The following is a 72089-nucleotide window of genomic DNA, read 5'->3' on the forward strand; positions in this document are numbered from 1 at the left end:
GCTTACGGCTTTTTATTTTTCAAAGAAAAGATAATAATTTCTTCATTTTTGAAAATTTTTTATGATGAATTTGGATGACTTATTTATTCAACTTTTGTCAACATATATTTGCTCGCAGTACGGTAAAATATGCCTATGAAGTTTAGCATAACAATATGATTTTGGGAAAAACATAATTTTGGCATTAATATTCTTTGTATTAGTGACTGCTAGAGCTGAAACCTTTCATCAGCGGAATCGACATGAAAATCTCGATCTTGTTATAGAAAATTATACAAGTTATTCTGAATATTATTTGGGGACAGAGTTATTTATAATCGCTCAATATGAAACCTTTAAAGCAACAATTTTTATAGCAATAGGTATCTTTATTAATTCATTAAAAATTATTAGCAGATGATATTACTAACTTTCAAGTCGCTGACATTGCTGTTTGCAAAATTAAAATATTTTTCCAAAAAGAAAAAAAAAAAAAAACAAACTATTTGATATAAAAGCAAAGAGACCGATACAGTAGATATTGAAGCCACAAATCGCGGTGGAACGTGCAAGAAAAACAATCGACAGTAACAAATTTGTTGTCGTTGTATGACCAATTAATGCTACATTATTTCAAAGTTAGGAGTTTATATTCCAAGCTCGCAATAATATTCACTTGTAGATTATTCTTTAAATGCGACCGTCAAGTCTTCGTCTATACAATCAGGTCAACAAAATCTACTTTGAAAGAAGTTTCTTAATTGACAAATAACGAAAATTTTTGTTGGAAATTCTTGTATAAATCAGATATTCATACACACATATTAACCAAGTATTAAATTAGGGTGTTGAGGTTACTAATTCCACTTTTTCTCCTTCCTCTCTTCAGTGTTTGCCTTTGCTTGTTTTTTTGGGGGTGCAAAACACATGGCGATCTCTTTGTGGATATCTCAAACTACTCCACCTCTTATATTTTGTATACTTTTCTACCTTCCTTTGGCTTATCCAATTCACTTCAAAGTAACTAGATTTGTTCCCAATGAACCAAATGTTCTATATTTGGGAGATGCAAAACCCGAAGTTGGAACAGTTGAGTTCAACGATGTTGACTATCTCTGCCGTGTTGGCCAAGTTATCTCAGCGAACAGAGTTCGAGTATGGGATGCTGCTACTAAAGAGCTCTCTGACTTTACATCCCATCTCACCTTCACCATTGATACACTTGACCGTATTCGTTATGCTGCCGGTCTTGCATTCTTTCTTGCTCCTGTTGGATTTCAGATTCCACCAAACTCAGCTGGTGGTTTTCTAGGCCTATTCAATACCACCACCAGTGACTCTCCTTGGAACCAGATTGTTCATGTCGAATTCGACTCTTTCTCGAACCCTGAGTGGGATCCTCCTGTTGGGCATGTGGGGATCAACAGCAACTCAATTTCTTCGGCTGTCTACACTCCTTGGAATGCAAGCTTCCATAACAGTGACATTGCTGATGTATGGATCAAATACCATGCTACTTCTCAAAATCTAAGTGTCTCTTGGAGCTACCAAAATACCACCAATCCCAAAGAGAAAACTAGTCTTTCTTACAAAATCGACCTGATGAAGGTTCTTCCAGAGTGGGTCACCGTTGGTTTTTCAGCCGCCACCAGTCATTTTGTAGAGCGGCATGTACTTCTATCATGGGAATTTACTTCAACATTGAATACTAAGGAAACACATAAGCATGAGAAAGAAAAGGATAAGCTAGTACTGGTGGGTCTAACAGTGTCACTAGGTGTTCTAGTGGCAGGGCTAGTTATAGCCTTTGTGTTCTTTTGGAAGCGAAAGCGGAAAAATAGACAAGCAGAGAAGACGGTAAACTTAACATCAATGAATGATGATCTTGAAAGAGGAGCAGGACCGAGAAGGTTTTCTTACACCGATCTAGCTTCAGCAACAAACAACTTCTCGAATGATAGGAAGTTGGGTGAAGGAGGCTTTGGCACTGTCTACAAAGGATACCTGAAAGATCTAGATGCATTAGTGGCTGTGAAGAAATTCTCAAGCGGGTCTAAGCAGGGGAAAAAAGAGTACATAACAGAGGTGAAGGTCATTAGCAGCTTGAGACATCGAAATCTGGTGCAACTCTTAGGTTGGTGCCATGACAAAGGCAATTTCCTCCTCGTCTACGAGTTCATGCCAAATGGCAGTCTTGATTCCCACCTCTTTGGCAAGAGAAGTCCCCTCAATTGGGCTTTGAGATACAAGATATGTCTTGGAATAGCCTCCGCATTGCTGTATCTTCATGAAGAGTGGGAACAATGCGTGGTGCACAGAGATATCAAATCAAGCAATGTGATGCTAGATTCGAGCTTCAATGTCAAACTTGGAGACTTTGGATTAGCACGACTAATGGATCACGAGCTCGGTCCCAAGACAACAGGGTTGGCTGGGACATTAGGCTACTTGGCACCGGAATATATAAGCACGAGAAGGGCAAGTAAAGAGGCAGATGTGTATAGCTTTGGAGTGGTTGCATTAGAGATTGCTAGTGGAAGGAAGTCAGCAAATCTAATGGAAGAGGAGTCAGAAATGGGATTGTTAGAGTGGGTTTGGGATCTTTATGGGAAAGGAAACCTTATTTTGGGTGTGGATGAGAGGCTGCATATGGAGTTTGATCAGAGACAAATAGAATGTTTGATGATTGTGGGATTGTGGTGTGCTTACCCTGATCAAAATCTGAGGCCATCAATTAGGCAAGCAATTCAAGTGCTTAATTTTGAAGCAGCACTGCCTGAGCTTCCATCTAGAATGCCTATCCCTTTTTATGATGCGCCTACACTACCTGTCAGCTCTCCTCAACCTTTTGCAACACCAATCCTTTGAAGCGGGTCGTTGATTTGGAAAACCATACTAGGATTTTGTTTTTGTGGAGCATACTTGTAAATTATTTACTTTTATACAAGCACGCTAATAATAAAATTTTGTAAAGCATAAATGTTGAAGCCCTTATTTGTATAAATTAGAAAGCCATTTTTTCATCAAAAACACAAAGCGTTGCATTCGTTTGGCAAATTTGAAGCTTGCGACGTCTTTTTAGAGTTGATTTTGAATGTCATAATTAAAATGCAAAATATATATATAATTCAAAACAATTATTTAAAAAGATAATCATTTGGCATCAAAATTTGTTAAACTAATTCGACGTCTTTACTATTATTTATAGAATATAATTTACAATACATACCTTAGTTCAATGCATACCTGATCCAGTATTTCTTTCTCAAATCTCTGCCAAGCCAAAAAAAATTGAACAATTAAACGTTTTAAAGAAAATAAACATGAAGCAGAGATGAAGACAAGAAGATTCAAAGATGGTAATGCAAAGCCAACAAGTAAATCCTTATAATATTCAATCCATCTCCTGACTAATGGTTATGATGGCCATGTTATAAACATTTGTAGTTCGTCTGCTTAACTTGATGGACAAGATATATCAATTATGCTCCATTCTTAGATTACATTAATTAATTATATGCATATGATGTTTTTCCTTTACATATGTCGTTCAGGAAAGTCTTCTGCTATTAAATTCTGTGTTAATTATAATCATGAAGAAAACAAAAGACTCGTTTGAAAATAAATGAATAAAATAAAGAAAAAGACTAATTTTATATTTAATAGGGATTCGAGGTAGAATTGTGAGTCCAAATTATTCAATGAGAATGCACCACTTTGGTTGTGGTGAGTCCAAATAGTCAGATTGTTGACTGTGGATGAAGATTGGGCTTGTTTCAGTAATAGTTCCTAGTCCCTATCAAAGCCATAACATGTGGTCAAGTAAGTACAAGCCGGCCCATTTCCCTTACTACTCTTTTGATGTCTACTTATTAATTTATTATTTTTATATACAGAGATTACAATATATTTTAATATACAAGGAGGGGAGATTCAACATAAACATGATCGACTTCAGGATTTGAAAGCGTATTTTCGATGATTTTACTCGGGCCAAGTCTATGAATATAATTTATTTTATTCATTTTTTGCTTCCATTTTTAATGACTTTCTAGATATAAGAAATTAAGGTTTCTTCCTTTTTTTTTTTTTTTTTTTTGGCCCTTTTTTGGGAGGGGAATTTTAGCGGGGTCAAACTTTGAATCTAGAATTGGGTGTGTATTCTTGTGGTTCTACTATCACGGGATCAACAAGACTTGAAATATTTAACTATTTAAAGGTTGGAAAACTAAATTATTATCTTAGGCCCGGTTGATCTACCTTTACCAAATTAGCATCAATTTCCATGCTAATTTTCTTTTTTTTTTTCTTTTTTAAAGGAAATATGAAATAAACTAAACCAAAGCATGGAGTACATCATCTTCCTGAAAAGGAGATGGCCAATCAGGTGGAAATCTTTTAAAAATTTCAATGTTAGTTCAAGTCTCTGGTATATGGTAGATTTACATCTTAATTATACCAATAATTCATATATGGACAAAATCTTCCTACTAATATTTTATTGGGTCAGGGTATTGATTAATTTCTTGGCTATGATAATGATGTTATGTGGAAGACTTTTCCAAAGCGAATTAAATTGACATGAAAATCCAATTTTGTTGAAAATGTGTCACAAGTTGAATATTATTATAGGAATTATCCACCCATCATATACGTAAGTGCACAGGCTTAGCTGTAACTTTCATATTTCGCTACCGAATTGTTTCCAATTGTTTTGAAGCCAAACCTTGGACAATCATTATTTTATTATATATAATTAGGGAAAAAAAAAAAAAAGTTCATTCATTTCTAGTTTATGCCAAACGTTATTGAACATTAATTTTTTATTATTATTATTTTATCTCTTTTCCAACATTGATTTCGATCTTTATTAGACTTTCCGATTAATATAATATTTTCCATCTTTATTAGATTTTCTGACTGATATAATTAAGACCAGAAGATGAATAAATTCCTTTGTTTACAAACAAAAACCTATCTTAGATTTAGTCCAAGCTGATTCTGCGGAAAAATCTCATTGATCTGTACTTCTACGCCACGTTTAAAAGTAAATATATATTCATTAGTTTTTGTTTGTACCTACAAAGAAATTGCATGGTGGTCTTTCTTTATATTGTCATCTACTCATTTAACTCTCTTTGAAGCTTCTTCTTATCAATAGCATAAAATTAAGAAAGCTGTCTGAAATTAATTACAGCATAATTAAAGTAATTTGCATACGCAAATATACATATACTTTCAGTTTCGACCTTGTTTCTCTAAAACACATATGGGAACCTCAAGAGCTGCACAATTGCTATTCTGTATCCTTTTCAACCTTCCTTTAGCTTATTCAATTCAATTCCAAATACCTCGTTTCGAACCAAGTAATCCAAATGTTCTTTATCAGGGAGCTGCTGAACCTTCAGTCGGAGCTGTTGAACTAATTGACAATGTTGATTATCTCTGTCGAGTAGGCAGAGTAATCTCTGCAGACAGGGTCCGACTATGGGATGCTGACACAAGAAAGCTTTCCGACTTCACAACCCATTTCTCCTTCTACATCAACACACTCGGCCGGACATCTTATGCTGCTGGCCTTGCATTCTTCCTAGCTCCGCATGGATTTCAAATTCCACCCAACTCTGCAGGTGGTTTTCTAGGCCTATTCAACACCACCACTAGTGACTCCCGTAAGAACCAAATTGTTCATGTTGAATTCGACTCTTTCGCGAACCCTGAATGGGATCCTACATATGAGCATGTTGGGATCAATAACAACTCAATTTCTTCGGTTGTCACTACCCCTTGGAATGCTAGCTTCCATAACGGTGACACGGCTGATGTATGGATTAACTACAATGCTACTACTCATAATCTAAGTGTCTCTTGGATGTACCAGAAAACTTCTAATGCCAAAGAGAACACCAGCCTTTCTTACCAAATCAACTTGATGGAGGTTTTGCCTGAGTGGGTCACTGTTGGGTTATCTGCTGCTACAAGTCAATTTATAGAGCGCCATGTAGTTCAATCATGGGATTTTAGTTCAAGTTTGGATATAAAAGAAACAGATAAACAAAATAGTGGAAAGACAAAATTAGTGGTGGCTTTGACAGTTTCAGGAGGTGTTTTGATTTCTGGGGTGGTTATAGCTTTTGTGTTGTTATGGAAGCGGAAGAAGAAAAACAGGGAAAAAACAGAGACAGTGAACACAACTTCGATTAATGTTGATCTCGAAAGAGGAGCCGGACCAAGAAGGTTTTCTTACCTTAATCTAGTTTCAGCAACCAACAACTTCTCTGATGACAAGAAGTTGGGTAAAGGAGGTTTCGGTACTGTTTACAAAGGCTACTTAAAAGATTTGAATATGGTTGTAGCGGTGAAAAAATTTTCGGGAGGATCAAAACAGGGAAGAAAAGAGTACATAACAGAGGTGAAGGTGATTAGCAGCTTAAGACATCGAAATTTGGTGCAACTCATAGGCTGGTGCCATGACAAAGGTGAGTTCCTCCTGGTCTACGAGTTCATGCCAAATGGTAGTCTTGATTCCCACCTCTTTGGCAAGAAAAGCCTTCTTGTTTGGGGTGTGAGATACAAGATTTCTCTTGGAATAGCTTCGGCATTGCTGTATCTTCATGAAGAGTGGGAACAATGTGTGGTGCACAGAGATATCAAATCGAGTAACGTTATGCTAGATGCAAACTTCAATGTCAAGCTTGGAGACTTTGGGTTAGCCCGTCTTATGGACCATGAGCTTGGCCCCAAGACAACGGGGTTGGCTGGGACATTAGGCTACATGGCTCCGGAATACATAAGCACTAGAAGGGCTAGTAAAGAGTCTGATGTTTATAGCTTTGGTGTGGTTGCTTTAGAAATCGCTACTGGAAGGAAGTCAGCTGATCGTATCGAAGAGGATTCCGAAATTGGATTGGTAGAATGGGTTTGGAACCTTTATGGGAAAGGAAAACTTGAAATGGTTGTGGATGAGAAGCTGCATATGGAATTTGATCAGAGACAGGTAGAGTGGTTGATGATTGTAGGGCTGTGGTGTGCTCACCCAGATCAAAGTCTAAGGCCATCAATTAGGCAAGCCATTCATGTCCTTAACTTTGAGGCAGCGTTGCCCAATCTTCCTCCTAAGATGCCTATTCCAATTTATGATGTGCCTACACTCTCTGTCAGCTCAGGTGAGCCATTACTGACTACAAGTCTTGAAGTGGGTCGGTGATAGATCAACTAGAAAATCATCAAAATTTATTACTTATACATTGTTGCTCTGTAATATATGTTTCTAAATATTTAATATTGTTATAGAACATCCATGAACTGGGATCAAGAACACAATAATTTGCAGTAGTTGGTAGATTCTATTCATTTTTATATCGGTTTTGAAATAGATAGAAGATTCCAATTCTTCAATCAAGTCTCGCTTAGTTTTAATAATGGTGTTACTTGCTTTTAGGCTTTTAATTTAGTGTTATATGTTGGTTGGTGCTGTTATTTTTTTTTTTTTTTTTAATATATTGGTATGACTTATGAAACTTTTCAAATTCTTAACCAGAAACTTTTTTTTCCCCCTCTTCCGCAAATTAATGCTTAATTGTATTCCTACAAGTCACTAGTAATGTTTTGATGATTTTTTTTTTTTTGTTTTTTATTTGTGATAATGTTTTAGTAATATGTTAATTGAACATGATCTTTAAAGAGTCCTTAATTATTGTTTTACCATCCAAAATATTTTTAGTACGGCGAATGAGTTACTTGAACCAAAAATCCAAATTTAACTACCAAAAAAATAGGGTTATTAGCCATGACAAATAGTGTGCTAAAAGTTTACATTTTGTGACAATGCTTTTAAATCACAATAACAACACTTGTGGCCAATAATTTGTACCTAAAAGTGCTTCTAGCTACAGTAAGATCAATTTATAGCTGAAAATAATGGTCAAAAGTAATTTTAGCTGCAGTAATTCATCAATTCATCATTGCTAAATGGCCGGTGAGGAATGCTTTTTTTATTTTTTCGTTATTTATTTATTTATTTATTTTTGTAGTATATTGCAAAGGTTCTCCTTAGACAAACCTAGCTTCTATATCATTGTTTAGTATTGATCCTAATCACAGTTTCCAAATGAGACTCCTTTTTTTGGGACAAATTTCCAAAATGAGCACTGAAGAGCCCCAATTTGGGTTTGTAGTCAGTCCACACATTTGACTGCCGGGTTCAACACAGCAAGTTATTATATCAACGCAGCAACAGAGCTAAAGTTGAGAAAAATTTGACCTATTTGTTTAGTAATATAAATTAATTGCTATTAGGCTGGATTTTATTAAAGCATCCTAACTTTAGGGGTACCTCAACCAAATTTTGGCGTAATGCCCAAAGTGCAACATCATGGAAAATAAATTAGCAATGATAAAATATAAAAATAAAGTCAAAGTTATTAAAATTTTTACTAAATTTATTTATTAAATTATATGATAAATGATATACTAATATTTAATTTGTTTATATTTTTGATCCACTTATCTATATCAAATATTAATATTTTGCCATGAATAAATATTGACACACATAATTTTGGTAAATGTTTTTGGTAAAACAACTTGGTACATATAACCAAGCTCAACATTAATGTGAAAAAAGAACCAAAAAAAAAAAAAAAGAAAAAAAAACCGTAAAAAAGGCTCAATAATCAAAAGTATCTTTTCTCACTCTCCCTATTATTGGATCCAAAACTCATGCTAAAATGCTCGATACCATATTCAAATGTCATTGGTGATGACCGGCCGGCTCTACAGGGCCGATGTAGCATCATATTATATCCGAAACTTTTTCATGTATTATTATATATTAACAACACCAGCAACGGAACTTATGATGAAAATACATATATATATATCTATATATATATATATATATCTATATATATATATATATATAGATATATATATATATATATTTAAAAGCCTTTGTAGATTCAGACCAATACAGACGGCAACCGGCGTTTTCACTGAGGTTAGGTACAAATCTAAAATAAATGATACAAACTAAAAATCTCTTTAAGCTACTTGTCTCATTCCATTTTTTAATATTCCCCAAAATCAACTTCATCTTTTTTGTCTTGTCAGTTTCTGTTATTTTATAGAAACCCATTATTCAAACCTAATTAGGAAAAAAGAAATCAAAATTAGATGTATAGAATACCTTAATGATGCTTGAGTTGCAGTATAGAAAAGGTCAAAAAGAAAGACAGCCATATAACCAAGTGGGGCCTAATATGTTTACCCAAAAAAAACAAAAAAAAAAAAAAAATGGTTGGGGCATAATATATTAGCCAAATTTTATCAATATGTATATATATACATATATATATATATATATATATATGTATATGTATATATATATATTAGGACTCATATATATAAGTATATATATTAGACAAATCTTGGTAACGGTCACCATGACATTGCATTTAACGGTTCATGATATACTTAGCATTTGATCAAACGCCTAAGAGAGTCCCATCAAGAAGGCTTTAATTACTAGGTCATCAATATTAAACTGTGTAATCTAATTAAGACCTGGTAAGTAATTGAATAAGAACAATTAACGCTGCTTATCCACTAAACTTGTCATTGTTAATAAGACCGTGTTATCGTAATTAGGACAACCATGTAGTTGAACTACTCCTTGATCTCTCTACCCCAAAACCAATCCCTCTGTTCTCTTCCTCTGCTTTCTTCCTCTGTATACCTTTCAACAATGGCTCTTTCCAACTCTTATCCACACCTTTTCAACGTCATCATCTTCTTCCTGCTGCTAATCACGAATGCCGAGTCTGTTTTCTTCAACTTTACCTCTTTCCATCCTAACATGGTTGACATACAATTCGAAGGGGATGCATTTCCATCCAGTAATGTTCTGCAGCTCACAAAGAATCAAGTTGATGGTCCCCTCGCTGGCAGCATAGGCCGAGCGTCGTATAACAAACCGGTGAAGATTTGGGATGCAGGAACAGGAAAGCTTACAGATTTCACCACCCATTTCTCATTTATCATGAAACAACTTGATGCCCAAATATATGGTGATGGCATAGCATTCTTTATTGCACCATTTGATGCGAGGCTTCCTCAGAATTCAAGTGGGGGTTACCTTGCACTATTCAGCAATGATACTGCCTTCAATTTCTCGAGCAATCAGATTGTTGCGGTTGAGTTTGATAGCTTCAGGAATGAATGGGATCCGAGCTCTGATCACGTAGGAATCAATATCAACTCCATCATCTCAGTAACAAATGTGACATGGAAAAGTAGCATTAAAAACGGATCAATAGCAAATGCTTGGGTAAGTTATAACTCCACCACTCAAAATCTAAGTGTTTATCTTACATACGCTGAAAATCCAAAATTTGGTGGGGAATCTAGCCTTTCATATATTGTTGATTTGAGGAAGTTGTTGCCGGAAAGGGTTAGATTTGGTTTCTCTGCAGCAACTGGAGAAGTGATAGAAATACATAACCTTCTTTCCTGGTCATTTTACTCAACCTTGGTGGATGAGAGAAATCTCTTATAAACACGTAAAAAGTGCTCGATACAAGAGGGTGTTCCGTGTTCTATTTATCTTTTATTAGGAGTCTTTCAGTTCTTTTGTCATAAAATTTGAAGTCTATGTTATCTATATATATTCAATGAGATTAAAATAAATAAATAAATAAATGAAAGTTAAAGATAGATGATCAATCATTTAAAACTTTTGAATTTAATAAATGATAATATATCATATCAAATTTAAAAATTTTAAATGATTGAATCTATCTATTTTCAATATTTTTAAATAATACATATATTTATATATATATATATATATATATGCATATAACATGTAACTCAACTTACTAGAAGTCCACCTGCGAGAATCAACAACCCATGTTGACCGCAACTTACTAGTAGCTCGCACTGCCCCTCGATCTTATTTACAGAAATCATCCCTTAATTTATTCCAACTATTTATTTATTTATTTATTGGAGCTTTCCAGGAAATCCAGATTGATTAACTTTCTAATTGCTGACATTGCTGTATGCAAAATAAAATATTATTTTTCAAAAGCAAAGTTACTAATTAAATTTTTATATTTAAGTTTCGATAATAAATCCTTTTCCATTGATAAAATTGCCAAATTATTTAATCTTTCTTCAAACATTGTTGAGCATAAAAAAGATTTTATTAATTTTAATTTTGAAAAACTTTTTTCTGCTGAAGCTATACTAACTGGTATTGTCAATAGTATTCTACAAGCTCTCCATGCATTAGGAAAAGAATTTAATTTTTTTTATAAAATTTAATATCTCGTGTTGTTTTCAATTCAGGATTTATTATTTCTTTTAAAATTTTTAGTTCTAAAAATAAATCTAAACCATCAATATCAGATAACATGTTATATTTTTAAAAAATTTCAAGATGCAAACATTTTTCTTTTAAAAAATCATCATCAAGCAATATTAATTTTTCTACATCATACAGAAAACCAAAATTATCTTCATATATTTTAAACTATTCAAACCTAATTTGAAGTGAAGAAATGGCATGATTAACTATATAATTGAAATAATTAATTTTGAAAGATTTTTCAGGTGAAAGTCTCACATCATTAGTTTCATTCTCATCAAATTCTTTTTTTCTTCTAATTACACATTTTTCAAGAAATTTTGGTTCTACATTCATTTCATTAGCAATCTCTTTAGTACAAATCATAGCAGATGTGAATCCATTTTCTCTATAGTCATTAAGAAATGAAATAAGACCTTTAGTTGATTTAATGCAAGGCAATATCCATATCTTTATATTGTAAAAATTTACTAACAGTGTTAATTGCAAACAATATAACATACCAAATAATCATACCTAATAAAAATTCAAAATTTTTAATCTTATATGTTGCTAAAGAAATCGCTTCACTTTTTGTTTTAGGATCATCACTAGCTTCTGCTAGTTGATATAAAGCATCTCTTATTTGTGGAGCTTGATATTTTATTACATTAACACTTTCAAGACGACTTTCCCAATGTGTTTGTGACAATGGTTTAAGAGTTAAATTAGAAATATGATCTTGTAAAATTTTCCATCTTTTTGTAGAAGAAGAAAATAGTAAGTATATACGTTGTGTCACGCCAAAAAATGTTATAGCACTAGGACAAGAATTAGCCATGTCACAAAGCACTAAATTAAGACTATGACATCTATATGGTGTATAAAAAGCTCTAGAATTTATATCTAACAATCTCTTTTGTACACTTTGTTATTTACCTTTTATATTAGACCCATTATCATATCCTTGTCCTCTTATATCATTTATATCAAGTTTAAAATTTTTTATTACACTAATAAGCATATCAAAAAGACCTTTCCCTGATGTATCATCCACTTTTAAAAGTTCTAAAAAATACTCTTCTATTTTGATTGGATTTGTTAAAATATCTACACATCTTAATATAAGAGATATTTGTTCTTGATGACTTATATATGGGGTACAATCAAGTATAACTGAAAAGTATTTTGCTTCTTCTATTTTTTTAATTATAATATTTTTTATTTCTAATCCTAATATATTTATTAACTCATTTTGTATGTTATGGCCAAGGTAATGATTATGAATTTCACCATTTTGAATACGTTTAAGGTGTTCTTGCATTATAGGATCAAATTCTGCAATCATTTCAATTATACTTAAAAAATTTCCATTGTTATCTTGATAAATCTTCTCATTTGTGCCACGAAATGCCAAATTATTTTTTACAAGATTTTTAACTACAGTAATAATTCTTACTAATACATTCCTCCAATGCTCTTTTTCCTTATTTATCTTTTCTTGTAAATTTTGATCAATAGTTTTATTTTTAAGTAATCTCATTTCAATATCAAACCAAATACTCATATTTATAATATGTTCATTGCTTGTTTCATGACTTTTAAGCTTGGCACTAAGATTTTTCCAATCTTGACATCCTTCGTTTGCTAATTGAATTGTAGTTGATTTTTGACTAAATAATTTACAACACAAGCAAAATACTTTATCTAATTCTTTTGAATATACTAGCCATCTCCTATCATGTTTTTCTCCATTTGGTAATTTTCGAATGTAATGAATAGTAGAAAAGTGTCTAGAATTTTCATCATGTGGAAAACATAAATTAGTGTCTCTAATTGGACCTTTTTCAACTAATAAATCTATTAAATTTGTATTTATGTTTTCCCATTGTGCTGAATCATATATATTTTTAACAATAGTTTCATCAATATCATTAAAATTTTTATCTTCTTGATCAACTAATTAATCTTCTTCTAAATTATTATTATTATCTTCTTCGTTAATATTAATATTTGATGAATTAGATTTATGATTATTAGAAAGTTCTTGACAGATTTGTTTTTGTCCTAATAAAGTATCATCTTCTAGTGAAAATTCAGTTGTTTTTTCATTTAAATTTTCAATTGATTTTTCTGAGTTTTGATTTTTAGTATTAGTAACAAACCTATCAAGTGCTCCTTTTTGAGATTGAACAAATTCTTCTATTTTTCTTTTTTTTTTTATATGTTTTGCATATCCAGACTCATATTTTCTAGCAGACATATTTATATTCAAATAATAGAAAATATAGATCCATAATATTTTATCAAAATTAAAATGCTTAAAATTAAAAAAACAATAAAACTTGATTTATGCTTTGTACTTTCAATTTGATAATACTTTAAAGTCTGACACTGTTATCTGCATAAATATGATAAAAGAACAAACAAATATTAATTTTTATTTAGATTAATTAAAATAAGCATCTAGGAGAATAATTGGCCCAAATTAAAAACACCATGTAAGGATTCAAATCCAATCAATTTAGTTGAATAAAAGATATAAAAAAAATAAAAACACAAAATATAGAACAAAACCGTAAGCTATATGTATATATGAAAACAATAAGAATGATTAGTAAATAACTTCATCATGAATTCATATATATATATATATATATAATATATGAGGAGAATGAATGTAAATTCATTAAAATAAATAAAAACCAACAAGCTTACCTTTAATTTTGGGGCCTTCTGGATTAAAATTGCAATTATATATGTTGAGTATCAAATATTAAACAACTATGAAAGATGAGTGAATGAGAAAAGAATAAAGAAAGTTAGCAAGGGAAAAAAACACATAAACTTTACAGAAATAGGAATGAGTATTTAATATATGTTTTTCTCTTTTTTTTACTGTTACAATCTAATTAATTATAGAAATAAAATATAAAAAATTTCTATTAAACTTTATTAATGTTCTTTTCAAAAGATAAAGATAATTATACATAATTATAGCAATAAATAATCAATTAAAGATAATTTAGAATCCTAATGATAACCAATTTTTTATATTTCTAAAATAAATTAATAATAATATTTTATTTAATAAATATATATATATATATATATATATATATAATATAGAAAATATATTTTTTGGGGCCCCCAATAAGATAGGGGCCTAGGCATATGCCTTAGTGGCCTATGCCTTCAGCCGGCCCTGGCTCTTCTTTCATCAAACTCGAGAAATTCAGCTTCTTTTCGCAAATGTGATTGCGTTGCTCTACACCAAGATGGCATATCCTAGCCTTGCTCCACACCATGCAGCCCTCATTTCTCACGCTAGCTACAGCTCATTCCATCTCATGCTCTCCTCACATGACCATAAAAAGTGATAATAAAGTGTCAGATGGGGAGTGTTTTTGATGAAAAATGGAGGGTTTATCTTCCATTTTTAATAGGGCTTATGGCATTAGGAGGAGAGTAATAAAAAAAGGGTGGCTAGTTTTTGGAAAAAAGAACAGGAGGAGGCCACATTGGAGAGAAAAAATCGGCTAGAGAGCTTGGAGAAGAAGCTAGAGAGCAACACCTACTTTAGAGAGAGAAACAACTAATTCTAGAGAGAGAAAGCTTGGGTTTGGAAGAAGATTGAAGAATTGGAGGGATTCATCTCCAAATTGCTGCTACTTTTGAGTTTTCTCTACTTTCTAATCTCTTTAAATTGTATTTGAATATATATATATATATATATATATTGTGTATTTGACATGAATTTAATGATAATATATATTCTATTTTGGATTTGGTTTATATTTTATAAATAAATTACAAGATTTATTATCTAAGATTTTGATGGAATCTCTACCTTGGTGATAGTTGATTGATAGGTTGATTATTATTTTATCTCAATCCAATTTTTTTGCGTAAATCTTGCAATTAATGTCAGGACTCGTCCAGAATTCCTTCTCCGGAACCCTAGACAAGCCCTGATCCCAGGAAAATACCACCGAACCTTCCAACGGAAAATCAGGCAGCACCTCCCCTAAGGGTAGGACTAACAGAAAATTACCTGCACTGAAAACACACTTCTAAAAACATCCCTTTATTCCTCCCACAATACTACAAATTGGTTCCACAAATTTCAGCACTTCAAAATAAATACAGTAATCCAGTGCAAGATAAATACAACAAGAGTGAAAGAAATATTACAACTGCAATAAAAGAAGAACAGGATACTTCACGAACTAAACAGTGAGGAAGATCAAGTCCGCTCTGAATAAACACCGACAACCTGGTACCTAGAGGAACGAAATTTAAGAGTGTGAGATGCTAATCATCTCAGTGAGTGACCCTATCTACTATACAATATAATATCACAGTAATAAGTATATAAATAATAATTAATTCGAAATAATAATTTCTCTCAAAACCCTTACAATTCTCTCAGTTGGAAAAGTTCCCCTTTTAAAACCTTTTCACAAAACTCTTTGTTCGTATTCCCCGAAAACCAAGACATCAAATAAATACCAGAAATGGTAATAATTATATTTTTAATTCCAATACAGTTTTAAAACAATTTATTTTTAAAATACAGTTCTGAAAATCATTTGATGCACCCACTATATACCAGTGGCGCCAACAGTATCCAGCGTCCCAAGGTACCGCCAGACAGGAGGTTATAGAGAGAAACCGGCATACGGTCGCGTGGCGTCCCACTGCGCCGCTGCTAACCTGGTGTCCCGGCCAAGGTGAGTGGCCTACCCTCATCCGATGGCAACCACAGGACAACCTCATAATATCAACCGCGCGCTACTCACACCCACCTGCGCGCTAATCACAACCGTGTGCACACTAACCATATCACATATAAACAGAACACCAGTACGTGCACGGTGCATCTAAAAATCATAAAACTCACAAATTTAATTTATATAACAATTTCACATTTTGCATAAACACAGCGGGCATAGTCCATCCGCTTGAACCGGGAAATTCTCCACAATTTCTTTATAATCAATACCATAATTTCCATGATTTTCAAATCCACCAACTCCCAAATCCACCAATTCAAATATCCACATTTTCCCAAGCATAATTAATTCTCGAAATATAATAATTAAACCTCATAATATTCCATGGGCATATTTTATAAAAATTGAAATCACCAACATAACCAAATATTTTCCTTGAAATATTTGAAAATCAAATCGTGCCCGATTTAATATTAAAACCACACGAATTTCAAAATCCTCAAAACCATAAAATAATTTCACATGGCATAAATTTGTAAAATACACATTTTCTTAAATCCAATAAATTCACAAATAATTCCACAATAAATTGAATAAATATTTGGCACATAGAATTTAAATTCCAAATATTTAAATCACACATAATATATTCACCAATTAAATTCCCAAAATTAATTTGAAGGTGGGTCACTCACCTGGAGCACGCAATTAACCCATGATCCACCACGGGATCAATTCTACGACTCACCGGTGCTCCTAGAACAAAATTCACAGACAGTCAAATAAATTAATATTTTAATCGGGTAAATAATACCCGGTACCTGGGGGGTCAAAACACAAACGTTAACCAAAATAGGCGAATGATATACCGAATCGAAGCTCGTGGAACGAGGAGCGCATTACCGGTCTCCATCGACCCCAATTCCACCGGAGGTGGCCGGAAAGTTTCGACCGGTTTTCAATTCCTCGTATCTCGCAAACCGCTTCGAATTTTTGAGATTGGAGGCCATTTTTGAACTCAGAGGACCCAAAATAGGGGGAGAGGAGGTTTAATTTGGACTGGGCTGGCCGGAAAACACAAGAAAAGAGGAGAGAGAAATTTTGCCGGCCGGCGGCTTCTCCAGCCCGATCGACGCTCGTCCGGTGACCGTGAAAATTGGCGGCTGAGCTCGCCTCCTCCCTCCGCTCGTCACTGGCCGGCACGTGAGGACTATGGGTGGCCGAAAAAAGTGTAGCAAGGAGAGAGAGAGAGATAGTCGGTGGGAGAAAAAGCTGTGTGTGTTTTTTGGTGGCTCGGGGAAGAAGAAGGGAAAAAAAGAAAAGAAAAGGAAAAGAAAAAAAAAAAGAAAAAAAAACAGGTGTTTTCCCACGTGGGGAAAAGAAAAGAAAAAGACAAAGAAATAAAATAAAAATGATTAAATAATATTAATAATAATATGATTATTTAAAATAATAATAAAACAATTTGATTTTTACACATGGTTGACATGTGGCATTTCACCATGGTGACACATGGTCACCTTCAGTAAGTCACACGTGGCAAATCGTTATACGTGTAAAAATAATATTAAAATAATACGATATTTGAAAAATTTTACAGGTCCATAACTTTCAAACCACATGTCCAAATCGGACGTGCCGCTAGTCTACGGACTCGTATCGACGAGCACTTCACAACCATGCATGAGTTAAAGCTCAACCTTGCATGAATAAAAAGTCAACTCGGGCACCCCTTGGACAGTTTGGACCTCAACTTGTTTTGCTCATAACTTTCAAACCGTAGCTCCGTTTTCAACGTGCTACCAGTCTACGAACTCGTGCCAACGTGTACTCCGTAACGGTACCTCAGTCAACCTAGAATTCCAACCGGATCAAAAAGTCAACTTTTGACCCCTTCGATCAACGGTCAACCTCGGTCAACGTGCAAGAATTCCGACATGGTTCGGGACGGGGTGTTACAACCTTCCCCCCTTACAAAAATTTCATCCTCGAAATTTCTTACGTCGCTTAAACGCATAAGAACATCAGTCTCGGATTTGTGCATCGAGCTTCCACGTTGCTTCCTTGACTAAATTAATTCACCATGAGACTCTGACAGGTCTTCGATGTCCTTTTGTAGCAACAACACGTGAATTACGCTGCATGCCGATGTCTGCTTTCCCGCTTCCACTTGTCAGCAGCGTAACTTAGCAAGTATAATAGAGGCCTCATCCACTATCACTATACTACCATCACGCCTAATAGTGACTTTAACTTTCCTCTTGTGCAACTTTCCTTCTCATGCCCACTAATTAAGGATATTGAAGTTAGTCCACGAGAACATGATCTGCAAGTCTTGGTCATAGTCGAACGCTAACCATAAAGTGCTTCTGAAGCATGCATCCTTAAACCAACAACCAACTCTCGTAACTCGATCAGCAATTCAAAAGGTAAGATTAGAACTTAAGTCTAATTTCCTCAAATACTGGTATCACCAAGTTAAGGTTGAGATTAATTCACTTGTCTTCGATTACCCTCCTAGTACTTACAATTATAAAACCCTTGCTCCTCATTGATTAACCAATAGTCTTAACCTCGACAAACATCAATCTTTCTTTTAACTAAATTCATCAAGGTCATGAATAAAATTTCTCAACATCCAAAGACCATTCTTGAAAACCCTAAGTTTCCCTCATTTCAAATAAATTCCATGAATCCACACCTCAAGCAATAAGGAATTTAAATCTTAATTCTAGCATCACCACCAATACTATGAACAAATCACTAGATCCTTAACCCAATAAAGTATTCCACACTTCTCAAATTCTAACTACTTCCCAAAAATCATACTCCTTATCATTGTAAATTATCACCAACAATATCAACCACCTTAAATCGATAAAACACCATCAATACGAACCTTAAATCTCCAAGGAAATAAGATATCAAGATCTTAGCTTCTAGAATGAAAAATAACCATGCTTAAACATCCAACCATGCCTAAGGAATCATCTTCATCTCATTAACCTCATCAACCACCAAGTAGAACTTTAGTCGCTATCCGGATCTTGCTTGATTCTCTAAACGCTGTCGTACCTTCTCTTTGTGAACGATAGTTTAAGCACGAAATCCATGTTTACATCTCCTTACTTTTACTTATCGGTGACCTAAGTACCTTTATTCGGATCTTGCAACTTCCTTTATCGTGCCAAACCACAATGTCATCTAGTGAGCATTCCATACATCTTTATACCCTTGGGGTGTATTGCATACATTGAATCACGTGCGTCCTTTAGGATCTCCTTTTTGAACTCAATGATACCCTGCTTTGGATTCTCGACTGGCGATACTTAACCCTTAAGTCGCTCTTGGAAAAACCATAACATAAAACAAATAATAAAATATATTTTTCAAATATACCTAACTTGCATAGGCAATTGTTAAAACTCCACATTGAAACAATAATAAAACATGAATAAGTGCACAAAATCATATCTTAAAATCCATAGCATGAAATAAAATATGCACGCTTGTAATGGAGGTACGTACGACACCTTCTACATGCTACATAATCTATGATTCCAACTGTCGCCGACACTCTGCTACCAATACAAACTAGGGTGGTTGCCTATATTGGCCGTCCAATCCCCTAGACTCGTAGGCAACATGATCATGGGGCTAGCTCTACATGGACCACATTGGTTCGCCGCCTCCATACGGTGCAGTATAATATCAAACAATATAACATACAAATACATGTACGAACATAAACAAAAAAATACTTGAATAAAACACCTTTAATTTCAAATACCACTTTGAAAAGTATTTAATTTTGATAATCGATCGGAAAAAATATTTTGACGCCTTGAAATCGATTGACACACATTCTTAGGCAATCATCCTTCTTCTCCATGAACGAAACGGATACCATTCACGATGATAAGCTTGACCTTCAAAAAGAAAAGGCATCCTCGACCATCGACTAGGCCATAGGAATTCCCCGTTAGGCTAGATGATCCTAATTGACACCCTCGAAGATTAGAGTTATTCAAACTCGGGCAACGAATTTACTTCAAGACAAACGGAAAGAACGCTTTCACGCGGGTAAAACGAGAGATTAGACACGGATGGGACACACAACAATGCACAGTCCCTTAGGAATACTAGAACCTAGAGCTCTGATACCAACTGTCAGGACCCGTCCAGAATTCCTTCCCCGGAACCCTAGACAAGCCCTGATCCCAGGGAAATACCACCGAACCTTCCAACGGAAAATCCGGCAGCACCTCCCCTAAGGGTAGGACTAACCAAAAATTACCTGCACTGAAAACACACTTCTAAAAACATCCCCTTATTCCTCCCACAATACTACAAATTGGTTCCACAAATTTCAGCACTTCAAAATAAATACAGTAATCCAGTGCAAGATAAATACAACAAGAGTGAAAGAAATATTACAACTGCAATAAAAGAAGAACAGGATACTTCACGAACTAAACAGAGAGGAAGATCAAGTCCGCTCCGAATAAACACCGACAACCTGGTACCTAGAGGAACGGAATTTAAGAGTGTGAGATGCTAATCATCTCAGTGAGTGACCCTATCTACTATACAATATAATATCACAGTAATAAGTATATAAATAATAATTAATTCGAAATAATAATTTCTCTCAAAACCCTTACAATTCTCTCAGTTGGAAAAGTTCCCCTATTAAAACCTTTTCACAAAACCCTTTGTTCGTATTCTCTGAAAACCAAGACATCAAATAAATACCAGAAATGGTAATAATTATATTTTTAATTCCAATACAGTTTTAAAACAATTTATTTTTAAAATACAGTTCTGAAAATCATTTGATGCACCCACTATATACCAGTGGCACCAACAGTATCCAGCGTCCCAAGGTACCGCCAGACAGGAGGTTATAGAGAGAAACTGGCATACGGTCGCGTGGCGTCCCACTGCGCCGCTGCTAACCTGGTGTTCTGGCCAAGGGGGGTGGCCTACCCTTATCCGATGGCAACCACAGGACAACCTCATAATATCAACCGTGCGCTACTCACACCCACCTGTGCGCTAATCACAACCGTGTGCACACTAACCATATCACATATAAACAGAACACCAGTACGTGCACGGTGCATCTAAAAATCATAAAACTCACAAATTTAATTTATATAACAATTTTCACATTTTGCATAAACACAGCGGGCATAGTCCATCCGCTTGAACCGGGAAATTCTCCACAATTTCTTTATAATCAATACCATAATTTCCATGATTTTCAAATCCACCAACTCTCAAATCCACCAATTCAAATATCCACATTTTCCCAAGCATAATTAATTCTCGAAATATAATAATTAAACCTCATAATATTCCATGGGCATATTTTATAAAAATTGAAATCACCAACATAACCAAATATTTTCCTTGAAATATTTGAAAATCAAATCGTGCCCGATTTAATATTAAAACCACACGAATTTCAAAATCCTCAAAACCATAAAATAATTTCACATGGCATAAATTTGTAAAATACACATTTTCTTAAATCCAATAAATTCACAAATAATTCCACAATAAATTGAATAAATATTTGGCACGTAGAATTTAAATTCCAAATATTTAAATCACACATAATATATTCACCAATTAAATTCCCAAAATTAATTTGAAGGTGGGTCACTCACCTGGAGCACGCAATTAACCCATGATCCACCACGGGATCAATTCTACGACTCACCGGTGCTCCTAGAACAAAATTCACAGACAGTCAAATAAATTAATATTTTAATCGGGTAAATAATACCCGGTACCCGGGGGTCAAAACACAAACGTTAACCAAAATAGGCGAATGATATACCGAATCGAAGCTCGTGGAACGAGGAGCGCATTACCGGTCTCCATCGACCCCAATTCCACCGGAGGTGGCCGGAAAGTTTCGACCGGTTTTCAATTCCTCGTATCTCGCAAACCGCTTCGAATTTTTGAGATTGGAGGCCATTTTTGAACTCAGAGGACCCAAAATAGGGGGAGAGGAGGTTTAATTTGGACTGGGCTGGCCGGAAAACACAAGAAAAGAGGAGAGAGAAATTTTGCCGGCCGGCGGCTACTCCGGCCCGATCGGCCCGCGTCCGGTGACCGTGAAAATTGGCGGCTGAGCTCGCCTCCTCCCTCCACTCGTCACTGGCCGGCGCGTGAGGACTATGGGTGGCCGAAAAAAGTGCAGCAAGGAGAGAGAGAGAGACGGTCGGTGGGAGAAAAAGCTGTGTGTGTTTTTTGGTGGCTCGAGGAAGAAGAAAGGAAAAAAATAAAAGAAAAGGAAAAGAAAAAAAAAAAAAACAGGTGTTTTCCCACGTGGGGAAAAGAAAAGAAAAAGAAAAAGAAAAAGAAAAAGAAATAAAATAAAAATGATTAAATAATATTAATAATAATATGATTATTTAAAATAATAATAAAACAATTTGATTTTTACACATGGTTGACATGTGGCATTTCACCATGGTGACACATGGTCACCTTCAGTAAGTCACACGTGGCACATCGTTATACGTGTAAAAATAATATTAAAATAATACGGTATTTGAAAAATTTTACAGGTCCATAACTTTCAAACCACATGTCCAAATCGGACGTGCCACTAGTCTACGGACTCGTATCGACGAGCACTTCACAACCATGCATGAGTCAAAGCTCAACCTTGCATGAATAAAAAGTCAACTCCGGCACCCCTTGGACAGTTTGGACCTCAACTTGTTTTGCTCATAACTTTCAAACCGTAGCTCCGTTTTCAACGTGCTACCAGTCTACGAACTCGTGCCAACGTGTACTCCGTAACGGTACCTCAGTCAACCTAGAATTCCAACCGGATCAAAAAGTCAACTTTTGACCCCTTCGGTCAACGGTCAACGGTCAACCTCGGTTAACGTGCAAGAATTCCGACATGGTTCGGGACGGGGTGTTACAATTAATGTTTGATATATTTTTGCAATTGGGAAATCTCTTGGGTATTGGGCAGACTTTCTAATCAAGCCTTGGAAAAGTTTAATTTAATAAATTGGCCACTAGATTCACACAACCTATGTCTAAAAGCTTGATTAGGAATTGGGTGAAGGGATTTCTAATTTTCATTAAAAACTTATAATTTTTAATTTCACTTTGGAAAAAAGGGATTGGATTAATTTAGAAACTTTCTAGATTAAAATTTGGATAGAATTTGTCTTTTATCAACTAATTAATCAAATATAAGAGGGTTAGATGGGAAGTCAAAGTCCTAGAACTTAGATTACAACATTACCATTTCCATTATATTGTGTGTTGTTTCTTTTGCATTCTTATCCTATTATCTTAGCTTCGAACTATGTTCGAATTAGATTAGTATTTAAATGTTAGTTTATTTCTTTGTATTTGATTGCCTAAATAAAGTTGAGTTGCGATTATTATGGTATTTAGCATTTAAACAAGTCTACAATCCATGTAAGTAAGATATCTATCTCTCATGAGTCCACTTTATTACTTGATATGATCCATACACTTGTGGTTTACAATAAATTTGGTACCATGTGGAAGCGCATGTATGGCTCGTGGCATGTTGACCAGTGTGTGAAGACCTGCAAAAACTTTGAATGGCTTGTGGAGGTCTGGTTGTGCTTATTCTCTTCATCTCGACAAGATTTATCTCATAATATGCTGAAATATCTATTTGGAGTTTGTTTACAATGAACCCTATATTTGAATTTGAAATTCTTATACCACTTGTTGTGATTTGACTATATGGACTTTTTAGAGACTTTTGGTTTTTTTTGCTTTTTGGGTATTGATTTCAGAAAGAAATAATACATTTTTTTTCTCCTCAATATTTTCTGTTTTGTTTTCTTTTTTTTTTTTTTTTTTTTTTTTTTTTTTTTGTATTTATGTGGTCACAAAATCACAACAAAAATGCCCCCTCCCCGTTTTAATTTTTTTCTCCCTCTCTATTTTTTTTTTTTTTGTTTCAGTTTTTCATTCTTCAAAATGCCAAATGCAAGCCCTCGCTTTATCTCCAACAGTACCCTTTGAGCCATTTCACCAATAAAAAATGGCATCCTTCGAGTTCTCTCTTCTTTTTTTTTCTATTTTTTTTCCTTCCTATTTTTTAAAAAACATTTTCCCCCTTATCTACATTTTATCTCTTATTTTTCTAAAATTTTAATTGTTTGAAATAATCAAAATATTTGTCTAGAAGTTTTTAGTAATATAATACGTACTTAATTATAATTTGTATTTGATTACAATTATAATTATTTAATACTGTGAGTTAATAGCAAAAAAATAAAATAAAATTATGTAATCAGAACAAAAATATATTTAATTCTCTTTTTGATTTTTGTTTCCTAACTTTTGAATTTTTTTTGGGTGATTAATTCCAAATAAAAAAAAAATTTGTTATTTTTTTCCTCTTTCTTTTGCTTCAAGGAATTATATTTATTTATTTATTTTTTAAAAATTGGAATCAATTTATTATAATTGTCTAAGAATCCAAATTTATATTTATTCCTAAAATTTTTGCAGGAAAAGAAAAAATAATATTATTTTAACCTATTTTATAAAAAGTTTTGTTTTAGTATATGTTTGTATTTCTTCAAAATAAAAATTGAAAACAATTTACACTACTTTATATCAGTGCCCAAAAATTTTTCTTCTGTCACTTGGAGTAGTTTCTTTATCCAGATGAGCCTTAAATCTACAATTACATTTTTCTGCTGGGATCAACTCATCAACATTGCTGAAGATGTGGAATTTCTAATTACTGATTGACAAGAAAATTGTTAACAAACTGGCTAGGCAGCAAAGATGCTGTGGTTGCCTTGATTAAGAAACTCTACGACCAACTTATGGTATCACGTTACTTCTACACTGATCTCTCCGCCACAAACTTAACATGCTGTGGTTGCCTTGAATTTTGAATTTTTACAAGAGTTTTAGCATTTTGTAAACGGTTAGAGCCATTTACAATGTCTCTTGTATATAGAAATTAACAAGACACATCGCCTCTTGTAAAAACTTACTTGCTCTTCTCTACCAATTCAGCCATCAAGAGTCTCTTCTTTGTGAGCCTTAATGAAGCGAGGAAGGCACATAGGGCATTCGATTCTGCAAGAGAATACGCAGTCAGCTCTTTTCGCAATTGAAGAAGAACTAGTCCTACCATTTTTTTGCTAAACAAACCTTTGATAAGAGATCGATTAGGGGTGAGAATGTCATTTTTTTTTATGTGACACATTAAAGTATGCTTCTTCGCCATTTTCTATAATAATAGAGTACATGTATATCTATATATATATATATATATATATATTGTTTTGTATCCCCTATATATATATATATATAGATAACGCAAAGAATTATCAAAAACTATTGTGTTAGTTTGTTATTTATTATTGTTATTACATTTATTATTTTTGAGAGCATATACACAGAATCTTTGTAGAATACCGTCGTCTTGTTAAGCAATCGAAGAGACAATGCCCTATAAATAATTAAGAAAAACCCTTTTGGTTGTGGTCCTTGGAACTAGTCCTATGCTCAAAGTCTACTAATCAACCAAATGAACAAGTCTAGCTACTAAGAAATTAATAAGTGCCAATTGCCAAATTCCGTAATCTCATTGGATAGAGATTGGAAAGTTCTCTATAAATCATGTGCATGTATAGTTTATGTTGCAGTTGCACAAATGGCGGTTCATTGAAGATGATGCTTCTTAAATTTTAATATTTTTCTTTTCATATTAGTTGGATATACAGAAGTCGTGTCGCTTGTCCTTTCTTGCCTTCTGGCTTTTGAAAGTTTGGACCCCACAGTAATAGTGGGAATCATCAATATACATTAATTTGATAAAAACAAAAAAACAATATATAAATTTGCCCCTTTTTTTTTTTTATTACAAAAAACAATATATAATTGGCATGTATAATTGACTTAAAAACAACACATAAAAAAAAAAAAAAAACAAAAAACAAAAACTATAAATTTTTCTAATCTTTTCTCTTCCTATTGTTCGAGGTAGGTCCAATCTAAGTCCGGCACTTAGCTTGACCTTAGTTCTAATTATGACGATATATACATAAATAGTTTGTATTTTGAAGTTTCATAATTAGATACGTGACTTTTTAAAAATATGTAACGACTTCAATTAACTACAAAAACAGAAGAAAATTAATGGGAAAAGAGATTTTAGGCAGAGGTACACAAAGTATTCTCCCGGGATTATTTTCAATATGTTATATACAAAAAAAAAAAAAAAAAGAACATGTTTGTTGTAGGTATCTAACTGATTTGAATATTCTAGTTTTAATTTAATTAAGTAATTATTTTCTAGGAATAAATAATCTAGCTTGGTTCTCCACGGCCATCATATATCATCAGTTAAGGTTAATTGGATACTCCATGGCAGGTTATTGTGATTTGATTACTATTTTAACTTTTTATTTTGGATGGAAATTACCATTTGAACTTTAAATAGGACTGAACGGTCATAGAACAAATTGATTTTTGAATCAAAGTCGTACGATTTGTTACACCTTGTGGATAAAAAAAAAAAAAAAAACCCTAAATTTTGTCTTATAATTTCCTTGCTTGTTTTGTTCTCTTTAACTTTATTAGCAACGTGGTTGCATGGCCTTCATTGAAGGTGTGACGGATGATTACAGACACATATATATGTGCAGAAAATATGACAAAATCAAGAAAATTTCTATTTGATGTTATATCCAGTTTTATGCATTAAACAATTTAAAACCAAAATATTAAATTCAAATGACACATATAAAACAAAGGATTAACTTAATATAACATTTTAACAAGAACTTTTAAGACCAAATACATAAATATACAACCATAATTTCTTTGGTTAGACTCATCTAACAAACATCAATGGACCAATCCAAGATAAGCACGGGGAGGATATTCATATTCATCAACTTTTGGAAAAAAATATATATAATTTTTTGTCATTTTCTAGCGTTGACTCTACTATGCCGGCGATGTATCTGTTCCTCTCATTTCTTAATTCTTGTATACAATTACAAGTCATTCTCAGCTGAATTTCTTTAATGGAATAAAACTAAAACGATGATGGATGAAACATGGCAATCAAATAATTATTTTTCATATATATAATTTAAACATAAACTATCTCATAAATAATATAAACCTCACCATAAATAGTTCCTCTCAAGCCTGTTGAATATCATTTCCCCTGTTGATCTCAGGTGTCATGGCCATTCCCAGCACTTTCTGCAACTCACCAACTCCAACTTGTATTTTCTTCTTCTTCTTCTTTGTCTTTCTTCTTTTTCCTTTTGCAGGTTCAATTCAATTCCAAATATCTCGCTTCGATTCTAACCAAGAAAACATATTGTACCAAGGAGATGCAGCGCCTTCAGTTGGAGCCGTAGAGCTAAACAACAAGTACAACTACCTATGCCGAGTTGGTTGGGCCACCTATGCCGAGAGCGTGCCTCTTTGGGACTCAGAAACCGGAAAGCTAGCCGACTTCACAACCCATTTCTCCTTCACCATCAACACCCTGGGTGTTCCCCGCTATGGCCATGGCTTTTCATTTTTCCTTGCTCCTGTTGGGTTTCAAATCCCTCCGAACTCCGCGGGTGGGTTTTTAGGCCTATTCAATACCACCACAAGTGATTCGTTACAAAATCAGATTGTCCTGGTTGAGTTCGACACGTTTTCGAATCCTGAATGGGATCCTCCGGTCGAGCACGTCGGGATCAACGAAAATTCTATTTCTTCTGCCATCTACACTCCTTGGAATGTTAGCTTGCATAGCGGAGATAACATCGATGCATGGATTGTCTACGACGCGGCCGCGAAGAATTTGAGTGTCCATTGGGAGTTCCAAAATACCTCAAATTCAAAAGAGAATACCAGTCTAGCATATCAAATCGATTTGAAGACAGTTCTTCCGCAATGGGTCACAATTGGATTTTCAGGAGCTACTGGTCAGTATGGAGAGAGACATGTGCTTAATTCATGGGAACTCAACTCAAATCTGGATATAAAAAGAGGCGATGGAAACAAAGCTAGAAGAAGGAGATTGATATTGGGTCTCACAATTTCGGGCGGTGTTTTCATTCTTGGGATGATTTTAGCACTTTCGATGCTGTTTTTACGGCGGAGTAAGCAAAAAAAGAAGAGAGTAACTGAGCAGGCAGAGACAGTAAATTTAACATCAATCAATGATGACCTGGAAAGAGGAGCAGGACCGAGAAGGTTTTCTTATGTTGATCTTGCTTCGGCAACCAACAGCTTCTCAGACGAAAGGAAACTCGGTGAAGGAGGGTTTGGAGCGGTTTACAAAGGCTATCTAATTGATTTAGATATTACAGTAGCTGTGAAGAAAATCTCAAGGGGTTCAAAGCAAGGAAGAAAGGAGTACATAACAGAGGTGAAGGTCATCAGCAGCTTAAGACACCGAAATTTGGTGCAGCTCATCGGGTGGTGCCACGACAAAGGTGAGTTCCTTCTTGTCTACGAGTTCATGCCAAATGGTAGCCTCGATGCCCACCTCTTTGGTAAGAGGAAGCCTCTTACTTGGGCTGTAAGGTACAAGATATCTCTTGGGATTGCATCAGCATTGCTCTATCTTCACGAAGAGTGGGAGCAATGTGTTGTGCATCGAGATATCAAATCGAGCAATGTCATGTTAGATTCCAATTTCAATGTCAAACTTGGAGATTTTGGATTAGCAAGGTTAATGGACCATGAGCTAGGTCCCCAAACAACAGGATTGGCTGGAACATTAGGCTACTTGGCTCCAGAGTATATAAGCACAGGACGGGCTAGTAAGGAATCTGACGTGTATAGCTTTGGGGTGGTTTGCTTGGAAATAGCTACAGGAAGAAAGTCCGTGGATCCTATGGATAAGAATTGTCAGATGGGATTGGTAGAGTGGATTTGGGATCTTTATGGGAAAGGAAACCTTGTTTTGGGTGTGGATGGGAGAATCCAAAGTGATATGGACAAGAAACAAGTAGAGTGTTTGATGATTGTGGGGTTGTGGTGCGCTCATCCTGACCGAAGCTTAAGACCTTCAATTAGGCAAGCAATTCATGTGCTTAACTTTGAGGCAACCTATCCAAATCTTCCATCAAAAATGCCTGTTCCTCTGTTTCATGTGCCGTCACCCTCAGTCAGCTCCGGTGAACCCTCGATAACAACAAGCATCGCTGTGGGTCGTTAACTGGAATTTAAGCAATAAATATGTAATTAGATAAGTATATGCTAAGGTCAATAATTTATTGTTGTATTAATTTTTTTAATCAAAATTGTTGTATTAATGTTTAAATCTAATTATATATGTACTATTGGATGGTTTCGTGGACCGTGTGAAGCCAGCTAAGTTGATTATTTTGTAGGGTTTGAAGGGATCAGGGAATGAAATTTAATAGTTGCAAGCATAAAATTTGGTAGTCAATGCCGATTTATGTTGCAGTGTAAAGCCGACCGATTGGATTAATATAAGAGATTAGAAAAGATATGCTGAAGTACACAGGAAGAAAACGATCTGATAGGTGATCATGGCTTGGGAAAGTCATTTGCAAGGAAATCTATATATTATATCCTTTAATGGGGCCCCTAGAGCCGAGTTTTTATATACATAATTTATTTATTCTTACTTAAGGTTTTGGAATGGAATATTAGATTGTACGTAGTTATTGGACTGTCCCATGTACGTCTCGGGGGAGTACAAAAATTTGTTGTTATCATAATGTTTTTTTTTTTAATAATAAATCACCAGAAATTATATAAAGGATTAATTAATGAATTAAATCATTGAGATTTGGAACGAAGAGGGGCGCCCCCCCCCAAAAAAAAAAAAAAAAAAAGTCAAAATGAAATTGTCATCTTTTTATTTTTATTTTTATAATTATTTTTTTATTTTATTTTATTTTTTATTTTTTCATTTTGATGTTTTTGAGCCTATAACATTTCAATTTAATTGTAGATGTGCAAAACTTACCAACTAAACTAACATCATTTATTTTTTTTTATTTTGATATCTTTGAGCCCACAACATTTCAATTCAATTATAGATGTGTGTAACTTACCAATTAAACTAACATTACTTAAATACCAAATTGTCATCAAATCATAATTTTATACTATCATGATTCAGCTAATAACCAATGATGATAAAATTGGTACTTATTTGCCTAATATACTCCTGGAAAACGGGGAGAAAAACGAACAGTTTTAAATGTAGGAGCTTTAATAGTTTTGATCGTTTGAGGACATAGATGATAAATATGAAATTCATGAATCAAATTGCAAATCGGTGCAAAATTGACAGGACATAGCTGCAAAAAAGGCTAATTTTTATTTAAAAAATCAAGCATCTACTTTTTATTTATTTATTATTTTTTTGGTGAATGAGCATCCACCATCAAACTACTAATTTTGGGTTGAAAGTATCAAACCTTGAAATCTAAAACATCATTGTCACTCCAGAAATTGTGAAATTCTTGGACGTAAACTAACAAAATATTGCATAGAATGTAAATTGCTGATTGGTGAGGGTGGGTCCACCAATCATATTGGGAAGATACTTCAATTTCTCCCCTTTATCTTTTTATTTGCACACAGACAATAATAATAATAATAATAATAATAATAATAATAATAATAATAATAATAATAATAACAACAACAACAAATAATTATTTTATAATCCTCTATGTGACTAAACAAAGTGCAAAACGTCTAGCTCAATTTATCAAGAGATTAAGTATTTGTTTGGCAGATTTTTTTTTTTCACCAAAATTTTTTTTGTTAAAAATAAAGATATTTGATAAAAATTAACAAGTACTTGTTGATAAAAAAAAAAAAAATTTTTAAACTATTTAAAAAAAATTTAAAATTTATGCTTATCTAGAAAAATTCTTTTTTCTAGTTTATATTGAAACTCAATAAATATTTAATATATCTTTTTTAGTTTAGATGATAAATCAGTGAATATTTAATGCAATTTTTTATTTACGACTCCATGTTCTATAATTGCATTATAATCAAAAACCATAATTATTAATTTTATATAATATGTACCAAATCAAAAATCAATGGCTCAATATAATGGACCTAAATTGCAACATCATCGGGCCAAAAGGTATCAGTTAAAATGCAAATAACCCCCAAAACATATTATTCTAGTTGTGATCCTGTGGAGGTCTATTGTCAAAGTCTATTATCGGCTATTTGTTTATTGATTCTTGAAAGATCCTGCTTTTTAATTTATAAATTAGTCTTCGTATCTCCTTCATTTTAGTAATATATAATAATATATACGACTTGTGTGACTAATATAGATTTTGAGTTTAGAATATAGCAATTCCATAGTAAATAGGCATCTCACATATGCATATACTTATTCAATTATTATATATTATTATAATTGCGTAACTTATTTACGGTCCAATGACTCCAAAAGTTCATTTTTTCCTCAAACCAAAACATACTATTAATAATACAATCCTTATTGGCCTTTTCTATTTCGCTTCTCTTTATTTTTATTTTTATTTATTTATTTATTTGGTTAGGTAAAATGATATTGTATTCTAAAGAGAAGGGAACGTGTGACTTGACCCCGCCTTCTCATGATAATGGATGCGAGAGGCTTCTTCATAGTGATTTTTTATTTCAAGATTTTTTTTTTTTTTAAAATTTAGTATGGGATTCAAATTGGGAATCATTATTGAAAGAGAGAATGGTATTTCTAATAATTTATCCTAAAAGACATTGTTAATTTTAGAAAAATATTATTTATTACTGTAAACAATTACCAATAGCACTATATGCAAACAATATTATATATCAGATAATAATTTAAATATTTATAATTAGAGGATTTGCTTATAGAGTTTTAGTATAAAAATAATCTAATTTAATAATTTAAATGAAATTTGGAAGACCAAACGTAGCTTCAATAGTTAATAAAAAAAAGACAAAAAAAATCACATATAGCCTTAATTAATTTCTTTGGCTCGGCTGACCTGGGCCAACTTTAACTAGGAGATCGTTAATCAGTTCTAAAGCCAAAATATAATATTTATTGTTGCCCATTCATTTTCAAGCGTTGACACTCCTATTCTGGCGATGGTTCAGTCTTTACACGTACATATTAAAATCGCTATCAGAGGAAATTGTCAATATAAAAAATAAAAATAAAAAATAAAAAATAAAAAAACTAAGGGGCGGTGGATGAAACATGATCATCAATCCATCATTAAACATATGATATATAAATTAAATACAAAATTATTGCATATAATTATAAAAAAATGATCATCAATCCATCATTAAACATATAATATATAAACTAAATACAAAATCATTTCATATAATTATACAAAGTTCTCTGTAATATATGTAGAAGACTTAAAACTAGTCCAATATTTCTTTGGTCCATATCTTTCAAGCCATGTCTACCAATATTTCCTGCAACCTACCTCTCTTCTTCTTAGTCATACTTCTTCTAATTCCTTGTTCCAATACAATTCAATTCCAAATATCTCGTTTCAATCCGGACCAAACCGACATATTATACCAAGGAGATGCAGTTCCTTCTGTTGGAGCCATCGAGTTGATTAACAAAGTGAATTATCTATGCCGAGTTGGTTGGGCAACCTACGTTGAGAGTGTACCTCTATGGGACTCACAAACAGGGAACCTTGCCGACTTCACCACCCATTTCTCCTTCAATATTTACACGCAAGGCGCAGCTCGTTACGGCCATGGCATCGCCTTCTTCCTTGCCCCTGTGGGATTTCAAATCCCACCGAATTCAGCCGGTGGCTTTCTCGGCCTATTCAATACCACAACCAGCGACTCATCTCGAAACCAGATTGTCCTTGTTGAGTTCGACACGTTTTCGAACCCTGAATGGGATCCTTCATTTGAGCATGTTGGGATCAACAACAATTCTATTGCTTCTGCAGTTTATACTCCTTGGAATGTAAGCTTGCATGGCGGAGATACCGTTGATGTGTGAATTGCCTACAACTCTACTACAAAGAATTTGAGCGTCAATTGGAAGTACCAAACCACCTCTGATTCGAAAGAGAATACTAGTCTGTCTTATCAAATAGATTTGAAGCAGATTCTTCCCCAGTGGGTCACAATTGGATTTTCAGCTGCTACCGGTCAGTATGTAGAGAGAAATAGCCTCAATTCATGGGAATTCAATTCGACTTTGGATATAAAATTAGAACAAGGTGATGATGGGACAAAGGCAAGAAGAAGGAGACTAATATTGGGTTTCACAATTTCGGGTGGTGTTCTTTTCATAGTAGGGATGATCATAGCATTTTCAATTTTTTTGTTTAGAAAGAAGAAAAAGAAGAAGAAATTTGAGACGACTGAGACATTAATCAGTGATGATCTAGAAAGAGGAGCAGGACCAAAAAGGTTTTCTTACGGAGAGCTTGCTTCAGCAACAAGCAACTTCTCGAACGCAAGGAAGCTCGGTGAAGGAGGCTTTGGTGCTGTCTACAGGGGCTATCTGATTGATTTAGACATCACAGTAGCCGTGAAGAAAATCTCAAGAGGGTCTAGACAAGGTAAGAAAGAGTACATAACGGAAGTGAAGGTGATTAGCAGCTTGAGACATCGGAATTTGGTGCAACTTATAGGATGGTGTCACGAAAGAGGTGAGTTTCTCCTGGCGTACGAGTTCATGCCAAACGGAAGCCTTGACACCCACCTATTCCGAAAGAGGAATTCTCTCAATTGGAGTGTGAGATACAAGATATCTATCGGATTAGCCTCGGCGTTGCTCTATCTTCATGAGGAATGGGAGCAATGTGTAGTGCACCGAGATATCAAATCTAGCAACGTGATGCTAGATTCCAACTTGAATGTGAAGCTTGGAGACTTTGGATTGGCTCGATTAATGGACCATGAGCTCGGTCCCCAAACAACTGGGTTGGTTGGAACATTAGGCTACTTGGCTCCAGAATATATAAGCACAGGAAGGGCTAGTAGGGAGTCGGATGTTTATAGCTTTGGAGTGGTTTGCTTGGAAATAGCTACAGGAAGAAAGTCGGCTGATCAACCGGAAATGGATTCACATATTGGATTGGTAGAGTGGGTTTGGGAGCTTTATGGGAAAGGAAAGCTTCTTTTGGGTGTCGATGAGAGACTTGATCATGAGTTAGATTTGGACAAGAAACAACTAGAGTGTTTGATGATTGTGGGGTTGTGGTGTGCTCATCCTGATAGAAGTCTAAGGCCTTCAATAAGGCAAGCAATTCATGTGCTTAACTTTGAGGCAACCTATCCAAATCTTCCATCAAAAATGCCTGTTCCTTTGTATCACATTTTCTCTCCATCAGTCAGCTCCGGATCCGGTGAACCTTCAATTACTTCTAGCGTAGGTTTGGGTCGTTAAAATAATGCTAGAATATATTATGACTGTAAAATATGTAAGATATATAACTAAATGTTTGTAACCAATATGTTTTTGTTTAATTATTATCATTATTATCCTTTTTCTATGCCTTTTTATATATGGACTGCCTAAAATTGGTGGACTACTTTTATCTCTTAAACGTTTTATATTTCCATATCCATTCGTTGAATATATAAAACAGATCAGATAAGATATTGAAGAGTACAGGAGCAAGAAAACGATCTAATAGGTGACTTGGGAAAGTCCTATGCAAGGATTGACCGCAAAGGAATATTTATATTATCTACTCTAAGTGTAGCCTGATTCTCCTCTATAGCAGGAGTTTTGTTTTTTCTCTTGCACCTTTTGTAATGTATTATTCTGCTTAGCAAGTTGCATTATATGTGTCTCTAGTAATTAATATTAATTTGTTTGTTCTTTCAATTTGTTGTGATAACACACACACATACACGTATATAAATGTTTTGTTGATAATAAACCATTTGAAATTTGAACGTTTTAAATTTTAATTATGTAATTAGATAATTATTGTGTTTTGAAATTAATAGCAGGAAGCGTGGAAAAGTCAAGAGAAGAATTGTACTTTATCGTGTCTCTTTCATCGCAATTGCAGGTTATCAGGCTACATCTTAATCCGTCCAATTAGGTTCAATCATGGGAATTAATAATTAAGTTTTTTTAGGGCAATTGATAATTAAGTTAATTAGGCGTAACGTTGAACAATATTAATCCAAAACTCCTTAGTTTATGTATTTTCCTTTTTTTTAATCATAGAGAAGAGAGTGACTGCTATAATGTTATTAATTTATCTAAATTTACCAAAAATGTCATATATAAATTCATTTCCGGCTTATATTTTTTCAAAGTAACATACATGTACAATCAAGCTCAATTAAAGTTCACTTTATCTAAGTAAATTAAGCTCTATCCTTAATAACCATTGAATTTTGGAAGATTCACCTCATTAATGAATGTGAATTTTAGTTTAATAAAGTACAATAAACTTTACTTCAAACTAAATGATACACATGTAATAAATTTTATTACAAAATGCGGCTGTCCCTCTCAATAGTGTGAACGCCTAACATTAATATGCTGTTTTATAAAGGGCACACATGTATCTTATAACAAATTTGCATATGTAATATATATATTATCTTACATATGTAATGTATTGGTAGTGGATCGCTTTTCCATTTTTTTTTCCCCATATCATAACTTTTGTATTTTCTATCCCTTTGGAATAGCCGAATTGGCAATAACCATCACTGATAAATTTTAAATTTTGAGTTTTATGGCCTAGTGTTAAAATTTTTCTTCCCAATTTATCAAAAAAATCTATCTATATATAAATATATATATATTTTTATTTTATTTTTTTTATATATACCTTTATATTTTTTAGGTACCTTTAGTTCTAACATTACAACCCTACCATTTAGCCAACTTTTACAGGTCAAGTCAGGTAAGGAAAAGTGTAATGTATGTGAAAATAGGTAATGCAATCAAAATTTTCTTTTTTTCTTTTTGGGGAAAATTTTCATTTAAACCTATTCAAATTTTGTCTAATTACATTTAAATTTATATTTTTGAAAATTATCATTTAAATTTATAATTTTTACTAGTTAATTTTAATTATCAAATATTATTTAATTATAAAATGCTTATTTTTAATTTTTTCCGTGACTATTAACTATTAAAATTGATTGATAAAAACTAAAAAATAAGTTTAATTTGATAAGTATGAAAAACTATTAACCTCAACTATAGAGAGAGAGGTTAATGATAATCTTCCAAAAGCGCCAATTTAAGTCTAACTAACTAACGGCTTTTTTTTTTTTAAAACATTTTTGATTAAACAGGTTATGGAAGCGTGATGGCCATAACTCCACGTCCCCAAACTTTGGTGAAGTGGGCTTCTTGTTTGCCTTTTCAACAACTCGGCCATATTTGGTCCGTCCTGGCCCAATGTCATCAGGTCGTTTTTGTATAATAATTTGTCATCATTTCTATTTATTTGAGCTGATCACCCGCTGCATAATAAACTTGAAGAAATGAGGACAAGAAAATAATAATAATAAAGCTAAACAGTGGAACGATGCTGTACGTAGGATTATATTAAATATGAAACCAAGGAGGATCAGATTCTCTGCATATAATTAACAAAAGCTACTTATGCTAAAATAATAATACTACTACTAATAATAATAATAAAGAAGCAGCATTCCAAATATTGACTAAATAAGGAATACGTTCTGATATCACTTTTTTTTCACCCCCCCCCCCCCCCCCCCTAAAGATAATAACTTAACTAAAAATGTTAATTAATGTTTCTGTGGGACAATCCCACAGTAAAAGCTAACGGTTTTATTGAATAATAATCTCAGAATTCCCTTGTCTTAATATCCCCCCCAAAAAAAAAAAAAAAATAGCAGTCAAAATTTTCTGCTATATGTGTAAATAATATACATTAAAAGTCACAATTCTTTCAAATGATAGATGCTATTATTCTTCCAAATAATATAAATAAGAGAAAAGAAAGAAAGAAAGAAAGAAAGACGGAAAGGAAAAAAAGAAAAAGAAAAAAGGAATTGATTAAAAAAGATGGATGATAACCAAAAAAAATTGATTTCAAACTATAGATTCATCACCGCCAAATAAATTTCATTATTAAGGATCCATTAACAAATATAATGGTTGACTTGTTTGGAAGTCAATATATTGACTAAATTGAGCTTAGACAGAAATCTCTTATAAACACGTAAAAATCGCTTGATACAAGAGGGTGTTCGGGTGTTCCATTTATCTTTTATTAGGAGTCTTTAGAAGTCATAATTTCTCTTAATCAGAAATTGTATTTGGGTGTTAAATATAAGACAAATCTATCTGATCAATACGAATACTTTTAGCTCTTTTATCATCAAATTTAAAATCTATTTATATATATATATATATATATATATACAAGCACAATAAGATTTAAAATAAAAATAAAAGTTAAAATAGATGATTATTCATTTAAAACTTTTGAATTTAATAAATGGTAATATCAAATATAAAAATTTTACACGATTGAATTTATCTATTTTCAATTTTTTTAAATTGAAAATATCTTCATTGGAATTTAATTATATATATATATATATATATATAACATGTTAACGCAACTCACTAGAAGTCCAACATGTTAAAGCGACTCACTAGAAGTCCACCTGCGAGAATCAACAGCCCACGTTGACCGCAACTTACTAGTAGCTCGCACTGCCTGTCGATTTTATTTACAGAAATCATTACTTAGTTTATTCCAATTATTTAGTTATTGGAGCTTTCCAGGAAATCCACATTGAATAACTTTCTATTTTTTGCACATGCCCCATTTGAATATCTTAGCAATATGTAATTTTACCTCATTTCATGCCACGTAAATTTAGCTCCGAAATTTCATCTTTTAAGGATCGAATTTATTCCTTATAGGATTATTTCACTTAAAGCTTACGGCTTTTTATTTTTCAAAGAAAAGATAATAATTTCTTCATTTTTGAAAATTTTTTATGATGAATTTGGATGACTTATTTATTCAACTTTTGTCAACATATATTTGCTCGCAGTACGGTAAAATATGCCTATGAAGTTTAGCATAACAATATGATTTTGGGAAAAACATAATTTTGGCATTAATATTCTTTGTATTAGTGACTGCTAGAGCTGAAACCTTTCATCAGCGGAATCGACATGAAAATCTCGATCTTGTTATAGAAAATTATACAAGTTATTCTGAATATTATTTGGGGACAGAGTTATTTATAATCGCTCAATATGAAACCTTTAAAGCAACAATTTTTATAGCAATAGGTATCTTTATTAATTCATTAAAAATTATTAGCAGATGATATTACTAACTTTCAAGTCGCTGACATTGCTGTTTGCAAAATTAAAATATTTTTCCAAAAAGAAAAAAAAAAAAAAAACAAACTATTTGATATAAAAGCAAAGAGACCGATACAGTAGATATTGAAGCCACAAATCGCGGTGGAACGTGCAAGAAAAACAATCGACAGTAACAAATTTGTTGTCGTTGTATGACCAATTAATGCTACATTATTTCAAAGTTAGGAGTTTATATTCCAAGCTCGCAATAATATTCACTTGTAGATTATTCTTTAAATGCGACCGTCAAGTCTTCGTCTATACAATCAGGTCAACAAAATCTACTTTGAAAGAAGTTTCTTAATTGACAAATAACGAAAATTTTTGTTGGAAATTCTTGTATAAATCAGATATTCATACACACATATTAACCAAGTATTAAATTAGGGTGTTGAGGTTACTAATTCCACTTTTTCTCCTTCCTCTCTTCAGTGTTTGCCTTTGCTTGTTTTTTTGGGGGTGCAAAACACATGGCGATCTCTTTGTGGATATCTCAAACTACTCCACCTCTTATATTTTGTATACTTTTCTACCTTCCTTTGGCTTATCCAATTCACTTCAAAGTAACTAGATTTGTTCCCAATGAACCAAATGTTCTATATTTGGGAGATGCAAAACCCGAAGTTGGAACAGTTGAGTTCAACGATGTTGACTATCTCTGCCGTGTTGGCCAAGTTATCTCAGCGAACAGAGTTCGAGTATGGGATGCTGCTACTAAAGAGCTCTCTGACTTTACATCCCATCTCACCTTCACCATTGATACACTTGACCGTATTCGTTATGCTGCCGGTCTTGCATTCTTTCTTGCTCCTGTTGGATTTCAGATTCCACCAAACTCAGCTGGTGGTTTTCTAGGCCTATTCAATACCACCACCAGTGACTCTCCTTGGAACCAGATTGTTCATGTCGAATTCGACTCTTTCTCGAACCCTGAGTGGGATCCTCCTGTTGGGCATGTGGGGATCAACAGCAACTCAATTTCTTCGGCTGTCTACACTCCTTGGAATGCAAGCTTCCATAACAGTGACATTGCTGATGTATGGATCAAATACCATGCTACTTCTCAAAATCTAAGTGTCTCTTGGAGCTACCAAAATACCACCAATCCCAAAGAGAAAACTAGTCTTTCTTACAAAATCGACCTGATGAAGGTTCTTCCAGAGTGGGTCACCGTTGGTTTTTCAGCCGCCACCAGTCATTTTGTAGAGCGGCATGTACTTCTATCATGGGAATTTACTTCAACATTGAATACTAAGGAAACACATAAGCATGAGAAAGAAAAGGATAAGCTAGTACTGGTGGGTCTAACAGTGTCACTAGGTGTTCTAGTGGCAGGGCTAGTTATAGCCTTTGTGTTCTTTTGGAAGCGAAAGCGGAAAAATAGACAAGCAGAGAAGACGGTAAACTTAACATCAATGAATGATGATCTTGAAAGAGGAGCAGGACCGAGAAGGTTTTCTTACACCGATCTAGCTTCAGCAACAAACAACTTCTCGAATGATAGGAAGTTGGGTGAAGGAGGCTTTGGCACTGTCTACAAAGGATACCTGAAAGATCTAGATGCATTAGTGGCTGTGAAGAAATTCTCAAGCGGGTCTAAGCAGGGGAAAAAAGAGTACATAACAGAGGTGAAGGTCATTAGCAGCTTGAGACATCGAAATCTGGTGCAACTCTTAGGTTGGTGCCATGACAAAGGCAATTTCCTCCTCGTCTACGAGTTCATGCCAAATGGCAGTCTTGATTCCCACCTCTTTGGCAAGAGAAGTCCCCTCAATTGGGCTTTGAGATACAAGATATGTCTTGGAATAGCCTCCGCATTGCTGTATCTTCATGAAGAGTGGGAACAATGCGTGGTGCACAGAGATATCAAATCAAGCAATGTGATGCTAGATTCGAGCTTCAATGTCAAACTTGGAGACTTTGGATTAGCACGACTAATGGATCACGAGCTCGGTCCCAAGACAACAGGGTTGGCTGGGACATTAGGCTACTTGGCACCGGAATATATAAGCACGAGAAGGGCAAGTAAAGAGGCAGATGTGTATAGCTTTGGAGTGGTTGCATTAGAGATTGCTAGTGGAAGGAAGTCAGCAAATCTAATGGAAGAGGAGTCAGAAATGGGATTGTTAGAGTGGGTTTGGGATCTTTATGGGAAAGGAAACCTTATTTTGGGTGTGGATGAGAGGCTGCATATGGATTTTGATCAGAGACAAATAGAATGTTTGATGATTGTGGGATTGTGGTGTGCTTACCCTGATCAAAATCTGAGGCCATCAATTAGGCAAGCAATTCAAGTGCTTAATTTTGAAGCAGCACTGCCTGAGCTTCCATCTAGAATGCCTATCCCTTTTTATGATGCACCTACACTACCTGTCAGCTCTCCTCAACCTTTTGCAGCACCAATCCTTTGAAGCGGGTCGTTGATTTGGAAAACCATACTAGGATTTTGTTTTTGTGGAGCATACTTGTAAATTATTTACTTTTATTCAAGCACGCTAATAATAAAATTTTGTAAAGCATAAATGTTGAAGCCCTTATTCGTATAAATTAGAAAGCCATTTTTTCATCAAAAACACAAAGCGTTGCATTCGTTTGGCAAATTTGAAGCTTGCGACGTCTTTTTAGAGTTGATTTTGAATGTCATAATTAAAATGCAAAATATATATATAATTCAAAACAATTATTTAAAAAGATAATCATTTGGCATCAAAATTTGTTAAACTAATTCGACGTCTTTACTATTATTTATAGAATATAATTTACAATACATACCTTAGTTCAATGCATGCCTGATCCAGTATTTCTTTCTCAAATCTCTGCCAAGCCAAAAAAAATTGAACAATTAAACATGAAGCAGAGATGAAGACAAGAAGATTCAAAGATGGTAATGCAAACCCAACAAGTAAATCCTTATAATATTCAATCCATCTCCTGACTAATGGTTATGATGGCCATGTTATAAACATTTGTAGTTCGTCTGCTTAACTTGATGGACAAGATATATCAATTTTGCTCCATTCTTAGATAACGTTAATTAATTATATGCATATGATGTTTTTCCTTTACATATGTCGTTCAGGAAAGTCTTCTGCTATTAAATTCTGTGTTAATTATAATCATGAAGAAAACAAAAGACTTGTTTGAAAATAAATGAATAAAATAAAGAAAAAGACTAATTTTATATTTAATAGGGATTCGAGGTAGAATTGTGAGTCCAAATTATTCAATGAGAATGCACCACTTTGGTTGTGGTGAGTCCAAATGGTCAGATTGTTGACTGTGGATGAAGATTGGGCTTGTTTCAGTAATAGTTCCTAGTCCCTATCAAAGCCATAATATGTGGTCAAGTAAGTACAAGCCGGCCCATTTCCCTTACTACTCTTTTGATGTCTACTTATTAATTTATTATTTTTATTTACAGAGATTACAATATATTTTAATATACAAGGAGGGGAGATTCAACATAAACATGATCGACTTCAGGATTTAAAAGCGTATTTTCGATGATTTTACTCGGGCCAAGTCTATGAATATAATTTATTTTATTCATTTTTTGCTTCCATTTTTAATGACTTTCTAGATATAAGAAATTAAGGTTTCTTCCTTTTTTTTTTTTTTTTTTTTTTTGGGTGCCCTTTTTTGGGAGGGGAATTTTAGCGGGGTCAAACTTTGAATCTAGAATTGGGTGTGTATTCTTGTGGTTCCACTATCACGGGATCAAGACTTGAAATATTTAACTATTTAAAGGTTGGAAAACTAAATTATTATCTTAGGCCCGGATGATCTACCTTTACCAAATTAGCCTCAATTTCCATGCTAATGTTCTTTTCTTTTCTTTTTTAAAGGAAATATGAAATAAACTAAGCCAAAGCATGGAGTACATCATCTTCCTGAAAAGGAGATGGCCAATCAGGTGGAAATCTTTTAAAAATTTCAATGTTAGTTCAAGTCTCTGGTATATGGTAGATTTACATCGTAATTATACCAATAATTCATATATGGACAGAATCTTCCTACTAATATTTTATTGGGTCAAGGTATTGATTAATTTCTTGGCTATGATAATGATGTTATGTGGAAGACTTTTCCAAAGCGAATTAAATTGACATGAAAATCCAATTTTGTTGAAAATGTGTCACAAGTTGAATATTATTATAGGCATTATCCACCCATCATATACGTAAGTGCACAGGCTTAGCTATAACTTTCATATTTTGCTGCCGAATTTTTTCCAATTGTTTTGAAGCCAAACCTTGGACAATCATTATTTTATTATATATAATAAGGGGGAAAAAAAAAAGTTCATTCATTTCTAGTTTATGCCAAACGTTATTGAACATTAATTTTTTTTTATTATTATTTTATCTCTTTTCCAACATTGATTTCGATCTTTATTAGACTTTCCGATTAATATAATGTTTTCCATCTTTATTAGATTTTCTGACTGGTATAATTAAGACCAGAAGATGAATAAATTCCTTTGTTTACAAACAAAAACCTATCTTAGATTTAGTCAAAGCTGATTCTGCGGAAAAATCTCATTGATCTGTACTTCTACGCCACGTTTAAAAGTAAATATATATTCATTAGTTTTTGTTTGTACCTACAAAGAAATTGCATGGTGGTCTTTCTTTATATTACCATCTACTCAATTAACTCTCTTTGAAGCTTCTTCTTATCAATGGCATAAAATTAAGAAAGCTGTCTGAAATTAATTACAGCATCATTAAAGTAATTTGCATACGCAAATATACATATACTTTCAGTTTCTACCTTGTTTCTCTAAAACACATATGGGAACCTCAAGAGCTGCACAATTGCTATTCTGTATCCTTTTCAACCTTCCTTTAGCTTATTCAATTCAATTCCAAATACCTCGTTTCGAACCAAGTAATCCAAATGTTCTTTATCAGGGAGCTGCTCAACCTTCAGTCGGAGCTGTTGAACTAATTGACAATGTTGATTATCTCTGTCGAGTAGGCAGAGTGATCTCTGCAGACAGGGTCCGACTATGGGATGCTGACACAAGAAAGCTCTCCGACTTCACAACCCATTTCTCCTTCTACATCAACACACTCGGCCGGACATCTTATGCTGCTGGCCTTGCATTCTTCCTGGCTCCGCATGGATTTCAAATTCCACCCAACTCTGCAGGTGGTTTTCTAGGCCTATTCAACGCCACCACTAGTGACTCCCGTAAGAACCAAATTGTTCATGTTGAATTCGACTCTTTTGCGAACCCTGAATGGGATCCTACATATGAGCATGTTGGGATCAATAACAACTCAATTTCTTCGGTTGTCACTACCCCTTGGAATGCTAGCTTCCATAACGGTGACACGGCTGATGTATGGATTAACTACAATGCTACTACTCATAATCTAAGTGTCTCTTGGATGTACCAGAAAACTTCTAATGCCAAAGAGAACACCAGCCTTTCTTACCAAATCAACTTGATGGAGGTTTTGCCTGAGTGGGTCACTGTTGGGTTCTCTGCTGCTACAAGTCAATTTATAGAGCGCCATGTAGTTCAATCATGGGATTTTAGTTCAAGTTTGGATATAAAAGAAACAGATAAACAAAATAGTGGAAAGACAAAATTAGTGGTGGCTTTGACAGTTTCAGGAGGTGTTTTGATTTCTGGGGTGGTTATAGCTTTTGTGTTGTTATGGAAGCGGAAGAAGAAAAACAGGGAAAAAACAGAGACAGTGAACACAACTTCGATTAATGTTGATCTCGAAAGAGGAGCCGGACCAAGAAGGTTTTCTTACCTTAATCTAGTTTCAGCAACCAACAACTTCTCTGATGACAAGAAGTTGGGTAAAGGAGGTTTCGGTACTGTTTACAAAGGCTACTTAAAAGATTTGAATATGGTTGTAGCGGTGAAAAAATTTTCGGGAGGATCAAAACAGGGAAGAAAAGAGTACATAACAGAGGTGAAGGTGATTAGCAGCTTAAGACATCGAAATTTGGTGCAACTCATAGGCTGGTGCCATGACAAAGGTGAGTTCCTCCTGGTCTACGAGTTCATGCCAAATGGTAGTCTTGATTCCCACCTCTTTGGCAAGAAAAGCCTTCTTGTTTGGGGTGTGAGATACAAGATTTCTCTTGGAATAGCTTCGGCATTGCTGTATCTTCATGAAGAGTGGGAACAATGTGTGGTGCACAGAGATATCAAATCGAGTAACGTTATGCTAGATGCAAACTTCAATGTCAAGCTTGGAGACTTTGGATTAGCCCGTCTTATGGACCATGAGCTTGGCCCCAAGACAACGGGGTTGGCTGGGACATTAGGCTACATGGCTCCGGAATACATAAGCACTAGAAGGGCTAGTAAAGAGTCTGATGTTTATAGCTTTGGTGTGGTTGCTTTAGAAATCGCTACTGGAAGGAAGTCAGCTGATCGTATCGAAGAGGATTCCGAAATTGGATTGGTAGAATGGGTTTGGAACCTTTATGGGAAAGGAAAACTTGAAATGGTTGTGGATGAGAAGCTGCATATGGAATTTGATCAGAGACAAGTAGAGTGTTTGATGATTGTAGGGCTGTGGTGTGCTCACCCAGATCAAAGTCTAAGGCCATCAATTAGGCAAGCCATTCATGTCCTTAACTTTGGGGCAGCGTTGCCCAATCTTCCTCCTAAGATGCCTATTCCAATTTATGATGTGCCTGCACTCCCTGTCAGCTTAGGTGAGCCATTACTGACTACAAGTCTTGAAGTGGGTCGGTGATAGATCAACTAGAAAATCATCAAAATTTATTACTTATACATTGTTGTTCTGTAATATATGATTCTAAATATTTAATATTGTTATAGAACATCCATGAACTGGGATCAAGAACACAATAATTTGCAGTAGTTGGGAGATTCTATTCATTTTTATGTCGGTTTTGAAATAGATAGAAGATTCCAATTCTTCAATCAAGTCTCGCTTAGTTTTAATAATGGTGTTACTTGCTTTTAGGCTTTTAATTTAGTGTTATATGTTGGTTGGTGCTGTTAATTTTTTTTTTTTTTTAATATATTGGTATGACTTATGAAACTTTTCAAATTCTTAACCAGAAACTTTTTTCCCCCTCTTCCGCAAATTAATGCTTAATTGTATTCCTACAAGTCACTAGTAATGTTTTGATAATTTTTTTTTTGTTTTTTATTTGTAATAATGTTTTAGTAATATGTTAATTGAACATGATCTTTAAAGAGTCCTTAATTATTGTTTTACCATCCAAAATATTTTTAGTACGGCGAATGAGTTACTTGAACCAAAAATCCAAATTTAACTACCAAAAAAATAGGGTTATTAGCCATGACAAATAGTGTGCTAAAAGTTTACATTTTGTGACAATGCTTTTTAATCACAATAACAACACTTGTGGCCAATAATTTGTACCTAAAAGTGCTTCCAGCTACAGTAAGATCAATTTATAGCTGAAAATAATGGTCAAAAGTAATTTTAGCGGCAGTAATTCATCAATTCATCATTGCTAAATGGCCGGTGAGGAATGCTTTTTTTTATTTTTTCGTGATTTATTTATTTTTGTAGTATATTGCAAAGGTCCTCCTTAGACAAACGTAGCTTCTATATCATTGTTTTGTATTGATCCTAATCACAGTTTCCAAATGAGACTCCTTTTTTTGGGACAAATTTCCAAAATGAGCACTGAAGAGCCCCAATTTGGTTTTGTAGTCAGTCCACACATTTGACTGCCGGGTTCAACACAGCAAGTTATTATTCAACGCAGCAACAGAGCTAAAGTTGAGAAAATTTTGACCTATTTGTTTAGTAATATAAATTAATTGCTATTAGGCTGGATTTTATTAAAGCATCCTAACTTTAGGGGTACCTCAACCAAATTTTGGCGTAATGTCCAAAGTGCAACATCATGAAAAATAAATTAGCAATGATAAAATATAAAAAAAAAGTCAAAGTTATTAAAATTTTTACTAAATTTATTTATTAAATTATATGATAAATGATATAGTAATATTTAATTTGTTTATATTTTTGATCCACTTATCTATATCAAATATTAATATTTTGCCATGAATAAATATTGACACACATAATTTTGGTAAATGTTTTTGGTAAAACAACTTGGTACATATAACCAAGCTCAACATTAATGTGAAAAAAAGAGCAAAAAAAAAAAAAAAAAAGAAAAAAAGAAAAAGAAAACCGTAAAAAAGGCTCAATAATCAAAAGTATCTTTTCTCACTCTCCTTATTTTTGCAGTCATTGTTGGGTATCGAAAATTTATTGGATCCAAAACTCATGCTAAAATGCTCGATACCATATTCAAATGTCATTGGTGATGACCGGCCGGCTCTACATGGCCGATGTAGCATCATATTATATCTGAAACTTTTTCATGCATTATTATATATTAACAACACCAGCAACGGAACTTATGATGAAAATATATATATATATATATATATTTAAAAGCCTTTGTAGATTCAGACCAATACAGACGGCAACCGGCGTTTTCTCTGAGGTTAGGTGCAAATCTAAAATAAATGATACAAACTAAAAATCTCTTTAAACTACTTGTCTCATTCCATTTTTTAATATTTCCCAAAATCAACTTCATCTTTTTTGTCTTGTCAGTTTCTGTTGTTTTATAGAAACCCATCATTCAAACCTAATTAGGAAAAAAGAAATCAAAATTAGATGTATAGAATACCTTAATGATGCTTGAGTTGCAGTATAGAAAAGGTCAAAAAGAAAGACAGCCATATAACCAAGTGGGGCCTAATATGTTTACCCAAAAAAAACAAAAAAAAAAAAAAAATTGGTTGGGGCATAATATATTAGCCAAATTTTATCAATATGTATATATATACATATATGTGTATATGTATATATATATATATATATTAGGACTCATATATATAAGTATATATATTAGACAAATCTTGGTAACGGTCACCATGACATTGCATTTAACGGTTCATGATATACTTAGAATTTGATCAAACGCCTAAGAGAGTCCCATCAAGAAGGCTTTAATTACTCGGTCATCAATATTAAACTGTGTGTAATCTAATTAAGACCTGGCAAGTAATTGAATAAGAACAATTAACGCTGCTTATCCACTAAACTTGTCATTGTTAATAAGACCATGTTATCGTAATTAGGACAACCATGTAGTTGAACTACTCCTTGATCTCTCCACCCCAAAACCAATCTCTCTGTTCTCTTCCTCTGCTTTCTTCCTCTGTATACCTTTCAACAATGGCTCTTTCCAACCCTTATCCATACCTTTTCAACGTCATCATCTTCTTCCTGTTGATAAATCACGAATGCCGAGTCCGTTTTGTTCAACTTTACCTCTTTCCATCGTAACATGGTTGACATACAATTCGAAGGGGATGCATTTCCATCCAGTAATGTTCTGCAGCTCACAAAGAATCAAGCTGATGGTCCCCTCACTGGCAGCATAGGCCGAGCGTCGTATAACAAACCGGTGAAGATTTGGGATGCAGGAACAGGAAAGCTTACAGATTTCACCACCCATTTCTCATTTATCATGAAACAACTTGATGCCCAAATATATGGTGATGGCATAGCCTTCTTTATTGCACCATTTGATGCAAAGCTTCCTCAGAATTCAAGTGGGGGTTACCTTGCACTATTCAGCAATGATACTGCCTTCAATTTCTCAAGCAATCAGATTGTTGCGGTTGAGTTTGATAGCTTCAGGAATGAATGGGATCCGAGCTCTGATCACGTAGGCATCAATATCAACTCCATCATCTCAGTAACAAATGTGACATGGAAAAGTAGCATTAAAAACGGATCAATAGCAAATGCTTGGGTAAGTTATAACTCCACCACTCAAAATCTAAGTGTTTATCTTACATACACTGAAAATCCAAAATTTGGTGGGGAATCTAGCCTTTCATATATTGTTGATTTGAGGAAGTTGTTGCCGGAAAGGGTTAGATTTGGTTTCTCTGCAGCTACTGGAGAAGTGATAGAAATACATAACCTTCTTTCCTGGTCATTTTACTCAACCTTGGTGGATGAGAGAAATCTCTTATAAACACGTAAAAAGTGCTCGATACAAGAGGGTGTTCGATGTTCTATTTATCTTTTATTAGGAGTCTTTAGAAGTCATAATTTCTCTTAAATTGTATTTTGGTGTTAAATATAAGACAAATCTGTCTAATCAATACGAATATTTTCAGTTCTTTTGTCATAAAATTTGAAGTCTATGTTATCTATATATATTCAATGAGATTAAAATAAATAAATAAATAAATGAAAGTTAAAAATAGATGATCAATCATTTAAATCTTTTGAATTTAATAAGTGATAATATATCATATCAAATTTAAAAATTTTAAACGATTGAATCTATCTATTTTCAATATTTTTAAATAATACATACATATATATATATATATATATATATATATATGCATATAACATGTAACTCAACTTACTAGAAGTCCACCTGCGAGAATCAACAACCCATGTTGACCGCAACTTACTAGTAGCTCGCACTGCCCTCGATCTTATTTACAGAAATCATCGCTTAATTTATTCCAACTATTCATTTATTTATTTATTGGAGCTTTCCAGGAAATCCAGATTGATTAACTTTCTAATTGCTGACATTGCTGTTTGCAGAATAAAATATTATTTTTCAGAAAAAAGAAAAAAAAAGAAAAAAAAAAAAACAACTATTTGATATAAAAGCGGAGAGACCAATACAATAGATATTGAAGCCACAATTCGCAGTGGAACGTGCAAGAAAAGCAATCAACAGTAACAAATTTGTTGGCGTTGTATGACCAATTAATGCTACATTATTTCAACATTAGGAGTTGATATTCCAAGCTCGCAATAATATCCACTTGCACATTATTCTTAAAATGGGGCGTCAAGTCTTCGTCTATACAATCAGGTCCACAAAATATTACTTTCAATGAAGTTTCTTAGACAAATAATGAAAATTTTTGTTTGAAATTCGAGTATAAATCAGATATTCATACACATATATTCACCAAGTATTGAATTAAGGTGTTGAGGTTTCTACTTCCACTTTATCTCCTTCCTCTCTTCAGTGTTTGCCTTTGCTTGTTTTTTGGGGGGCAAAACACATGGCGATCTCTTTGTGGATATCTCAAACTACTTCACCTATTATATTCTGTATACTTTTCTACCTTCCTTTGGCTTATCCAATTCACTTCAAAGTAACTAGATTTGTTCCCAATGAACCAAATGTTCTATATTTGGGAGATGCAAAACCGGAAGTTGGATAAGTTGAATTCAACGATGTTCAATATCTCTGCATGTTGGCCAAGTAATCTCAGCGAAAAGAGTTCGAATCTGAGATGCTGATGTTAAATAAATAAATAATTTGTGAATTTAGCATAATCAATTACTCACTTACAGGGTTTATTTATGTCATTAATGAGACTGTCTTATTTTATTATTTTGTAGTAGGATCCTTGGTCACACACTCTTTATAAGACTCCAGTTGGCCCATTGAACTGGATGACCAATTCTTTTTAAAAGCCCATTGATTTAACTATATTTTTCCTAGTATTATTATATTATTAAATTATTAGTATTTTGTATGTGTTTAAATTCATGGGTAAATGCGACTTGCAGATACTATAAAAGGTCTAGGACAAGCAAACCGATGCCAGATGGTATTTTGAGATTAGAGTTTTCAGAGATCTGAGAGTGGTTTGAAAGTAGTATGCCTATAGGTAATACTTTATGTTGTTTTCTATTTTGTAAAAAATGACTATGTTTAGAGATTAATAATTTATAATTTATAGAATTTATTATGTATATTTAGATTCATAAAAACTAATAATTGGTATCAAAACCCGATAAATATACACAATAAATTATTTTGGATTTTGATCGTATATATTGATGCCATGATATTTATTTTATAATTATTCTCTCGTCCTTGTGAATCTGCTATTACATGCTTGTTTCCTGAAATCCAATATGTGATATTCATCTGTGTTTGCGGCTTTGATTGTCTGCAGATCCAAATTTTTAATTTTTAATTTTATTGATTAATTTATTTTCTCTTGCGCAATATCGGGTTTATATTGAGTTTGTGCAAATTATGTGATTTTTTTTTGTTTTTTTGTTTTAGTTCGAATTGAGATCTGGGCACCGTGGAAAATAGGTTGTCGTTATGAATTGTATTCTTTAACATCTTTAATTGGACTGAAACCTTTTGATTTTCAATTAAAAAAATAAAATAAGATTGAAACTCGGTTTTGGCCAAAAGAATAAGTTTCTTGGGCATTGATTTTGGTTGCTAAAACATTGAAATTGATTTGAGGAAAGTGTTGCCCAAGAAAAAAGGAATCAAACAGCACCAATATTGCCCGAAAATTGCTTGGAATTTTATAGAATTACATGGGTGCTTATTTTGAGTTTTGGCTGATTATAATTCTTGATTTGGGTGTTAAAATTTCTGGGTTTTGGTTCAAATTGACTTGGGAAAACAATTGCCTGTAACTGGAAGAACCCAAATCCGTCGGAATTGTTGAAAACGGCTGCTGGAAAAGGAAGTTTCTGGCGGGTTGACGATCCATTAATCTGTAAAACGGGTCGACCGCGACCCGGTTGGAGGGGGAAGAGTGCTCACACGACAAGTCATGTGAAGCGTTTTGTGCCATTTGCTGACGTCATCACGGTGACATCAGCGTGATGACATCAGCAGCAGAAAATTAAAAAAAAAACTTTTTTTTCTTTTCTTATTAATTATTTATTTAATTTATTGTTGATTAATTATTTATTTATCTATTGTTTTATTTTATTATTATAAAAAAAAATTGTTATTTATTTGTTTATTGGTTATTTGTTGTTTATTTATTTAATTTATTTATTTATTCCATTCCAATTTTCTTGAATTAAATTAAATATCTATGCTTGGTGCATTGGATTATGTTGGCTTTCCCTAAAAAAACTTTGTTCCTAGTTGGTATAGTAGTGTAGAATTTTAAGTACTCACATGTCGTGAGACTTATTTTATCTGCATTATGTGTACCAATGTAATGTATTTTGGCATAGTGGATGGGATGTTTGATATTTACCTATTTCATGAAATTATCAATATGTTGTTATCTCCCACTTATTAGCCAGGATCTATACGGGTAACTAGGCTACCCTGTCGGTGGTTTTAGTTACTTTGTATGACACTTGGAATGACAGTGGAAGTTGATAAAATGCCATGAATCGCAGGTTCTAATTTACCCTGTCGGTAATTTAATTCAATGCATTTGATTGTGGTTATTTGGTTGACTGTCCCTGGCCCACGAGAGAGAATTTTTAGTGCTACAAAGGCCCTAGCGATATTGATTTTATATTTTATGTTGAGAGGCTGGAAAATAGTTATTGTTTTATATATATTAAATGCTTTGTTATGTTTACTATTTTCACAGTTAGTAGCACCCCGAATGTTCTGCCTATGATTGCCATGAAGAAATTGGATGTAACAAATTATCAGAAGTGGAAGAAGACTTTGGTTATGAATTTGACCTTTATGAAATTGGATTTGGCTTTGGAGATAGATCCACTAGAGACACCAACTGATGAGAGTAGTGCAGCAGATAGGAAACTTTATGAGGATTGGAGGCATTCTAATAAGTGTTGCATGATGATGATGGAGAATTATATGAATGAATCAATTTATGCAAGTATTCCAAAGGTGGAAACTACAAAGGAACTTTTGGAAGAGATAGAAAAGAAATTTATCAAGTTTGATATGAATGAGAAGCATAATTACTTGGACCTTTTGAATAATACTAAATATGATGGAATTAAAGGAGTAAAGGACCATATTATATTACTTTCTTCCTATTATAATAAGCTGAGGGGTCTTAAGATGGACATTGGAGAGGAGTTCTTGACCTATTCGATAATGAAGAGTCTTCCATCTCAGTTTGATAATATAAGGTCTAGTTTGAATATTAAGAAGGAAGGATGTAGTTTGGAGGAATTAACTGCTATTCTTGTGAAGGAAGAGGATGATATTAAGTTAAGCAAATCGAGATCCGTTGCTATAGTATCACATCAGGTCGATAAGTCCAAGAAGTTTTTCCAAAAGAAGGGACAAGGATTCAAGCCTATATAAGGATTAAGCCCAATAGGAAGAAGTTTACTGGTTTGAAGCCTAAAAGGCCAAGGGATGAAGCTCATCACATAGAGAAAGGAAAGAGTACTTCAATGGAAGGTGTGGCTACTGTAATAAAGTTGGACACAAAAAGATAGATTGTTGGCATTTAAAGGGAAAGCAAGAAAAAAAAGGTAATATTTTAATAATTGAAACAAATATTATTGATGTGCCTATGAATACTTGGTGGTTTGATATTGGAGCAACAATTCATGTTACTAATTCATTACTGGGGATGGTAAGATAAAGGGGACCAACTAATCTTGAGCAGCATGTTTATATGGGAGATAGCTCAAGAGTAAAACTGGATATCATGGGAACAATCAAGTTGAAGCTTGTCACTGGATATGTTTTAGAGTTACAAGAAGTTTCCTATATACCTTCAATAAAAATGAATTTGTTATCTATTTCACTTTTGGATAATCAAGGTTTTAGTTTTTTGTTTGGAAATAATAAAGTTGAGATGTATAAGGATGATAAAGTTGTTCGTTTTGGAACTTTATGTGGCAATTTATATAGACTTGATTTATTTAATAATAGTCTTAATTATTCTATTAATTATATTATTGCCCCTATTGTTGCTTCTAAATGTCCAAGAGTTAATGATAATTCCTCAATGTTATGGCATAAGCTTTTGGGACATATTTCTAGGCACAAAATGGAAAGGTTAGTGAAGGATGGAATACTTCCTAATCTTGATTTTTTCAACCTGTCGCCTTGTGTTGAATGTATGAAAGGGAAATTAACTTCTAAGGTTAGAAAGGATAAGATAGCAAGGTGTGGAGATATTTTGGAATTAATCCATACTGATATATGTTGACCTTTTACACTAACTACATTAGGTGGCTATAGGTATTTTATTACCTTCATTAATGATTTATCTCGTTATGGATATATTGAGCTTATCCGTGAGAAGTCGGATTCTTTGGTTGCTTTTAAGGAGTTTAAGGTAAAGATGGAGCTTCAAAAGAATAAGAAAATAAAGACTGTCAGGTCTGATAGAGGTGGTGAGTTTTATGGCAGATATGATGAGATTGGATGAAACCCAGGGCCTTTTGCAATATATTTACGTGAGTGTGACATTGATACGCAATATACAATGCCTGGTACGCCTCAGCAGAATGGTATATCTGAGAGGAGGAATCGCACTTTGTTAGATATGGTGCGATCTATGTTGGTAAATTCTAGTTTGCCAGATTATTTGTGGGGAGAGGCTTTAAGGATGGCGGCTTATATTTTGAATCAAGTTTCAAGTAAATCCGTTCCTAAGACTCCTTTTGAGTTATGGTTAAAAAGAAAGCCTAATTTACACCATTTTCGAGCATGGGGTTACAAAGCTGAAGTAAGGATTTATAATCCCCAAATTAAGAAGTTGGATCCTAAAACTATAAATGGATATTTTGTTGGCTTTTATGTAGGATCTAGGGGTTCAAGATTCTTTTGTCCATCTCACACCACCAGAATTGTGGAATCAGACAGGGCTATTTATTTTGAAGATGATTTTGGATTTGATGATAATAATGGTCCAAGGAAGCCTCAATTTAGAGAAGAAAATGTATTAATTTCCAGTGTTGTTATTTCTGATAGAGATGTTATTAATCCAAAAGTTGATGAACCAGTAGCTGATCAGGATGAACCTATTGTTGAAGGGCAGGATATTCCAGCTATTGTAAATGCTGATGTGCCTTTGAGGATGTCACAAAGGACTAGGAGGTCAGTTATACCTGATGACTATAAGGTTTACTTACAGGAGCATGATTTTGACATAAGTGATTATTCAGATCCGATCACTTATGAGGAGGCCATAAGCAGTTCGCACTCAAATTATTGGTTGGATGCAATGGAAGATGAAATGAAATCCATGGCATCAAATGGAGTTTGGGATTTGGTTGAGTTACCAGTGGATAGCAAGCCTATAGGATGAAAATGGGTCTTTAAGACTAAAAGAGACTCTAATGGTCAAGTGGAGAGGTATAAGGCTAGACTTATAGCTAAAAGGGTTTAGCCAGAAGGAAGGAATTGATTATACAGAGACATTCTCTCCTGTATCCACAAAGGATTATTTTAGAATCATTATGGCGATTGTGACACGTTATGACTTTGAGTTGCATCTCATGGATGTCAGAACTGCTTTTCTGAATGGTGATTTGTATGAGGATGTATATATGGTTCAACTAGTTGGCTTTCAACAAACATGGAATGGTAATTTGGTTTGTAAGCTTAAGAAGTCAATTTATGGTCTTAAGCAGGCTTCGAGGCAATGATATCTTAAGTTTGATGAGGTTGTCACCCAAAATGGCTTTAAGGAGAATGTTGTTGATAGATGCATATATATGGGTTAGTGGGAGTTTGTTATATTTTCTGCAGTAATATCCATGTTGAGTATTATTTATTTCTTTGAGTATTTTGATACATTGATATATGTGGATCATTATTTATCTATGAGATGTTTTATTACACATATTATTACTCCTTATATTTACAGGCCTGTTAAGACTATTATTCTATGTTTATGTGTATGTTGATCCACAAGTGCCATGGTGAGTCCCTACTACCTAGTTTGGGTATATTATTGTATCCTGTTGGTACACAATGTGCTCGAATGAAATGATATTGTATGTTGGGGGATTGCACGTGGTTAGGTAAATTTCTACTACTTAGACGGAATGGTATCATGTTTTGGGAGATTTACTGAGAGAATCTCTACTGCCTAGTTTAGTATATTGTTGTGTCCTATCGGCATGTTATATATTTATATGGAATGGTATTATAGTAGGGAGATTCTGTAGTAAATGAGTTTGGATTATATATGATGATGATTATGCAGTCCAAGTCGAAGAATGTTAAATAAATAAATAATTTGTGGACTTAGCATAATCAATTACTCACTTACAGGGCTTATTTATGCCATTAATGGGGCTGGCTTATTTTATTATTTTGTAGTAGGGCCCTTGGTCACACACTCTCTATAAGACTCCAGTTGGCCCATTGAACTGGAGGGGACCAACTCTCTTTAAAAGCCCATTGATTTACCCATATTGTTTCTAGTATTATTATATTATTAAATCATTAGTATTTTGTATGTGTTTAAATCATGGGTAAGTGAGACTTATAGAAACTATAAAAGGTCTAGGGCAAGCAAACAGATGCCAAATGGTATTTTGAGATTAGGGTTTTCAGAGATCTAAGAGTGGTTTGAGAGTAGTGTGTCCATAGACACTACTTTACGTTGTTTTTTATTTTGCAGGATTAAAGATTTAATTTATTAATGGCTGCATTTGGAGGTTAGTAATTTATGATTTATGAAATTTATTATGTATATTTAGATCTGTAAAATCTAACAGCTGACACTAAAGAGCTCTCTGACTTCACATCGCATTTCACCTTCACCATTGATACACTTTACAGTACTCATTATGCCGCCGATGTTGCATTCTTTCTTGCTCCTGTTGGATTTCAGATTCCACCAAACTCTGCTGGTGGTTTTCTAGGCCTATTCAATACCACCACCAGTGACTCTCCTCGAAACCAGATTGTTCATGTCGAATTCGACTCTTTCTCGAAACCTAACTAGAATCCTCTTGTTGAGCATGTGGTGATCAATAGCAACTCAATTTCTTCAGCTGTTTAAAACCTTGGAACGTAAGCTTCCATAATAGTGACATTGCTGATGTATCGATCAAATACAATGCTACTTCTCAAAATCTAAGTGTCTCTTGCAGCTACTAAAATACCAGTAATCCCAAAGAGAAAACTAGTCTTTCTTACAAAATTAACCTGATGAAGGTTCTTCAAGAGTGGGTCACCATTGGTTTTTCAGTCGCCACCAGTCATTTTGTAGAGCGGCATGTACTTCTAGCATGGGAATTTACTTCAACATTGAATACTACGAAAACAGGAAAGCATGAATAAGAAAAGTATAAACTAGTACTGGTGGGTCTAACAGTTTCACTAGGTTTTTTTTTGGTTGAGCTAGTTATAGCCTTTATATTCATTTGGAAGCGAAAGCTAAAAAATAGACAGGTAAAGGAGATGGTAAACATAACATCAATGAATGGTGATGTTGAAAGAGGAGCAGGATTGAGAAGGGTTTCTTACACCGATCTAGCTTCAGCAACAAACAACTTCTCGAATGATAGGAAGTTAGGTGAAGGAGGCTTTGGCATTGTCTGCAAAGGATACCTGAAAGATCTAGATGCATTAGTGGCTGTGAAGAAATTCTCAAGCGGGTCTAAGCAGGGGAAAAAAAGTACATTACAGAGGTGAAGGTCATTAGCAGCTTGAGACATCATAATCTGGTGCAACTTTTAGGTTGGTGCCATGACAAAGGCAATTTCCTCCTCATCTACGAGGTCATGCAAAATGGTAGTCTTGATTCCCACCTCTTTGGCAAGAGAAGTCCTCTCAATTGGGCTTTGAGATACAAGATATGTCTTGGAATACTGTCAGGACCCGTCCAAAATTTCTCACCGGAACCCTAGACAAGCCCTGATCCCAGGAAAACCCTACTGGATTCTCCAATGAGAAATTCTGCAGAATCTCCCATAAGGGTTGGATTTACCATAAAATTATCCTGCATGAAAAACACTTCTAGATACATCCCTTTATTCCTCCTACCTTACTACAATGTATTTCTGCAGATTTGTAGCACTCCAAGTAAATGACAGGGAGTCAATATATGATTCAATTAATATGTGTCCAATTAGTATACAGAGCATTATACAATACAATTAAGTACGAAATTTTATACAATAATGATAAAAAGGAAATAAGACAAGATAGAAAGGAAGGAAGGAAAAGCCTCTGGAACTTTCGGCAATGAACCAAGAAGTCGAGCTTGCCTTCGGACGATCAACGTCGACTAACCTGAGCCTAGGGGAACGAAATTCAAAAATATGAGATGCTAATCATCTCAGTGAGTAACCCAATCTAATATACAATTATAATAGTAATAATAATTATAGTACACTTGATTAATTAAGAATAAATAAATAAAGAAATAATAATTAGTTGGAAATAATATTTTCTCTCAAAACCCTCACCATTCACTCCGTTGGAAAGGTTCCCCTTTTAAAACATTTTCGCAAAACCCAATCTTTTATAGCCTAAAAATCAAGGAATAATTAATTTAATAAATAATTAAATAATCCAAATATGAATAAAATATAATGAAATATAATAAAATAAATTTAGAATACTTGCATTAAAGAAATATAACATAAAAGAGAAATTCAATATATAATTCATAAAATTTGATTTAATAAATCAAAATAAACAGTATCAAAAATATAATTTAAATAATTATAAACAATCCTGTAAAATAAATGGTAGGAAAATACTATAATATTCATTTTGAAATATTCAACCAATCTATATAATATTTTTATGGCAAGATGCATTTTAAAAATATTAATTTAGAATAAATAACATAAAATATGAATAAATACATTTTAGAAAATACTAATTGGAAATTGGTGATAAAACAAATTAAATACATTTAATTTAAATGCGGCTTTAAAACTTTAGAATTTGAAATTTATATCAGAAAAATAATACTTGACGCACCACACTATATATCAGTGATGCTCTACGATACCCAGCATCCCGAGTACCATCTTGTGGGAGGTTAAAAAAAACTTGCATATGGTCGCTTCGGCGTCCCGACAGCGCCGCTGCTTAAACCGTCATTCCGGCCATGGAGGGGGACGGCTTATGGCCAATATCAAACTTGCATGCCTTTGGTCCAATGGCAACTCACGGGAGACATTATAACTTACGCGCTCATCCACATACATAGTACAGAACACTAGTACTGTATGAGTGCGTCTAAAACAAATAACCATATTATTTTTAAAAATAACAATTTTTTCAAAATTCACCATGAGAATTATAGCACTTTTCAAATTCATATTCCCACATTTTTCTTTAATATCACCAGCATAAATCCATCGATAATATATAATTTTTCTCATATCATAAAATCAACCAGATAATATTTCAAGTGCATAAATATATATTTTGAAAGCACCATAACTTAAATCAATATTTTTCTTGAAATCTTTAAAATCAAATCATGCCAAAAATATTATTAAAACCACATGAAATTCATATATTCTCAAAATAATATAAACGCATTTGTTATGCATTATAAAATCAACATCAAACTCAACAATAATTAATTAAAAACCTTAAACCATAATTCCATTAAAATCCCAAATACATTTTTCGAAACAACACATATATTAAAACCATTATAAATCGGCATTGTAAAATTAAATGGAAATTCCTTCAAATATTAAACATATATTAAAATTCACATGAAAACTTTCTAATTACACAATATTCCAACAATAAAATTTAACAATTATTAATAAAATTCTATATCCATAAAATTCTTCAAATCAGAATATTTTTTTTATGCACAAATAATTATAATTCATTCAAATTTGGCATCAAGATTCCAAATATAAATTTACTAAATATTTAACACATAAAACATATTCTTCAAATAAACAATTAACACAAAATATATATGTTTTAACATCCCAAAATAATTTTGAAGGTGGGTCACTCACCTCGAGCACGCAATCCAACCAAGATCCTCCATAGGATCCATTCCACGACCCACACATGCTCCTATAACAACAATATTACACAACTCAAATAAATTAATATTTTATTCGAGTAAATAATACCCGGTACCCGAGGGGTTTAACACAAACATTAACCAAAATTTATAAGTAATATACCAAAACGAAGCTTATGGAGCGAGGATCGCAGATTGAGGCTTACCTCCCGGAGATCGGACCCGTGGTGGCCGGGATCTCATCAGAAAGCTCTCGGAATTCAAGTCCTCGATTCTCTCAATCTGTCATGAATTAGAGGAAAGCGACCTCGGATTTGGATTTAGGGAGATCGAATTAGTGGCAAAGGATAGGTGAGGTGATTGGAAACTCATCGGAATTGGGTTTTCCAGTGAGTCGCCGTGGTCACCGGAATCTGCCACCGTCGGCAGCGCGTCTGGTGGCCACTGGTTGTGAAACTTAGTGAAGTGGTAGATCTAGTGATGGGTAACTCAACGGGATCGGCGGTGAGGCAAATGGAGGTTTGGTTTGGGAGATATCGGTGGGAGAAGGAAATCGACCACTCGCCGAAAAATGCCCCGATTCGGGCGCGTTGCCGGCGATCTGGCTGTGATTTTTGGCTGGCAGGCCGGTTTTTAGGTGGAGTTTAAGCTAGGGTGGCGCGTGTGGCTTAAAAGTGATAGGATGGCGGTCAATGGTGGTGGCCGGTGGTGGTGGCTTCTCTTCCCCCCTCTCTCTCTCTCTCTCTCTCTCCCCTCCCCTCTTTCTCTCTCTTCCCCTCGGCTCACGTGTTTTGGCCAAAATAAAAGCCACCCGTGGGTGACACTGTTCACTCACAGGATTGGCTGAAAATACGACATGTGGCACACATTGTTCACTCAAGTCAAAATATATTAAAATATTATGGTATTCGGAAAACTTTGCATGTCCATAACTTTCAAACCACATGTCCAAATTAGACGTACCACTAGTTTATGAACTCATATCGATGAGTACTTCACAACCATGCATGAGTCAAAGCTTAACTTTGCATGAACAAAAAGTCAACTTCGGCACCCCTTGGACAGTTTGGACCTCAATTTGTTTTGCTCATAACTTTCAATCTGTAGCTCCATTTTCAACGTGCTACTAGTCTATGGACTCGTGACAACGTGTACTTTTTAACGATACCTTGGTCAATACGAAATTCCATAAGGAGCAAAAATTCAACATTTGACCCCTTCTCGGTCAACGACCGTCAAACACGGTCAACCTCGGTCAAATTTGAGAAATATTTAGTGTATTTTCGGGACGGAATGTTACAAATAGCCTCCGCGTTGTTGTATCTTCATAGAGAGTGGGAACAATGTGTGGTGCGCAGAGATATCAAATCAAGCAATGCGATGCTAGATTCCAGCTTCAATGTCAAACTTGGAGACTTTGGATTAGCATGACTAATGGACCACGAGCTCGGTCACAAGGCAACAGGGTTGGCTGGGACATTAGGCTACTTGGCACTGGAATATATAAGCACAAGAAAGGCTAGTAAAAAGTCGGATGTGTATAGCTTGGGAGTGGTTGCCTTAGAGATTGCTAGTGGAAGGAAATCAGTAAATCCAATGGAAGGGGAGTCAGAAATGGGATAGGTAGAGTGGGTTTGGGATCTTTATGGGAAAGGAAACCTTATTTTGGGTGTGGATGAGAGGCTGCATTTGGAATTTGATCAGAGACAAACAGAATGTTTGATGATTGTGGGATTGTGTTGTGCTTATCCTGATCAAAATCCGAGGCCATCAATTAGGCAAGCAATTCAAGTGCTTAATTTTGAAGCAACACTGGCTGCGCTTCGATCTAGAATGCCTGTCCCTTTTTATGAAATGCCTACAATTCCTGGCAGCTCTCGTCAACCTTTTCAAACACCAAGCCTTTGAAGCGGGTCGTTGATTTGGCAAACCATACTAGGATTTTGTTTTTGTGGAGCATACGTGTAAATTATTACTTTCATACAAGCACACTATAATAAAATTTTGTAAAGCATAAATGTTAAAGCCCTTATTTGTGTGAATTAGAACGCCATTTTTTTTTATCAAAAACACAAAGCACTGCATTCGTTTGGCAAATTTGAGGCTTGGGACATCTTTTTTGAGTTGGTTTTGAAAGTCATAATTAAAATGCAAAACATATATATAATTCAAAACAATTATTTAAACTTTTTAAATTACAATGAGGGACAATTCTTTTTATTGCCCTTACTAATCTACACCTACTTTATTAGCATTTTGATATATATATATATATATATATAATATTACACTATAAAAATCAATAATCATTTGGCATCAACATTTGTTAAACTAATTTGACATCTTTACTATTATTTATAGAATATAATTTATATTACATACCTTAGTTCGATGCATGCCTGATCCCAGTATTTCTTTCTCAACTATCTGCCAGGCCAAAAAAATTGAATAATTAAACGTTTTAAAGAAAATAAATATGAAGCAGAGACGAAGACAAGAAGATTCAAAGATGATAATGCAAAGCCAACAAGTAAATCCTTATAATATCTAATCCATTTCCGGACTAAAGGTTATGATGGCCATGTTATAGAAAGTTGTATTTCGTCTGCTTAACTTGATGGACAAGATATATCAATTATGCTCCATTCTGAGATTACATTAATTGATTATATACATATGATGTTTTTCCTTTACATATGTCGTTCAGGAAAGTCATCCTGCTATTAAATTCTTTGTTAATTATAATCGTGAAGAAAACAAAAGACTTATTTCAAAATAAATGAATAAAAATAAAGAAAAAAAGACTAATTTAAGAATTGTGAGTCCAAATTAGTCAATGAGAATGCACCACTATGCTTGTGGTGCCTCCTATAGCAAGATTGTTGACTGTGGATGAAGATTGGGCTTGTTTCAGTAATACTTCCTGGGGTTTTTTTTTTTTGAAATCAAAGGCACAACATGTGGTCAAGTAAGTACAAGCCGGCCCATTTCCCTTACTATTCTTTTGATGCATATTTATTAATTTATTATCAGTAGTACTTTTTTTTTTTTTTTTTAAACAGAGATTACAATATATTTTGATATAAAGGAGGGGAGATGTAACATAAACATGATTGGTTTCAGGATTTGAAAACGTATTTTCGATGATGTTATTCAGGCCAAGTCTATGAATATAATTTATTTTATTCAGTTTTTTGCTTCCATTTTTAATGACTATTTCGAGATATAAGAAATTAATTTCATTCTTTTTTTTTTTTTTTTTTTTTTTTTGTTGGAAGGGGAATTTTAGCGGGGTCAAAATCTAAATTCTAGAATTTGGGTGTGTATTCTTGTGGTTCTACTATCATGGGATCAAAACTCGAAATATTTAACTATTTAAAGGTTGGAAAACTAAATTATTATCTTAGGCCTGGTTGATCTACCTTTACCGAATTATCCTCAATTTCCATGCTAATTTTCTTTTCTTTTCTTTTTTAAAGGAAATATGAAATAAACTAAGCCAAAGCATGGAGTACATCATCTTCCTGAGGAGGAGATGGCCATTCAGATGGAAATCTTTTAGTAATTTCCATGCTACTTCAAGTCTCTGGTATATGGTAGATTTACATCTTAATTATACCAATAATTCATATATGGACCAAATCTCCGTACTAATATTTTATTGGGTCAGGGTATTGATTAATTTCTTAGTTATGATAATGATCTTGCGTGGAAGACTTTTCACAGCGAATTAAATTGACATGAAAATTCAATTTTGTCCAAAATGTGTTACAAGTTGAGTATTATTATCGGAATTATGCGCCCATCATATGTGGAAGTGCATACGCTTAGCTAGAACTTTCATATTTCGCTACCGAATTGTTTCCATTTGTTTTGAAGCGAAACCTTGGACAATCATTATTGTATTATATATAATTAAGAAAAAAAAAAATTTCAACATTGATTTCGATCTTTATTAGATTTTCTGATTAATATAATGATTTCCATCATTATTGGATTTTCTGGTTAATATAATTAAGACCAGATGATGAATAAATTCATTTGTTTACAAACAAATACCTATCTTAGATTTGGTCAAAGTTGATTCTGCAGAAAAATCTCATTGATATGTACTTCTATGCCATGTTAAAATGTAATTATATATTCATTAGTTTTTGTTTGTACCTACAATGAAATTGCATGGTGGTCTTTCTTTATATTATCATCTACTCAATAAACTTTCTTTGAAGCTTCTTCTCATCAATCACATAAAATTAAGAAAGCTTTGTCTGAAGTTAATTACAGCATCATTAACTTAATTTGCATATACAAGTATATATATACTTTCAGTGTCTCCCTTGTTTCTCTAAAACACATATGGGAACCTCAAGAGCTGCACAATTGCTATTTTGTATGCTTTTCAACCTTCCTTTAGCTTATTCAATTAAATAACAAATACCTCATTTCGAACCAGGTAATCCAAATGTTCTTTACCAGGGAGCTACTGAACCTTCTGTCGGAGCTGTTGAACTAATTGACAATGTTAATTATCGCTGTCGAGTAGGCAGAGTCATCTCTGCAGACAGGGTCCGACTATGGGATGCTGGCACAAGAAAGCTCTCTGACTTCACAACCCATTTCTCCTTCTTCATCGACACACTCGGCCGCACACCTTATGCTGCCGGCCTTGCATTCTTCCTAGCTCCCCATGGATTTCAAATTCCACCCAACTTTACAGGTGGTTTTCTAGGCCTATTCAACACCACCACTAGTGAATCAACCAAGAACCAAATTGTTCACGTTGAATTCGATTCTTTCGCGAACACTGAATGGGATCCTACATATGAGCATGTTGGGATCAATAAGAACTCAGTTTCTTCGGTCGTCACTATCCCTTGGAATGCTAGCTTCCATAACGGTGACACGGCTGATGTATGGATTAACTACAATGCTACTACTCATAATCTAAGTGTCTCTTGGATGTACCAGAAAACTTCTAATGCCAAAGAGAACACCAGCCTTTCTTACCAAATCAACTTGATGGAGGTTTTGCCGGAGTGGGTCACTGTTGGGTTCTCTGCTGCTACAAGTCAATTTATAGAGCGCCATGTACTTCAATCATGGGATTTTAGTTCAAGTTGGGATGTAAAAGAAACAGATAACCAAAATAGTGGGAAGACAAAATTAGTGGTGGCTTTGACAGTTTCAGGGGGTGTTTTGATTGCTGGGGTGGTTATAGCCTTTGTGTTATGGAAGCGGAAAAAGAAAAACAGGGAAGAAACAGAGACGGTGAACACGACTTCGATTAATGTTGATCTCGAAAGAGGAGCTGGACCAAGAAGGTTTTCTTACCTTGATCTAGTTTCAGCAACCAACAACTTCTCAAATGACAAGAAGTTGGGTAAAGGAGGTTTCGATACTGTTTTCAAAGGCTACTTAAAAGATTTGAATATGGTTGTAGCAGTGAAAAAATTTTCAGGAGGATCAAACCAGGGAAAAAAAGAGTACATAACCGAGGTGAAGGTGATTAGCAGCTTAAGACACCGAAATTTGGTGCAACTCATAGGATGGTGCCATGACAAAGGTGAGTTCCTCCTGGTCTACGAGTTCATGCCTAATGGTAGTCTTGATTCCCACTTCTTTGGCAAGAAAATCCTTCTTGTCTGGGGTGTGAGATACAAGATTTCTCTTGGAATAGCTTCGGCATTGCTGTATCTTCATGAAGAGTGGGAACAATGTGTGGTGCACAGAGATATCAAATCGAGTAACGTTATGCTAGATGCAAACTTCAATGCAAGCTTGGAGACTTTGGATTAGCCCGTCTTATGGACCATGAGATTGGCCCCAAGACAACGGGGTTGGCTGGGACATTAGGCTACATGGATCTGGAATACATAAGCACTGGAAGAGCTAGCAAAGAGTCTGATGTTTATAGCTTTGGTGTGGTTGCTTTAGAAAACACTACGGGAAGGAAGTCAGCTGATCGTATCGAAGAGGATTCCGAAATTGGATTGGTAGAATGGGTTTGGAACCTTTATGGGAAAGGAAAACTTGAAATGGTTGTGGATGAGAAGCTGCATATGGAATTTGATAAGAGACAAGTAGAGTGTTTGATGATTGTAGGGCTGTGGTGTGCTCACCCAGATCAAAGTCTAAGGCCATCAATTAGGCAAGCCATTCATGTCCTTAACTTTGAGGCAGCGTTGCCCAATCTTCCTCCTAAGATGCCTATTCCAATTTATGATGTGCCTACACTCTCTGTTAGCTCAGGTGAGCCATTACTGACTACAAGTCTTGAAGTGGGTCGGTGATAGATCAACTAGAAAATCATCAAAATTTATTACTTATACATTGTTGTTCTGTAGTATATATTTCTAAATATGTAATATTGTTATAGAACATCCATGAACTGGGATCAAGAACACAATAATTTGCAGTAGTTGGTAGATTCTATTCGTTTTTATGTCGGTTTTGAAATAGATAGAAGATTCCAATTCTTCAATCAAGTCTCGCTTAGTTTTAATAATGGTGTTACTTGCTTTTAGGCTTTTAATTTAGTGTTATATGTTGGTTGGTGCTGTTAAATTTTTTTGTTTTTTTTAATATATTGGTATGACTTTTGAAACTTTTCAAATTCTTAACCAGAAACTTTTTTCCCCCTCTTTCGCAAATTAATGCTTAATTGTATTCCTACAAGTCACTAGTAATGTTTTGATAATTTTTTTTTGTTTTTTATTTGTAATAATGTTTTAGTAATATGTTAATTGAACATGATCTTTAAAGAGTCCTTAATTATTGTTTTACCATCCAAAATATTTTTAGTACGGCGAATGAGTTACTTGAACCAAAAATCCAAATTTAACTGCCAAAAAATAGGGTTATTAGCCATGACAAATAGTGTGCTAAAAGTTTACATTTTGTGACAATGCTTTTTAATCACAATAACAACACTTGTGGCCAATAATTTGTACCTAAAAGTGCTTCTAGCTACAGTAAGATCAATTTATAGCTGAAAATAATGGTCAAAAGTAATTTTAGCTGCAGTAATTCGTCAATTCATCATTGCTAAATGGCCGGTGAGGAATGCTTTTTTTATTTTTTCGTTATTTATTTATTTATTTTTGTAGTATATTGCAAAGGTCCTCCTTAGACAAACCTAGCTTCTATATCATTGTTTAGTATTGATCCTAATCACAGTTTCCAAATGAGACTCCTTTTTTTGGGACAAATTTCCAAAATGAGCACTGAAGAGCCCCAATTTGGGTTTGTAGTCAGTCCACACATTTGACCGCCGGGTTCAACACAGCAAGTTATTAAATCAACGCAGCAACATAGCTAAAGTTGAGAAAATTTTGACCTATTTGTTTAGTAATATAAATTAATTGTTATTAGGCTGGATTTTATTAAAGCATCCTAACTTTAGGGGTACCTCAACCAAATTTTGGCGTAATGTGCAAAGTGCAACATCAGGAAAAATAAATTAGCAATGATAAAATATAAAAATAAAGTCAAAGTTATTAAAATTTTTACTAAATTATTTATTAAATTATATGATAAATGATATAGTAATATTTAATTTGTTTATATTTTTGATCCACTTATCTATATCAAATATTAATATTTTGCCTTGAATAAATATTGACGCACATAATTTTGGTAAATGTTTTTGGTAAAACAACTTGGTACATATAACCAAGCTCAACATTAATGTGAAAAAAGAACAAAAAAAAAAAGAAAAAAAGAAAAAAAATCGTAAAAAAGGCTCAATAATCAAAAGTATCTTTTCTCACTCTCCTTATTTTTGCAGTCATTGTTGGGTATCAAAAATTTATCGGATCCAAAACTCATGCTAAAATGCTCGATACCATATTCAAATGTCATTGGTGATGACCGGCCAGCTCTACAGGGTGGATGTAGCATCATATTATATCTGAAACTTTTTCATGTATTATTATTGTTGTGGGAAAAACAGAAAGAACAAGAAATAAAACCAGTAAAATGCAAACACGATTTAACGAGGTTCGGCCAAAAACAATTGCCTACGTCCTCGTGCTCAGGTTCTGAGCTTCTGTTATTATTGATAAAATGAGGAAAAACAAGAGCCTAACAGGTTCTATAATGGTGAATCACTCAGAAAAACACCCAACCTAACCCGTAAGCCCACATACACCCTCACTCATTCAGTCCTGACCAATTTCACAAAGAAATTGTTCCTACACCTACAGATTACTTCAATGAGTTTATACAAACAAGAAGGCCTTAACTTTCTCTCACAATCACTGAAACACAAACTCAACCTTAGCTCTGTAGTTCTGCAAAATCCAGAAGTGAGAATGAAGAAGATGATGACCGTTATATATATATATATATCCACCGTTGCTGTTGCTGATGTGGCAATTTAAATGACGTGGACCAATGACACTTAGCCCTTCACATAACCACCATAACTAATTCACATGGCTTGCATGTGATTCTGTTAACCAGATAAAACCACCATTATGCCAATACGACACTGTCCCACTTAAATCACTAAAACCAAGTAAAAACGTTGTCGTTCTTCTCAATGCTGTGTAAATGTATTATATCAAAATGACGTCGTTTCTTACTTCCTTTATGCACAAGCCTGAATAGCATATGCACATCAATTCTCACCTCCTCAGCTCTTGAGGATTACTTCTTTACATTTCTAAATCCTGGAAGGAGTCATTGGGATGCAGTAAAGTGGCTCTTAAGGTACTTAAAACTCACTGCAAGTGAAGGATTGGAGTTTAAAGGCAGCAAAGATGGAATTGAATTGCTTGGTTACACAGATGCAGATTATGCTGGGGATCGAGATAAGAGAAAGTCAATTTTAGCATATGCATTCACTGTTTGTGGGAATTGTGTAAGTTGGAAGTCACATTTGCAAGCCATAGTAGCTTTATCTACTACAGAAGCAGAATATATGGCAATAACAGATGCAATATGCATTAAAGGTTTACTGTCAGAACTTAATATGTTACACAAGGCTGTCATACTCTATTTAGATAGTCAGAGTGCAATACATCTTTCTAAAAATCCTGTGTTTCATGAGAGGTCAAAACATATTCAGATTAAATATCATTTCATACAGGATATGGTGGAAAGGAAGGAAGTCAAGTTAGAAAAGATACCTACAGAGCTTTGTCAGGACCCGTCCAAAATTCCTCACCGGAACCCTAGACAAGCCTTGATCCCAGGGAAACCCTACCGGACCCTCCAATGGAAAATCCGGCAGAACCTCCCCTAAGGGTTGGACTTACCACAAATTTCCTGCACTGAAAACACACTTCTATACACATCCCTTTATTCCTCCCACGTTACTACAATATAATTCCACAATTTGCAGCATTCCAAAGGAATAACAGTAAATCAGTGCATAATTAATAATTAAATGTCCAATACAGTATACAAAGCATTATACAAATAAATGTGGAATTAATACAATGACAGATAAATAAGTAATACAAGATGGAGAGGAAAAAGGGAAGAAATGCTTCTTGGACTTTCGGCAATGAACTGGGACGTCGGCTCGTCCCAGACGATCAACGTCTCCCAACCTGGACCTAAGGAACGAAATTTAAAAATATGAGATGCTAATCATCTCAGTGAGTGACCCTATCTACTGTACACTTTTAATATTAATAATATAACAATAAAAGGAATTTAATTACTCAATACCAAATAATTAATTAAATAAATAAATAAGAATCATTTGAAAGTAATATTTTCTCTCAAAATCCTCATTATTCACTCCGTTGGAAATGTTTTCCTTTTAAAACATTTTCACAAAACTCGATTGTTCGAATACCCAAAATCAAGGAATCATTAATTTAATAAATAATAATTAAATAATCCAAATATAAATAAAATGTAATAAAATATAATAAATAATTTTAGAACACTTTAGGGTTTGAAATTTCTATCTGAAAAATTTATACTTGACGCACCACACCATATACCAGTGATGCCCTCCGATACCCAGCGTCCCGAGCATCGACTGGCGGGGAGGTTAAAGAGAGAAACTTGCATACGGCGCTTCGGCCACAGAGGGGGGCGGCTATGGCCAATATCAAACTTGCCTGCCCTCGGTCCAACGGCAACTCACGGGAGACATAATAACTTGCGCGCTAATCCACATATACAGCTAGAACACCAATACTGTATGAGTGCGTCTAAAATAATAACCCAATTTTTCAAAAATTTACCATGGGAATTATACCATTTTTCGAACTCAACCTCCCACATTTTTCTTTAACATTTCCGGTACAAAACCACCGATAACAATACACAAATAATTTTCTCGTAACACAAAGTCCATCAATTAATACTCCACGGGCATAATTATAAAATTTGAAACCACCAATTTAAACCAATCATGCCCAAAAATAATATTAAAATCCAAATATAATTAATTAAATGAAACCACCTTGCTCATGCATGATAAATATAATTAAATCGCAATAATAAAAAATCAGAAATTTCTTAATAACCCAAAATTCCGTTTAGCATCAATGGGTGTATATATATATATAAAATAATATTTTTTTTCCATAATTATATTTAAATTCCACCACATGAGCATAATTCTAGATATCAAATTAACACCATATAAACATAATTAATCACCCCAAAATAGTTTTAAAGGTGGGTCACTCACTTGAAGTACGCAATTAACCTAAGATCCTCCATGTGGTCAATTCCACGATGCACACGTGCTCCTAGAACAACAATTCACACACAGTCAAATAAAATAATATTTTATTCGGATAAATAATACCCGGTACCCGGGGGGTTAAACACAAACGTTAACCAAAATTGACGAGTAATATACTGAATCGAAGCTTGAATGATGAGGATTACGAATCTGGTCTTACTTCCCGGAGATTGGACCCGAGGTGGCCGGAATCTCGCTGGAAAACTTTCGGCCTTTAGAGCCTCGATTCTCCCAAACCATCACAAATTGGAGGAAAAGGACACCGGATTTGAATTCAAGGGGTCGGAATTAGTGGGGAGGGACCGGAGATGTGACTGGGTACTCGCCGGAATTGGATTTTCCGGCGAGCCGCGGAGACCCACAGGAAACCGTCGCCTCAGGCGGCGTGTCCGGTGGCCGATGACTGAAATTTTTGGGGGTTTTGTAGATCGAGGGGAGAGGGTTCCAACGGGACCGGTGGTGAGGCAAACTGAGGCCGGACGGCGAAGAGATCTGGGTTTGAAGATTTTCTGTCCCTCGCCTGAAAATACTCCGATCCCGACGCGTCGGAGGTCCGGTAGCCATGAAATTTGGTGGGCTGGCCGGAAATGAGGAGCTGGTCAGGGGTGGTTGGCGCGTGTGGCCTGAAAATGGCCGAAAATGGGTCAAACGGCGGTGGCCAGTGGTGGAAGGGAAAAATCGCCGTCGTCGGAAAATGCTCCGATCCTGGCACGTTACCGGCCGATTGGCAGTGAGATTTTGGGGTTTGGCCGGGAATGGAGAGGCGCTCCTGCCTGGCCGGCTCGTGTGACAAGATTCGACCGGAAAAGTTGACAACTCCGGCAGTCGGTAGCCTTTCTCTCTCCTTCTCTCTCTTTCTCTCTCCTCCCCCACCATTTTGCCAAAATAAAAGCCACCGTGGGTGACACTATTCATCCACATGGACCTCTCAGATGTCGACATGTCGCGTCACTGTTCACTTAAGCCAGATCTAATAAAATATTACGATATTCGGAAAAATTCACATGTCCATAACTTCTTAACCAAATGTCCAACTTAAGCGTGCCGCTAGTCTATGAACTCGTATCGATGAGCACTTTACAGCCATACAAAAGTCAAGCAAAATTCTACAACCATAAAAAGTCAACTCCCGGCACCTTTTAGATAGTTTGCACCTCAACTTGTTTTGCCCATAACTTTCAAACCGTAGCTCCGTTTTTGACGTGCTACTAGTCTACAAACTCGTGCCAACGTGTACTTCATAACGGTATCTCAGTCAACCTAGAATTCCATCCAAGTCAAAAAGTGACCCCTTCGATCAACGGTCAAAGTCAACGGTCAACCTCGGTCAAAGTTGGAAAATTTCCTTTGTACTTTGGGACGGGATGTTATAACTTAATCCTATTGATATGGGTACTAAAGTTTTACCCCTGAGCAGGTTTAATTCATGTAAAACCTTGCTCAATATTGGGGTAGGCTAATGTTGATTTAAAGGAAGATTGCAAGGAGGGTTCACAAAGTTTCTGCTATAATTACACTCTTGAGGATTAGGTGGAGAAATGTAAAGAAGTAACCCTCAAGAGCTGAGGAGGTGAGAATTGATGTGCATTTGCTATTCAGGCTTGTGCATAAAGGAAGTAAGAAATGATGCCATTTTGATATAATACATTTACACAGCATTGAGAAGAACGACAGCGTTTTTACTTGGTTTTAGTGATTTAAGTGGGACGGTGTCGTATTGGCATAACGGTGGTTTTATCTGGTTAACAGAATCACGTGCAAGCCATGTGAATTAGTTATGATGGTTATGTGAAGGGCTAAGTGTCATTGGTCCACGTCATTTAAATTGCCACATCAGCAACAGCAACGGTGGATATATATATATATATATAACGGTCATCGTCTTCTTCATTCTCACTTCTGGATTTTGCAGAATTATAGAGCTAAGGTTGAGTTTGTGCTTCAGTGATTGTGAAAGAAAGTTAAGGCCTTCTTGTTTGTACAAACTCATCGAAGTAATTTGTAGGTGTAGGAACAATTTCTTTGTGAAATTGGTCAGGACTGAATGAATGAGGGTGTATGTGGGCTTACGGGTTGGGTTGGGTGTTTTTCTGAGTGATTCACCATTATAGAACCTGTTAAGCTTTTGTTTTTCCTCATTTTATCAATAATAGTAGAAGCTCAGAACCTGAGCACGAGGACGTAGGCAATTGTTTTTG

General features: G+C 34.3%; 6 protein-coding genes and 3 pseudogenes across 6 annotated transcripts; all 9 read left to right on the plus strand.

Moving 5' to 3' along the window:
- Positions 1-841: 841 nt before the first annotated feature.
- LOC107425080 (L-type lectin-domain containing receptor kinase IX.1) lies at positions 842-2973 on the plus strand. The gene has a single exon (XM_016035011.3). The coding sequence runs from the start codon at positions 907-909 to the stop codon at positions 2845-2847; it is 1941 nt and encodes a 646-aa protein (XP_015890497.1). The 5' UTR covers positions 842-906; the 3' UTR covers positions 2848-2973.
- A 2208-nt stretch (positions 2974-5181) lies between these two features.
- Positions 5182-7304, plus strand: LOC132804442 (L-type lectin-domain containing receptor kinase IX.1-like). The gene has a single exon (XM_060818830.1). It carries the CDS (start codon positions 5249-5251, stop codon positions 7184-7186), a length of 1938 nt encoding a protein of 645 aa, XP_060674813.1. The 5' UTR covers positions 5182-5248; the 3' UTR covers positions 7187-7304.
- Positions 7305-9678: 2374 nt separating this feature from the next.
- Positions 9679-10534, plus strand: LOC132804471 (lectin 7-like). Its single transcript, XM_060818876.1, has one exon. The coding sequence runs from the start codon at positions 9725-9727 to the stop codon at positions 10532-10534; it is 810 nt and encodes a 269-aa protein (XP_060674859.1). The 5' UTR covers positions 9679-9724.
- A 16767-nt stretch (positions 10535-27301) lies between these two features.
- Positions 27302-29284, plus strand: LOC107425083 (L-type lectin-domain containing receptor kinase IX.1-like). The gene has a single exon (XM_016035015.3). It carries the CDS (start codon positions 27302-27304, stop codon positions 29282-29284), a length of 1983 nt encoding a protein of 660 aa, XP_015890501.3.
- A 3234-nt stretch (positions 29285-32518) lies between these two features.
- Positions 32519-34486, plus strand: LOC107425113 (L-type lectin-domain containing receptor kinase IX.1-like; annotated as a pseudogene).
- Positions 34487-38839: 4353 nt separating this feature from the next.
- On the plus strand, positions 38840-40959 carry LOC132804546 (L-type lectin-domain containing receptor kinase IX.1-like). The gene has a single exon (XM_060819178.1). It carries the CDS (start codon positions 38905-38907, stop codon positions 40843-40845), a length of 1941 nt encoding a protein of 646 aa, XP_060675161.1. The 5' UTR covers positions 38840-38904; the 3' UTR covers positions 40846-40959.
- A 2111-nt stretch (positions 40960-43070) lies between these two features.
- Positions 43071-45393, plus strand: LOC107425085 (L-type lectin-domain containing receptor kinase IX.1). Its single transcript, XM_016035017.3, has one exon. The coding sequence runs from the start codon at positions 43228-43230 to the stop codon at positions 45163-45165; it is 1938 nt and encodes a 645-aa protein (XP_015890503.3). The 5' UTR covers positions 43071-43227; the 3' UTR covers positions 45166-45393.
- A 2350-nt stretch (positions 45394-47743) lies between these two features.
- LOC107425086 (L-type lectin-domain containing receptor kinase IX.1-like) lies at positions 47744-61085 on the plus strand (annotated as a pseudogene).
- A 944-nt stretch (positions 61086-62029) lies between these two features.
- Positions 62030-65467, plus strand: LOC107425087 (L-type lectin-domain containing receptor kinase IX.1-like; annotated as a pseudogene).
- The last annotated feature ends 6622 nt before the right edge of the window (positions 65468-72089 follow it).

Source organism: Ziziphus jujuba, chromosome 7 (assembly GCF_031755915.1).
Source record: "Ziziphus jujuba cultivar Dongzao chromosome 7, ASM3175591v1".
In the NCBI taxonomy this organism is placed as follows: domain Eukaryota; kingdom Viridiplantae; phylum Streptophyta; class Magnoliopsida; order Rosales; family Rhamnaceae; genus Ziziphus; species Ziziphus jujuba.

Bases quoted from the DNA above. Each gene is read 5' to 3' on its own strand.
- LOC107425080 (XM_016035011.3), top strand. From the start codon at position 907: ATGGCGATCTCTTTGTGGATATCTCAAACTACTCCACCTCTTATATTT.
- LOC132804442 (XM_060818830.1), top strand. From the start codon at position 5,249: ATGGGAACCTCAAGAGCTGCACAATTGCTATTCTGTATCCTTTTCAAC.
- LOC132804471 (XM_060818876.1), top strand. From the start codon at position 9,725: ATGGCTCTTTCCAACTCTTATCCACACCTTTTCAACGTCATCATCTTC.
- LOC107425083 (XM_016035015.3), top strand. From the start codon at position 27,302: ATGGCCATTCCCAGCACTTTCTGCAACTCACCAACTCCAACTTGTATT.
- LOC132804546 (XM_060819178.1), top strand. From the start codon at position 38,905: ATGGCGATCTCTTTGTGGATATCTCAAACTACTCCACCTCTTATATTT.
- LOC107425085 (XM_016035017.3), top strand. From the start codon at position 43,228: ATGGGAACCTCAAGAGCTGCACAATTGCTATTCTGTATCCTTTTCAAC.